Source organism: Mobula hypostoma, chromosome 1 (assembly GCF_963921235.1).
Source record: "Mobula hypostoma chromosome 1, sMobHyp1.1, whole genome shotgun sequence".
NCBI classification, from domain to species: domain Eukaryota; kingdom Metazoa; phylum Chordata; class Chondrichthyes; order Myliobatiformes; family Myliobatidae; genus Mobula; species Mobula hypostoma.
The window spans coordinates 152180455-152252543 of record NC_086097.1 but is presented as its reverse complement, the minus strand read 5'-3'; positions in this window follow the sequence as shown (position 1 = coordinate 152252543).

The window sequence follows — 72089 nt, the reverse complement described above, 5'->3', positions numbered from 1 at the left end:
GGGGTCGTCTGTTATAATTGTGGGAAAGTCGGACACTTTGCGTCCAGGTGCTTTGCCCCAAGGAAGGAGACGGGGAAAGGAAAAGCGGAAATTTTGAATGGCTGTATCGAGCTGTTAAGCGAACCGCTAGGGAAGGACAGGTCTGAAAAAGTCCAGGAAGGGCGCGAGAGGTTTATCTCGGCCGGACTGGTGTCAGTGAAGGAGGGGTTAAAACCAGTTCCAGTGCGGATCTGGAGAGACACGGGAGCGTGACAGTCACTAAGACTGAAGAGTGTAGTAGAGTTTAGCTCAGAGACCCAGACTGGGGAGGTAGAGGTCAAAGGTGTTGGGGAAGGGACAGAGTCAGTCCCTTTGCACCGGATACATTTACAGAGCAACCTGGTCTCTGGACTATTCACGATCGGGGTGAGGCCCGAATTACCGATGAAAGACGTGGAAGTCTTGCTCGATAATGACATCGCCGGAGGAATCGTGTTCCCAGTCGTGAGATTGACGGGTCAGCCTGCCAGCATGGAGGCCCCGCCCGCGATGGTGAATTTGGCTGAAACATTTCTGCCAACCTTGTATGAGACAGGGTGTAGTGAGATAAGAGGTAGTGAGGGAGCTGGGACGGACGTAGCAGTAGCCAGGAAAGAATTTGTGCAGACGCAGGAGCGAGACGAGGGGCTGATGGTTTTTGCCGAGACCGCTCTCTCTGACACAGCCTTGACAAGCTATTGTGCGGATGAGGAGGTGCTAAGGAAGAAAGGGAAATCAAGTACAGCATCCGCAGATGAGGAGTGGGGGGTGGTGCAAAAGAGTTATGGGGATGAGGTTTTTAACATGGCCCACGAGGTACCCCCCGGTGGACATTTTGCGGTGCTGGAGGAAACAGTTGGTGGAATCATGAAAGAGATTTACCGGCTGCCCAGGGGGAAAAATGTTATTGATCATGACCGACGCGAACTGAGACGGTCACCGGCTTTTGATATGCTAACAAACCTAGTCGGTGTTAGCGTGGAAATCAATGAAGCTAGGGGCCCCCTGATAAGAGAAAAGAACCATTTTGAAAAGATTAGGATGGGATCGGTCAGATGGGAGAAGGCTATTGTTTTGGCCAGGTCTACTGATAAGGTCTCTCCCTTAATCCCCGAACAAAGCGAATCTTTAGAAGGAGTAATTAAACGACTCGCACCTATGTGTTTGATTGTCCCGAGGAAATGCAAAGAACTGGGACGTTGGGTTATGTCTGTTACAATAGGGCAGCCCAGTAAAGAACACTCATATATATTGAGTAATTCAGTGACTAAAGAGCTGATGACCACAGAGGTGTGTATTGGCAATTTAATACGGCTGTCTGAAGCCAGCTTGATAGTGAACCTTGAAAAAAATGAATTCGGCCACACGAGGGTCACTTACCTGGAAATTGTAGTGACACAGGGGCAGCTGGCAGCGATGCAAGCTACAGTGCAGGCTATCGCTGACCTCCCAACCCCGACAGACAAGAGGGCCCTCAGAAGGCTTTTGGAGATGATGGGGTACTGCAGGAAGTTTTGCAATAACTCTGCGGTCAATACCCGTCCCCCTCCTACTAAGCCCTTGCGAGAGAAAACTGAGTCGGAATGGGACGACCCTTGTTAGTGTGGTCCGGGACAAAACCAAATGAGAGGTTACATTGGTCGCAATTCATCAGTGTTTTTGGCCACTATGAAGTTTGCTGAGTTGGAGCCTGGTCTAAGGGATTATTAATAACACGTGTAAAAGGAACAGAAAATGTGATGACTGTCTGTCAAGGTGTTGACAGCTTCAAACTCGCTGTGTTAGCCAAATGGTTGATAAAGATGTATATTGTGTATGTATCAAATAATGTAGTCATGTTTGTAATTTTTACCTCTCGGTAAAAATCCTTAAAGGGGGGAAGTGTTACGAGAATACACATAAAATTAAGATGTTTGCTGGCCTGGGCTAGCATCAGTGACATCAGCAGTTGGTCTGCCACCTGCCCTCAGGGGAAGGAGAGATAAGGAACAATGGAGCAGCGTCTGGAGATGTGTAATGAAGGGATGTGGGAGGAAGAGCTGTCTGGAGCGGCTCCCCCCTTTGAACCCTGAACTGTTTGAAGTGACGGACAGGCGATACCCCAGCAGGGGGATAAAAAGGGACAGGTTCGCTAAGACAGGCACACACGCCACCCGAGGTAACGAGACCCTGGAAGCGGTGCGCTTCTCACGAGTGGGTGAGAAGTATCGGACAACGATCAGGGTGGAAAGGTACGATCAGCGGGAACCCGGTGTGTGTCCGCCCTTGCCTGGGTGCCGGGTTCACTGCAGAGGATTGACCGCATCTGGAGGAGGAGTCACAGTCGGTGACCTCAGGTGACATCACCAAGGACCCGCCCAAAAGCTGTTTGTGAGCCATCTCGCTGGTCTGTGAGTGAAGCAGTGTTCTGAATGATCAGTTGTTCCTGTTCTATCTCTCTCTTCCCCCACGTTGTCCATCGCCATGGCAATGATTACTGCGAACTGAACTACTAACTGGACTGAACTTTGAGTCATTTTGAAATTGGTCTTTTACCCCTAGACAACGATAGAGCTTGATTGATGCTGTTATCTTACTTCTGTGCACATGTGTGTTTATCATCGCTGAACTGTTGCATTTATTATCCTTTCGATTACTGTGTTGCTTGTTTCTTTAATAAAACTTTCTTAGTTCTAGTACTCCAGACTCCAACTGAGTGATCCATTTCTGCTGGTTTGGCAACCCAGTTACGGGGTACGTAACAAGTGGAATAATTGATAGTTTTGCTTGCTACCCGCAAAATGTCGCTGTGTATCAATAGAACCATCTTGATCCAAATGGTACCTGGACTGGAACATTTTAGATATAAGGATAGGCTGGATTTGTTTTCTCTGGTGTGGAGAAGGATGAGGAATGACCTGATAGAGCTATACACAAATATGAGGAAGATTGATGTTAGATAATACGAATCTTTTCCCCACAGACAAGAGGATATTTGTTTACAGTGAAAAGCAGGTATAGAGAGAGAATCTTTCACATAGACAGTGGTTAGGATCTGTTGTCTGAGGAGGTGGTCCAGGTTACACAACATTTAAGAAGCTTATAGATGAACATTTCAATCAGCAAGGCTAGTATCTGAATACAGGTCAACGGGATTGTGTGGATGGGTTAATGTTCAGCATTTATGTGGCAGGCAGAAAAGCCTGTTTCTGCCCTATATCACCATGTAACCTTTGTTTCTGTTTGTGCAAACTATCCTCTTTCACAGGCCAACAATTTTGCCTGATTCTCATGCCACCCACCTATATCAGGAGCAATTTACAGCAGCCAATTAATCTTCTAGTACTTGTTTGAGAGGAGGGAGGAAATGGAAGCTTCTGTGGGAACGTATGTTAACTGGAACATTTCATGTAGACAGGACTCGAGGTCAAGACAGCACCCAGATCGCTGGAGATGTGCAGCAGCACGTTCTTATCACGTCAGACATTACTCGACAGTGGTGTGCCAGAGTTGACTGCAATGTCCCATTTACAATCCCTCCACTAACGCTTGATGTTAAAGCCAAGCACTTTCACTGACCGTCAGTGAGGTATGGGAACCTTTATTCCTTTGTCTAGCTTGTCCCCCTCCTATTATTATCTCAACTAAGACAGGGTTACACTTTAGAATGAGAAAAATCTTTGAATCTGAATGAATATACCACAGTTGTCACCGATTTCAAGACCTTTGTGGATGAGTGTGTGCCTTTGAGAACAAACCGGACATACCCAAATCAAAAGCCATCAATGAACCAAGAGATTCATAGTCTGCTGAGCTCTAGATCAGTGGCATTCAAGACCAGTGATCTAGAACTATACAAGAAGTTCAGGTGAAAACAATGGAAGGCTATTTTAAGAGAGAAATAAACAATTCCAATTGAGGTTAGACACGTCAGCTCTGGCAGGGCTTGCAGGCCATTACTTCCTACAGAGTGAAACCTTATATCATGAATGGCTGCAATGATTCAAGTCAAGATGAGCTCAATGTTTTTTATGCACGCTCTGAAACAGAGAACAAAACTACACCTGTGCAAATCCCTGCAATATCGGGGGACCTGGTGATCTCTGTCTCAGAGGTTGACGTAAGAATGCCTTTCAAGAGGGTGAACACTCACAAGGCTTCAGGTCCTGATGGTGTACCTGGTAGAGCTCTGGAAACCTGTGCCAACCAACTGGCGGGTGTGTTCAAGGACATCTTCAATCATTCACTGCTGCAGTGGTGGTTCCCATCTGCTTTAAAAAGGCAACAATCATATCAGTGTCCAAGAGCAGGGTGAATGACTATCGCCCAGTGCTAAAAACATGATCTACAGATTTCTTAGTGCCACAACTATGGTTGGCAGAATTTCAGAAGGTGAAGAGGAGGATTACAGAAGCAAGATAGATCAGCTGGTGTTGCAACAAGCAACTTGCACTCAATGTCAGTAAGTCCAAGGAATTGATGTGGACTTCAAGAATGTGAGATCAGGGGAACACACACTCCTCCTCATCGAGGGATCAGAAGTGGAATTGATGAGCAGTTTCGTTTCTGGGTGTCAACATCTCTGAAGAACTATCTTAACCCAACATACTGATGCAATTTCAAAGATGGCATGACTGTATTTCATAAGGAGTTTGACGAGACTCGATATGTCACCAAAGACGGTCTCAAATTTCTATGGATGTACCATGGAGACCATTCTAACAGGTTGCATTGCCATCTGGTATGGAGGTGCCTCTGCACAGGATGGAAAATGCTGCAGAACGTTATACACTCAGCCAGCTCCATCATGTGCTCTAGCCTCCCCAGCATCAAGGCTACTTTCAAAAGGCGATGCTTCAAAAAGGTGGCATCCATCTTTAAGGACCCCCATCCAAAGACGTACCCTCCTCTCATTGCTACTATCAAGTAGAGGTAAAGGAGTCTGAGGACACAGTTTCAACATTTCAGGAACAGTTTATGGACAATGAATTCATAAACAGTAGCTCACTGTGTTTTTCTCTCTTTGCGCTACTTTTTAAATGTATTTTTTATATTTACTACTTATTGCAATTCAGAGTTTTTTAAATTATCATGTATTGCATTGTACTGCTGCCGTAAAGCAAATTTCATAACATATGCCAGTGATATTAAACCTGATTTGATTCTGGGTTAAGCTCTAAAGATTGAAAATAATGGGCTGTGTATACAATGCTAATGAAAAATATTCACCCCTTTGGAAGTTTGCATGTTTTATTGTTTTACAACATTGAATCACAGTGGATTTAATTTGTTTTATTTTGACACTGATCAACAGAAAAAACTCGTTCATGTCATAGTGAAAACAGATCGCTACAAAGTGATCTAAATAAATTACAAATATAAAACACAAAATAATTGATTGTATAAGTATTCTCCCCCTCAAGTCTGTGTTCAGTGGATGCACCTTTGACAGTAATTACAGCTTTGAGTCTGTGTGAATGGGTCTCTATTAGCTTTGCACATCTAGATGCTGTAATTTTCCCCCATTTTTCATTACAAAACAGCTCAAACACCGGAATCTGGAAGGCCCAACTGCTGATGAGTCAGTATCCTGGCAAAAACTGCACCGTGAAGACAAAAGAGCACTCCAAGCAACTCTACGAAAAGGATATTGAAAAGCACAAGTCAGGAGATGGATACAAAAAGAGTCACTGAATATCCCTTTGAGTACAGTTAAGTCAATCATCAAAAAATGGAAAGAATATGGCACAACTGTAAATTTGCCTCGAGCAGGCCATCCTCAAAAGCTGAGTGACCGTGCAAGAAGGGGACTAGTGAGGGAGACTACCAGGTGATCTATGACATCTCTGGAGGAGTTACAGCTTCAGTGGCTGAGATGGGGGCGGGTTGGCTGTGCATAGAGCTGTTGCCCAGGTGCTTCACCAGTCACAGTTTTATGGGAGAGTGGCAAAAAGTTGAAAGCAACTCACATGAGATCTCAGCTAGAGTTTCCCAGGCGGCATCTGGGAGACTCTGAAGTCAGCTGGAAGAAGGTTCTATGGTCGGATTAAACCAAAATTGATCTTTTTGGCCATCAGACTCAATGCTATGTTTAGCATAAATGAAAGATGGTACATTATCAAAAGCACACCATCCCTAACGTGAAGCATAGTGGTAGCTGCCTTATGCTGTGGGATGCTTCACTGCAGCAGATCCTGGAAGGCCTGTGAAGGTAGAGGGTAAAATGTAAAATGAATACAACAAAATACAGGAAAATCCTGGAGGAAAACTTGACATAGTCTGTGATTTAGAAAAAGATTTGTTTTCCAGCAAGACAATGACCCCAAGAATAAAGCCAAAACTACACAGGAATGGCTTAAAAACAACAAAGTTAATGTCCTGGAGTAGCCAAGTCAGAGTACAGACCTCAATCCAATTGAAAATTGGTGGCTGGACTTGAAAAGGAGTGTTCACTCACGATCCCCATGCCATCTGACAAAGCTTGAGCAGTTTTGTAAAAAAATAATAGCGAAAATTTGGAGCATCCAGATATGCAAAGCTGATAGAGACCCATCCACATAGGCTCAAGGCTGTAATTGTTGCCAAAAGAGCATCTACTAAATACTGACTTGGAATGGTGAATACTTATGCAACCAATTATTTTGTGTTTTATATTTGTAATTAATTTAAATCACTTTGTAGAGATTTGTTTTTCACTTTGACACTAAAGACTCTTTTTCTGTTGATCAGTGTAAAAAGCAACTAATTAAATCCACTGTGATTCAATGTTGTAAAACAATAAAACATAACTTCTGGGGGGAGGTGAATATCCATTTTCAGGGACACACATTAATTGACCACATAAAAGTTGCTGGTGAACGCAGCAGGCCAGGCAGCATCTGTAGGAAGAGGTACAGTTGACGTTTGGGCCGAAACCCTTCATCAGGACTAACTGAAAGAAGAGATAGTAAGAGATTTGAAAGTGGGAGGGAGAGGGGGAGATCAGAAGTGATAGGAGAAGACAGGAGGAGGAGGGATGGAGTCGAGAGCTGGACAGTTGATTGGCAAAAGAGATATGAGAGGATCATAGGACGGGAGGCCTAGGGAGAAAGAAAGTGGGAGGAGGGAAGCCCAGAGGATGGACATGGAGTATAGTGAGAGGGACAGAGGGGGAAAAAGGAGAAAGAGAGAAAGAGTGTGTGTATATAAATAAATAATGGATGGGGTACGAGGGGGAGGTGGGGCATTAGCGGAAGTTAGAGAAGTCAATGTTCATGCCATCAGCTTGGAAGCTACCCAGGCAGAATATAAGGTGTTGTTCCTCCAACCTGAGTGTGGCTTCACCTTTACAGTAGAGGAGGCCGTGGATAGACATGTCGGAATGGGACATGGAATTAAAATGTGTGTCCACTGGGAGATCTTGCTTTCTCTGTAGGTGTTCAGTGAAATGGTCTCCCAGTCTGCTTTGGGTCTCACCAATATATAGAAAGCTGAATCAGGAGAACCGGACGCAGTATATCACCCCAGCTGACTCACAGGTGAAGTGTCACCTCACCTGGAAGGACTGTCTGGGGCCCTGAATGGTAGTAAGGGAGGAAGTGTAAGGGCATGTGTAGCACTTGTTCCGCTTACAAGGATAAGGGCCAGGAGGGAGATCAGTGGGGAGGGATGGGGGGGACGAATGGACAAGGGAGTCGCGTAGGGAGCGATCCTTGCGGAAAGTGGAGAGGGGAGGGAAAGATGTGCTTAGTAGTGGGATCCCGTTGGAGGTGGCGGAAGTTACGGAGAATTATATGTTGGACCCGGAGGCTGGTGGGATGGTAGGTGAGGACAAGGGGAACCCTATTCCTAGTGGAGTGGTGGGAGGATGGGGTGAAAGCAGATGTGCGTGAAATGGGCGAGATAGTAGCTCTTCTTTCAGTTAGTCCTGATGAAGGGTCTCGGCCCAAAAGGTTGACTGTACCTCTTCTTAGAGATGCTGCCTGGCCTGTTGCGTTCACCAGCAACTTTGATGTGTGTTGCTTGAAATTCCAGTATCTGCAGATTTCCTCGTGTTTGCATAATTAATTGACCAGTTGGGTATTTGTCAGCCTTATATTTGGGCTCACTGTGCAGTTTGGACCTTTCAACTGTTAATTGGGAACTGACATAGTATCCTCTGGACAATCAGTTCAAAATGAGCACACATTTTTCTTGTTATCACAAGACCCTGTAGGACATTGGTAATGTAGAATACTGCAAGTCCGCTTCACTGCTTTGTTGACAAGACCAATGGCACGCGAACTGCGTGGCCTCGGTTGTAGCATGGACTATGCTTCACGCAGCAGTGTCGCCTGTTACAGTCGCCTAGGAGAGGTGATGCTGGATGTGGTGTGGCATGGCGTCCATACTAGATTGGGGGCTGACCTCCTCCATTGGTGCTGCCCTCCAGTGTTTGATTGGCAGAAAGCAAGCTGGATCGCATTCGTCCGCAGAATGCTGCAGGCTTGGTCTTGCAACAACATCCATGGATTCAGGAACTTGAGCTTATTATATCTTTTTGATGTGACTGTATGTTTACTGCTATCTTACACATGCTATATGTGCCCAGACATCCCACCTCTCCTGGAAGTTCCGGGAGTCTCCCGCATATTAATCGTGGCTCCCTGATGCCTGCAAATTATGTACAATATCCCAGAAATCAATTTTTTTTGAGAGCGAGAGAGAGCAAGAGAGAGAGAGAGAGAGAGCGAGAGAGAGCGAGAGAGAGAGAGAGAGATCGTGCCATGGGAGAGTGTTCCAAAAAAAGAAAATATAAAACGTACGTCACCCCAGACTACACTAAAGTGTACCCCTGCCTAATAGGGGTCAAAATAATGACAGTGTTGCTCACTGCACTGTTTGCAACAGTGACTTTTCTATTGCCCATGGTGGGTTAAGACTGTAAAAGACATATTGAGGTGAGTTTAACAGGTGTCATTCGTTCATTAACCCAGTTTAAAGTTATTTAAGCTATCTGGCTAGTTGCTAAGGAGCTACTCTGTTGCAGACATCCCACCTCTCCTGGAACTTCCAGCAGTCTCCTGCAAATTGATCGTGCTACCTCCCTGAAATGAGTTTTTGCAGGGTGGGATGTCTGTGTGCCTTGTGCTGCGTACAGCTGTTGGTACAGAGTTTAGCACCTTGAGGAATGCTGTTCATTTCTCTGTAATCATAGGTATTCACATGGCTGAACAATAATTAAACTTGAACTTGAACTAGACACCATTCCCACCCCATTCAAAATTTTCCAGCATGGCCTGCAACCAATAAAAAAGAGAAGAATTAAAAGATTTTAATCGTGTAAACACGGTACTAATGAATCCTCTCTGGTGTGTGAACAATATTTGCAATGCTAATTTTTACCCCATCAAAAATTCATTCATTTCATTGTTGTTGGCATAGGTTTCCTGTGGGTAAATTTACTGCTGTATTGTCTACATTACAGCTGTAACTATAATTCCAAAATCTTCAATGTCCATGAGGAAGTTTTAATTGATACAGAAGAGTTAACAGACCAGAATCTCGCTTGTGTTTATAATACTAATTACAGAGATACAACTTTTGAAGAGTTGCCTGCAATGTAAGTTAGTCGATGTATGGCCAGTTGTACTGCTGGGATTTTAATATGACCAAGCAGAGATGAAGACATTGTACTTTGGCTGCCAGTGCCAAAATAGAAATGGCCTGGGTAGCAGCTTTTGGCATTTTGAGTATATCAGTGAGAACCGTGGCCAAAAGTTTATTTTAAAAGCAGCTTCTGCTTGACAAGTTTTGTGATATAATGGTTCTAAATGTCCTTTTGTCATACATGGCACATATTAAAGGCAGTGCTAGGATGCCTATTAAAGTTCTCCATCAATCTAGCAATGCTCGAATCTCAGAAGAATGAGCACACTGCTGTTGTTTGACATTTCCATTCTCTGCCTTGGCCTATTCAAACTAAATTAGGTGTCAAATGCTAGGCAATTAACTTACAGGAAACTCATGTGTGCCGAACACCAGACGTTGATAGACAGAACTCAATTCAAATTTGACCTTTGTTGATGGGGAAAGGCCTCCATTTGCTTCTCCCTGGTCAGATCTGAGCTCATAGCCTTTTAGTAAGCATCCACACCTGCATTATTCAGATTTTGACACACGCCCTCCGGTTACTCTTTAAACCTGTGATTCATACACTTCATTATCAACAGAAATACATTTCATGGTCTTTTTCATTATTCAAACATGCTCATTGTTTTTAGTAAAAACTGATAGATGGAATGATGTCAGGCAGCATTCCGCTGAAAAGCAAGAATCAGTGATGAAATCAAGTAGCAGTGATATGAGAATTGCAGTCTAGATTTATTTTGGTCTGAGCATTGTCCACCAATATCAGCTGTGAACCGACAAGCAGGTGATCGTTAAATTCAACATTAAGCCAACAATGTCATCTGAATTGAATGTTGCTCCCAATTCCAATGTATTTAGAACTAGAGATCACCATAAAAAAAGGTGTTGCTAGTTTAAAACAGAAGCAAGTGAATATTTCCTCCCACCCCCATCACTGAAGGTCAGATTAGAAATGAGTTCTGTCTATCAATGTTTGATGCAGGACACACTTGAGTTTCATGCAAGGTAATTGCCTCAAACAGTTTTCCCTTGTAAGAGCACAAGTCTTCGCAATTCTCTTTCTCAAAAGATCATTGAAGTCAAATACTCAAGTTAATAGAATGATAGATAGATTTTTGATATAAGCGGGCGGGGGGGGGGGGCTGTGAAGCGCCACTGGATATTGCTACAGGCCATAGTCAGAGTAGCTGTGATTTTAGGATGGTACGGTCATGCAGCGAGTTGAATCATTGTCCCAGAGCACCAGATACCTGTATTTGATTATGAAATCCAGTGTAGAGCCTTTATGCTCCCCTTGTCACAGTCCCAAAGATGTCCAAGATGTAGATTAATTGGCCTGTGTAAATTTCTCCTGGTGTTTACAGGTGTTTTAGTTGAGTCTTAAGGGAGAATAAATTTTGAAATGGGATCCCTCAAGAGTGTAATCCCACAGAAAGCATCCAGTTCAGATGGAGTAGCTGGTTGAGTACTAAAGATTGGTGCTGGTCAACTGGCTGGGGTGTTCCATGAGATCTTTACCTCGCACTTTGACAGTCTGAGGTAATTGTCATGTTTTGTAACTCAAAAACGTAAAACTAACATAAAGAAAAACAAGGGCTGACTGGGATAAACGTGTCTAACTTCATTTTTACTTTAATGTGGCACGCATGTATGTTCACGTAAATTGAAAATTATATACATGCTTGTAAACAGAAATCATTGGACCATTGGGATCTCTTCTGGGGAAGGTAGGACCTGTACAGATTGGATGGGTTGCACCTGAACTCGAGGGGGAGCAATATCCTTGCAGGTAAGTTTGCTAGCATGGTTCAGGAGGGTTTAAACTAATTTGCAAGGGGGATGGGACCCAGAGCGATAGAGCAGTGAAAGAAGTGCATGGAGTAAAGCCAGATCTAACATATAGGCCCACGTTTTGGGCCGAGACCCTTCGTCAGGACTAACTGAAAGAAGAGCTAGTAAGAGATTTGAAAGTGGGAGGGGGAGGGGCAGATCCAAAATGATAGGAGAGACAGGAGGGGGAGGGATGGAACCAAGAGCGGGACAGTTGATTGGCAAAAGGGATATGAGAGGATCATGGGACAGGATCTCCCACCTCCCCCTCGTACACCATCCATTATTTATTTATATACACACATTCTTTTCTTCTCTCTCCTTTTTTCTCCCTCTGTCCCTTACACTATACCCCTTGCCCATCCTCTGGGTTTTTCCCCCCCTCCCCCTTTTCTTTCTCCCTGGGCCTCCTGTCCCACGATCCTCTCATATCCCATTTGCCAATCAACTGTCCAGTTCTTGGTTCCATCCCTCCCCCTCCTCCTATCATTTTGGATCACCCCCTCCCTCTTTCGAGTCTCCTACTAGCTCTTCTTTCGGTTAGTCCTGATGAAGGGTCTTGGCCTGAAACATCGACTGTACCTCTTCCTATAGATGCTACCTGGCCTGCTGTGTTCACCAGCAACTTTGATGTGTGTTGCTTGAATTTCCAGCATCTGCAGAATTCCTTGTGTCTAACATATAGAGAGGCTTTGAGGAAAGAGAAGCAGAATAAACAGTGTAAAGACAGTAATGTAGAAGGGCTGAAATGTGCATACCTCAATGCAAGAAGCATCAGGAACAAAGGTGATGAACTGAGAGCTTGGATACATACATGGAATTATGATGTAGTGGCCATTACAGAGACTTGGCTGGCACCATGGCAGGAATGGATTCTCAATATTCCTGGATTTCAGTGCTTTAAAAGGGATGGGGGGGAGGGGAGGAGGGGTGGCATTACTGGTCAGGGATACTATTGCAGCTACAGAAAGGGTGGGTAATGTAGCAGGATCCGCTTTTGAGTCGGTATGGGTGGAAGTCAGGAACAGGAAGGGAGCAGTTACTCTATTGAGAGTCTTCTATAGGCCCCCCTGGTAGCAGCAGAGATACAGAGGAGCAGATTGGGAGGCAGATTTTGGAAAGGTGAAAAAATAACAGGGTTGTTATCATGGGTGACTTTAACTTCCCTAATATTGATTGTCACCTGATTAGTTCCAATGGTTTAGATGGGGCAGAGTTTGTTAAGTGTGTCCAGGATGGATTCCTGTCACAGTATGTGGACAGGCCGACTGGGGGAAATGCCATACTAGATCTACTACTAGGAAATGAACCGGGTCAGGTCACAGATCTCTCAGTGGGTGAGCATCTGGGGGACAGTGACCACCACTCCCTTGCCTTTAGCATTATCATGGAAAAGGATAGAAACAGAGAGGACAGGAAAATTTTTAATTGGGGAAGGGCAAATTATGAGGCTATAAGTCTAGAACTTGAAGGTGTGAATTGGGATGATGTTTTTGCAGGGAAATGTACTATGGACATGTGGTCGCTGTTTAGAGACCTCTTGCAGAATGTTAGGGATAAATTTGTCCCGGTGAGGAAGGTAAAGAATGGTAGGGTGAAGGAACCATGGGTGACAAGTGAGGTGGAAAATCTAGTCAGGTGGAAGAAGGCAGCATACATGAGGTTTAGGAAGCAAGGATCAGATGGGTCTATTGAGGAATATAGGGAAGCAAGAAAGGAGCTTAAGAAGGGGCTGAGAAGAGCAAGAAGGATGCATGAGAAGGCCTTGGCGAGTAGGATGAAGGAAAACCCCAAGGCATTCTTCAATTATGTGAAGAACAAAACGATGACAGGAGTGAAGGTAGGACCGATTAGAGATAAAGGTGGGAAGATGTGCCTGGAGGCTGTGGAAGTGAGCGAGGTCCTCAATGAATACTTCTCTTCGGTATTCACCAATGAGAGGGAACGATGATGATGAGGACAATATGAGTGAGGTTGATGTTCTGGAGCATGTTGATATTAAGGGAGAGGAGGTGTTGGAGTTGTTAAAATACATTAGGACGGATAAGTCCCCGGGGCCTGATGGAATATTCCCCAGGCTGCTCCACGAGGCGAGGGAAGAGATTGCTGAGCCTCTGGCTAGGATCTTTATGTCCTCGTTGTCCACGGGAATGGTACCAGAGGATTGGAGGGAGGCAAATGTCCCCTTGTTCAAAAAAGGCAGTAGCGATAGTCCGGGTAATTATAGACCAGTGAGCCTTACGTCTGTTGTGGGAAAGATGTTGGAAAAGATTATTAGAGATAGGATCTATGGGCATTTGGAGAATCATGGTCTGATCAGGGACGGTCAGTATGGCTTTGTGAAGGGCAGATCATGTCTAACAAGCCTGATAGAGTTCTTTGAGGAGGTGACTAGGCATATAGAAGAGGGTAGTGCTGTGGATGTGATTTATATGGATTTTAGTAAGGCATTTGACAAGGTTCCACACGGTAGGCTTATTCAGAAAGTCAGAAGGCATGGGATCCAGGGAAGTTTGGCCAGGTGGATTCAGAATTGGCTTGCCTGCAGAAGGCAGAGGGTGGTGGTGGAGGGAGTACATTCAGATTGGAGGATTGTGACTAGTGGTGTCCCACAAGGATCTGTTCTGGGACCTCTACTTATTGTGATTTTTATTAACGACCTGGATGTGGGGGTAGAAGGGTGGGTTGGCAAGTTTGCAGATGACACAAAGGTTGGTGGTTTTGTAAGTAGTGTAGACAATTGTCAAAGATTGCAGAGAGACGTTGATAGGATGCAGAAGTGGGCTGAGAATTGGCAGATGGAGTTCAACCCGGAGAAGTGTGAGGTGGTACACTTTGGAAGGACAGACTCCAAGGAAGAGTACAAAGTAAATGGCAGGATACTTGGTAGTGTGGAGGAGCAGAGGGATCTCGGGATACATGTCCACAGATCCCTGAAAGTTGCCTCACAGGTGGATAGGGTAGTTAAGAAAGCTTATGTGGTGTTAGCTTTCATAAGTCGAGGGATAGAGTTTAAGAGTGGCGATGTAATGATGCAGCTCTATAAAACTCTGGTTCGGCCTCCAGAGTTGGAGTGCTGTGTCCATTTCCGGTCGCCTCACTATAGGAAGGATGTGGAAGCATTGGAATGGGTACAGAGGAGATTTACCAGGATGCTGCCTGGTTTAGAGAGTATGGATTAAGATCAGAGATTAAGGGAGCTAGGGCTTTACTCTCTGGAGAGAAGGAGGATGAGAGGAGACATGACAGAGACGTACAGGATAATAAGAGAAATAGATAGACTGGATAGACAGTGCCTCTTCCCCAGGGCACCACTGCTCAATACAAGAGGACATGGCTTTAAGGTAAGGGGTGGGAAGTTCAAGGGAGATATTAGAGGAAGGTTTTTTACTCAGAGAGTGGTTGGTGCGTGGAATGCACTGCCTGAGTCAGTGGTGGAGGCAGATACACTAGTGAAGTTTAAGAGACTACTAGACAGGTATATGGAGGAATCTAAGGTGGGGGCTTATATGGGAGGCAGGATTTGAGGGTCGGCACAACATTGTGGGCCGAAGGGCCTGTACTGTGCTGTACTATTCTATGTTCTATGTTCTATGAAAATTATTGAATTGTAGTCATGCTGATACACTACGAGTGAAAACAAGACACTGATTCGAGCAGTGTCAGGTTGAACCGTTTTCTGTTTGACTCCGCACGTGCTTAAGTGCCTCCTCCCAGCAACCCCCGCTCTTTGCGAGCGGAAGCGACGTCGGCCTCCGGGCCGAGGTCTGCCCTGCACTCAGATTCCTCTCGGTTGCCGCTGACTGCGGGTTCGCCAGCGACTGCTGGAGCCGGATTGCTTGAAGCGTGGGCGAGCTGCCACATGACCCACTCCCCCCCTCCAGATCCGGCGATAGGAGGTGCAGAGTCCACAGCCTGCACATTCTCAGTTCTTTTAGGTGGTCGGCCTCGACGTCGTCGGGGTGGTACCGCAACCGGGCGTTCAAGATCCAGATGCACCGGTTTGAGACAGTCAATGCTAAAAGTCTCGTCCCGACCACCGATGTCGAGAACGCAGGTCGCTCCATTATGGCGCACCACCTTGTAGGGTCCCTCGTATGGTCGCTGCAGGGGTGGTCTGTGCGCGCCTTGGCGAATGAAAACATACTTGTTCTATTGTAGGTCCCTGGGCACGAAAGAGGATGTTGTTCCGTGGTAGGATGTCGGGACTGGAGCAAGTGTTCCAAGCCGCTCCTGGAGTTTAGTTAGGACCCCAGCAGATGTGTCCTCCGGGCCACGGGGTGCTGGCACAAACTCACCGGGAACTGTGAGCGGGCACCGTGAACCAGTTCGGCCGATGATGCGGCCAGGTCCTCCTTGGGTGCCGTGTGGATATCAAGCAGCACCCAGGGGAGTTCGTCCACCTAGTCTGGCCCTCAGAGGCGTGCCATCAGGGACGACTTCAAGTGCCTGTGGAAACATTCCACCAGGCCGTTAGACTGCGGGTGGTAAGCAGTCGCCCGGTGGAGCTGGGTTCCGAGGAGTTGTGCCAGTGCAGACCACAAAGCTGATGTGAACTGTACACCTCTGTCTGAAGTGACGTGGGCTGGGAGTCCGAATCGTGCCACCCAGGTGGTAATCAGGGCTCTGGCGCATGTCTCCGCGGCCGTGTCAGCGAGTGGGACAGCTTCCGGCCGCCTCGTGAACCTGTCCACCATGGTGAACAGATATCTCGCTCCTCTCGAAACCGGCAGCGGGCCGATGATGTCTACGTGGACGTTCAAACCTATGTGTCGGCTGGAAGGGTTGCAGTGGGGCCCTCACGTGCCTCTGGATTTTGGATGTTTGACGGTGCGTGCATGTCCTGGCCCAGTGCTCGACCTGCTTGCATAGGCCGTGCCACACAAACCTGTCTGCGATCAGCCGGATGGTCGCCCTGATGGAAGGGTGGGCTAAACCGTGCAAGGTGTCAAAAACGCGGCGCCTCCAAGCAGTCGGGATAATGGGCCGAGGTTGCCTGGTGGACACATCGCAAAGGAGCCACTTACCTTTGGGCCCAATGGGTATGTCTTCGAGGCGGAGTCCTGAGACTGTGGTTCAGTACGCCGGCATCTCTCCGTCCAGCTGTTGCGCCTCAGCTGTTGCGCCTCAGCTAACGTCGCATAATCCACCCCCGGAGACAGAGAGTACACTGATTGGACGGAGGGTCAGGACAGCGCGTCTGCCACTATGTTGTTCTTCCCGGAGAAGAGCTTGATCATGGTGGTAAACTCCGAGATGTACGACAGATGGCGTTGTTGGCGGCTTGACCACAGGTCCGACATTTTGGCAAATGCGAAAGTGAGGAGCTTGTGGTCTGTGCAGACCGTGAACTCTCTCCCCTCCAGGAAATACCTGAAGTGCCAGATGGCAAGGTACATGGCCAGCAGCTCCCTGTCAAGAGCGCTGTACTCTGCCGCATCGGAGGCATCCACAGTGAGGGCAGTTGGGACGTCGACCTGGGGTGGACTAGGAGTGTGGCATTTGCTAGCGTGTTCTTGGCTTGTTCGAAAGCTGCCGTCGCCTCCTCTGTCCATGTGACCTCTTTGACCTTGCCGGACATCAAGCCAAAAAGGGGCCGCATGATCCGGGCTGCCGAGGGTAGGAAATGGTGATAAAAGTTAACCATCCCAACAAGTTCCTGCAGGCCTTTAACGGTGTTGGGCCTGGCAAATTGGTGGATGGCCTCAACTTTGGCCAGCAGAGGAACAGCTCCATGGCGGTCGATCCGGTGTCCCAAGAAATCGGTGGCGGATAGGCTGAACTGGCACTTGGCGGGGTTGATAGCCAGGCCATAGTCGCTTAGGCGGCGGCAGAGCAGGTGTAGATGTGCTAGATGTTCCTGGCGGGAGAGGCTGGCGATAAGTATGTCATCCAGGCAGATGAACAGAAAGTCCAGACCTCGCCCTACTGCGTCCATCAAGCGCTGGAAAGTCTGCACTGTGTTTTTGAGCCCAAATGGCATCCTGAGGAACTCGAACAGGCCAAAGGGGGTAATGAGGGCCGTCTTGGGTACATCATCCAGGTGGACTGGGATCTGATGATACCTTCGGACCAGGTCAATCTTCGAAAAGATGCGCGCCCCGTGCAGGTTGGCCATAAAGTCCTGGATGTGTGGTACCGGATAGCGATCGGATGTGGTGGCATCGTTCGGCCTCCGATAGTTGCCACACGGTCTCCACCCTCCAGTGGACTTGGGCACCATATGAAGTGGGGAGGCCCATGGGCTGTCGGAACGCTGCACAATCCCCATCTCCTCCATCTTGAATTCCTCCTTCGCGAGGCGGAGCTTGTCGGGTGGTAGCCTGCGGGCCCGGGCATGAAGGGGAGGTCCCTGTGTGGGGATGTGGTGCATCATGCCGTGCTTGGGGTTTGTTGAAGAAAACTGCGGCATGATGATAGATGGGAACTCTGATAGCACTCTGGCGAACTCGTTGTCGGAATAAGTGATGGAGTCCAGGTGCGGGGCCGGTAACCTGGCCTCACCGAGGGACCAATCATCGACCAATCGTCGTCCCTTCAAATCCACGAGCAGGCAGTGCAGACGGAGGAAGTCTGCACCTCGCAATGGCTGTGACACTGCGGCCAGCGTAAATGTCCATGTAAAGTGGCTGGAACCGAACTGCAAGGGGATGGTTCTTGTGCCATAGGTGCGGATGATGCTGCTGTTGGCTGCCGTAAGTTCTGGTCCTGTTCTTCTAGTTCGGGTATCGTGGCTCGAGGGGTGTACAACACTGATTTCCGCCCCCGTGTCCACCAGGAATCTTCACCTGGAGAGCTTGTCCCAAATGTAGAGGAGGCTATCACGGCGGTGCTCCACTGCTGGGGTGCGGGAGGGCTGGGCTTTCGGCCGTGCCACAGCACTAATTCTGATGGTGGTTCCGCCAATCTGTTTGGCGCGCCAAAGCATATCCGTGCGGGTCTCTGAAGTCTTCATCTGCTAGCAGGAGGTGGATGTCTTCTGGCATTTGCTCCAAGAAAATCTGTTCAAACAGCAGGCAAGGCTTATGGCCGTCTGCCAGTGTTAGCATGTCGCTCATCAGGGCTGATGGTGCGCGGTCGCCCAGGCCATCCATATGCAGTAACCGCACGGCCCATTCACAGCAGGAGAGGCCAAAGGTCTCTATGAGCAGCGCTTTGAACGCTGCATATTTGCCTTCTTCGGGGGGTGACTGTATGAAATCAACAACCCGTGCGGCTGTCTCCTGGTCAAGGGAGCTCACCACGTAATAGTAATGTGTGGAATCCGAAGATATCTGCCGAATCTAGAACTGGGCTTCTACTTGGTCAAACCACACGCGTGGTCGCAGCATCCAGAGAGTTGGCAGTTTTAGCGAAACTGCGTGAACAGGTGAAGAGTCGATCATCTTTGGTCCAAATCCCATTTGGACAGTCGGGGTCACCAATGTAGGCGCGCTGATACGCTACAAGTGAAAAGAAGACACTGAATCGAGCAGGGTTGCGTTGAACCATTTTCTGTTTGAATCCGCGCGTGCTTATGTACCCGCTCCCAGCAACCCCCGCTCTCTATGGGGCGGAAGTGACGTCGGCCTCCGGGCCAAGGTCTGCCGCGCACTCAAATTCCTCTCGGTTGCCGCTGACTGCAGGTTCGCCGGCGACTGCTGGAGCCAGTTTGTTTGTTGCGTGGGCGAGCCACCACAGAATTTCCTTTCTTAATAATGAGAGAAGGTCCCTTTGACCCACCTGCATCAGATTTATTGACTACAGCTCAGCATTTAGCATAATTATACCCTCAGTTCAAATCAAAAATCAAAAACCTGGGCTTCTGCATCTCCCTCTGCAAATGGATCCTCGACTCCCTCAGTGAACTATGTGCAGATTCTTGGCCTCCTTTATCACAGTATGTGCGGATCAGAAATTACATCTCCTCCTTGCTGACAATTAATGATGGTGCACCTCCAGGATGCCTGCTTAGGCCACTGCTCTACTCACTCTATGCCCATGACTATACGGCTAGGTGCAGCTCAAGTGCCTTCTATAAAGTTACAGATGATACAACGAATGCTGAGAGTTTCAGATGATGATGAGGAGGTGTACAGCAAGATGGATCAGCTGGTTGAGTGGTGTCAACAGCAACAACATTGCACTCAACACCAGTAAGACCAAAGAACTGATTATAGATTCATGAAGAGGAATTCAAAAGAACACACTCCAGTCTTCATCAAGGGATCGGCAGTGGAAAGAGTGAGCAGTTTCAAGTTTGTAGGTGTCTCAACATTTCCAAGGATCTATCCTGGGTCCATCATATTGATGCAGTTATAAGGAAGACACGACAGCAGCTATATTTCATTAGGAGTTTGAGGAGAATGGGTATGACAGCAGCAACATTCGCATATTTCTACAATTGTACCATGGTGAGGATTCTCACTGTCTACAATAGAGAGGCCAGTGCACAGGATCACAAAAGGCTGCAGAATGTTGTAAACTCAGCCATCTCCATAACGGACACTAGTCTCCCCAGTATGAAGGACATCTTCAAAAGGTGATGTCTCAAAAAGGTGGTGTCCATCAATAAGGACTCCCATCAACCAGGGCATCGCCTCCTCTCATTGCTACCATCAAGGAAGAGGTATGAGAGCCTGAAGACATACACTCAACATTTCAGGAACAGCTTCTTCCCCTCCAACGTCAGATTTCTGAATGGGGAATGATCCCATGATCACTATCTCAGTATTTTCCTCTCTTTTAGTACTACTTATTTAATTTATTTTTTATATATAATTCTTACTGTAATTTATAGCTTTTATTACAATGCATTGCATTATACCACTGCCACAGAACAACAAATTTCACTTCATGCAGCATGCCAGTGATATTAAACCTAATTCTGATTCATTGGAAATCTGGCTGGAGAAATGACAAATAGGATTTAATCCAGACAAGTGTGAGATGGTTCATTTTAGAAGGTTCAATACAAGAGGATACGGCAAATAGCAGGACTTTCCAGAGCATTGATGTACGGAGGGATCTTGAGATGCAACTCCATAGCTTCCTAAAATTGGCGATACTATTCAATGAGGCAGTAAGGAAGCGTTATGACATGCTTGCTTTCATCTGTCAGAGCTATTGAGTCTGAAGGTCAAGCAGTCATTTCAGTTGTATGAAACCTTAACTGAGCCACATTTGGAGTAAATGTACCATTCTAGGAATGATGACATTACAGGAATGAATCTTGGAGGTTTTGGAAAGGACACAGAAAGGTTTCAACAGCCTGGATATCCTGGATTGGAGAGTGTTAGATATAGGACGGATGGTAAAAAAAGTAAAGATCGCATGCAGTCAGATTGTCAGGAAATTGGCAGCTGATGGGACTTGGTTTCAGCCAACAGGCTGAGTACCAGATCATTAGGGACGCAGAATCAGAAAGGATAGCAAGGTACTCAAGGTGTTGTATCTAAATGCGCGTAGTATAAGAAATAAGGTGGATGATCTTGTTGCACTATTGCAGTTTGCCAGGTATGATGTTGTGGCCATCACTGAATTGTGGATGAAGGATGGTTGGAGTTGGGAGCTGAATGTCTAAGGTTACACGTTATATCAGAGAGATAGGAAGATAGGCAGGTGGGGTGATGTGGCTCTACTGATAAAGAATGGCATCAAATCAGTAGAAAGATGTGACATAGGATCAGAAGATGTTGAATCCTTGGGGGCTGAGTTAAGAAACTGCAAGGGTAAAAGGACTCTGATGGCAGTTATGTACAGGTCTCCCAACAGTGGCAGGGAGGTGGACCGCAGGTTACAACAGGAAATAGAAAAGGCGAGTCAAAAGGGTGATGTTATGGCAGTCATGGGAGATTTTAACATGCAGGTTGATTGGGAAAATCAGGTTGGTAATGCATCTTAAGAGAGTGAGTTTGTTGAATGCCTAAGAGATAGCTTTTTAGAGCAGTTTGTCGTTGACCCTACAAGGGGATCAGCTATACTAGATTGGGCGTTATGTATGAACTGGAGGCAATTAGGGAGCTTAAGGTAAAAGAACACTTAGGAACTAGTGATCACAAAATGATTGTGTTCAACTTGAAATTTGATAGGGAGAAAGTAAAGTCTGATGTAGCAGTATTTCAGTGGAGTAAAGGAAATTACAGTGGTATGAGAAAGGAATTGGCCAAAGTAAATTGGAAGGAGCTGCTGGCGGGGATGTCAGCAGAGTAGCAATGGAATACGTTTCTGGGGAAAATGAGGAAGGTGCAGAACATGTGTATTCCAAAAATGAAGAAATACTCAAATGGTAAAGAAGCACAACCATGGCTGACGAGGGAAGTCAAAGCTATTGTAAAAGCAAAAGAAAGGACATAAGCAAAGCAAAAATTAATAGGAAGATAGAGGATTGGGAAGTTTTTAAAAACCTACAGAGAGCAACTAAAAAAATTATTAGAGAGGAAAAGATGAAATATGAAAGTAAGCTAGCAAATAATATCAACGTGGATAGTAAAAGTTTTTTCAAATATGGTAAAAATAAAAGGAATGAGAGTGGATATAGGGCCACTAGAATTGAGGCAGGAGAAATAATTACGAGGGATAAGTAGATGGCTGATGAACTAAATGAGTATTTTGTGTCAGTCCTCACTGTGGAAGACATTAACAGTATGCCTGTGTGAAGGAAGAGGAGTGGGTGCAGTTACTGTTACAAAAAGTTGAAAGACCTAAAGGTACATAAGTCACCCGGACCAGAGGAACTGCACCGTAGGATTCTGAAAGAGGTAGTGTTAGAGATTGTAGTGGCATTAGAAATGATCTTTCAAAAATCATTGGATTCTGGCATAGTGACAGAGGACTAGAAGATTGTAAATGTCACTCCACTCTTTAAGAAAGGATGAGGACAGCAGAAAGGAAATTATAGACCAGTTAGCCTGACCTCAGTGGTTGGGAGGATGTTAGAGTCAATTTTTAAGAATGAGGTGATGGAGTATTTGGTGATACAGGACAAGATAGTACAAAGTCAGCATGGTTTCTTTCAGGGAAAATCCTGTCTGATGAACCTGTCAGAATTCTTTGATGAGATTACAAGTAGGATAGATAAAGCCCATGTAGTAGATGACGTATATTTGGACATTCAGAAGACCTATGACAAGGTGCCGCACATGAAGCTGCTTACCAAGTTAAGAGCCCATGGTATTACAAGAAAGTTACGAACATGGTTAGAGCATTGGCTGATTGGTAGGAGGCAGTGAGTAGGAATAAAAGGATCCTTTTCTAGTTGGCTGCCAGTGACTAGTGGCGTTCCACAGCTGTCAATGTTGGGACCACTCTTTTTTATGCAGTATATAAATGATTTAGATGATGGAATAGATGGCTTTGTTGCCAAGTTTGCAGATGATACAAAGATTGGTGGAGGGGCAAGTAGTGTTGAGGAAATAGGCAGGATGCAGAAGAACATAGGCAGAGTAGGAAAATGGGCAAAAAAAGTGGCAATTGAAATACAATGTTGGAAAAGACATGGTCCTGCACTTTGGTAGTAGAAATCAATGTGCGGACTATTTTCTAAATGGGGAGAAAATCCAGGAATCTGAGATGCAGAGGGGCTTGGGAGTCCTTGTGCAGAACACTCTGAAGGTTAGCTTGCAGGTGGAATTAGTGGTAAGGAAGGCAAATGCCATGTTAGCATTCATTTCCAGAATACAAGAGCAAGGATATGATTCTGAGGCTTTATAGGCAATAGATAATAGACAATAGGTGCAGGAGTAGGTCATTCAGCCCTTTGAGCCAGCACCACCATTCACTGTGATCATGGCTGATCATCCACAATCAGTACCCTTTTCCTGCCTTCTCCCCATATCCCTTCACTCCGCTATCTTTAAGAGCTCTGTCTAACTCTTTCTTGAAAGAATTCTGAGAATTGGCCTCCACTGCCTTCTGAGGCAGAGCATTCCACAGATCCACAACCACAACCCTCTGTGTGAAAAAGTTTTTCCTCAACTCCGTTCTAAATTATAAGGCACTGGTGATACCTCAACTTGAGTATTGTGAACAGTTTTGGGCCCCTCATCTCAGAAAAGATAAGTTGGCATTGGAGAAGGTACAGAGGAGGTTCACAAGGATGATTCTGGGAATGAAACGCTTATCATATGAGGAATGTTTGATGGCTTTGGGTCTGTACTTGCTGGAATTCAGAAGGATGAGGGGGGATCTCATTGAAACCTTTCGAATGTTGAAAGGCCTCGACAGAGTAGATGTGGAAAAGATGTTTCCCATGGTGGGAGAGTCTAAGACAAAAGGGCACAGCCTCAGGATAGAGGGACGCCCTTTCAAAACAGAGATGTGGAGAAATTTCTTTAGCCAAAGGCTGGTGAATTTGTGGAATGTGTTGTCACATGCAGCTGTGGAGGCCAGGTCATTGGGTGTACTAAGGTAGAGATTGATAAGTTCTTGTTTGGACATGCCATCAGAAGTTATGGGGAGAAAGCCAGGAACTGGGGTTGAGGAGGAGATTAAAAAAAAGTATCAGTGTGATTGAATGGCGGAGAAGACTCGGTGGGCCAGATGGCCTAAATCTGCTCCTATGTCTTATGGTCTTATGGTCTAGGAAGAGAATAACTAAAACTGCATTATTTTCTCTAAAGTGTCAGCGGCTGAGAGGCAACCTAATAGAAGTCTATGAAATTATGATTGGCATGATTAGGATAGATAGGCAGAGTCCTTTCCCTGGGGTGGAAATGTTAACTACTAGAGGGCATACAGTAGGTTCAAAAGTAAGAGGGATTTGTGAGACTAGTTTATTTTTACATAGAACCTTGTAGGTGCCTGGAACGTGTTACCAGGGGAGATGATAATAATATTTCAGAGACATTTAGACAGACACATGAACAGTCAGGGAACGGAGAGTTACAAACTATGTGTAGGAGATAGGATTAATTATATAGATACCATTATTGGCGTTGACATGGTCGTCTGAAGGGCTTGTTCCTGTGCTGTACTGTTCTATTTTTAGATGACCAAAGAAGTGAGCAATTACAACAAACAAAGGCCATAAAATTCTTACTTTTGGGTGTGATAAGTAGCTCCTTTCCTGTCATCTCACAGATTCAACAAGCTGTAGATTAACTGGATAATGAAATAGCAACTATTTGCAGTGCAGCACTATCCCAATCAATATCAGAAGCATTACCAAGCCACACATGTCTATCAATGATAAAGGAGCATGCGTTGTGGTTCACCATCATTTCCAAATTCCTCTTTAAGTTTGTCACCATTTTGGTCTGAAAATATAGTGCTGACTTTTTAATCTACACTAATAAGACCCTCACCCACATCTCCTCCATTTCGTGGACATCCACAGTCACCTCATCTACTCGTCACCTTAGCAGGGATCCTACAACCAAATACATCTACCTTCCCACTCTCCGCTTTCTGCACAGATTACTTCCCTCCATGAATTCCTTGCCCATTTGTCCCTTTCCACCAATCTCTTTTCTGACACCTATCCCTGCAAGCATCAGAAAGGCTACACCTGCCCATTTGCCTCCTCCCTTACCTCCATTTAGGGTCCCAAGCAGGCTTTCCAGATGAGGCAAGACTTCACCTACAGATCTGTTGGCGTCGCCTATTGTGTCCGGTGCTCCCAATGAGACCTTGCTGAGAACTGACGTATATTGGTCAACCACTCCGCTCCATCTGCCAAAAGCGGAATTTCCTGGTGGCCAACCATTATAATTGCTATCCTCATTCCCATTCTTACATTTTGGTCCATGACCTCCTCTTTTGCCATGATGGCACCACTCTCAGGGAGGAGCAGCAACACCTCATATTCCGTCTAAGTAGCCTCCAACCTGATGGCATGAACATCGATTTCTCCTTCCGGTAATTTTTCTTTTCCTCCATCTTCCATCTTCTTCTATTCCCCACTCTAGCCTCTTAACTTTTCTCCTCACCTGCCTATCACCTCCCCCGGTGCTCCTCTTTCTTCCCTTTCTCCTCCCCTGTCAGATTGCTTCCTCTCCAACCCGTTACCTTTCCCATCTATCACCTTTTAGCTAGTCATAGATGAGAGAAAATCTGCAGATGCTGGAACTCCAAGCAACACATACAAAATGTAGAGGAACTCAGCAGGCCAGGCAGCATCTATGGAAAAGAGTATAGTCTACCTTTCAGGCAGAGAACCTTCATCAGGACTATAGACGCTGCCTGGCCAACTGAGTTCCTCTAACATTTTGTGCGTGTTGCTTCATCTTCTAGCTAAATCTCTTCCTTTTCATTCTTCTCTTTTCTAGTGGTTGCAAGCCATGCTGGAGAATTTTGAATGGGGTGGGACTGATGTCTAGCTGAATTATCATTCAACCATGTGAATACCCATGAATACAGCCAAATAAAACAGAGTTACACTGGGACCAAGGTGGGACCTACCACATCCATGTCAATCCATTCAGCACCCATCTGCACTAATTCCTATATCCTAGCACTTGGCTCATAACCTTTTATGTGTAAGCCATTCAAGTGCTCAGCTAGAGACTTTGTAAATAATATCAGTCACGCTGCTTCAGAACAGACAGGGACTGGGAGTGGGAATAAATGCAGCTTTCCAGTCATCACCGTGTAACTCCAATTCCACTTCACCGGGCTGACTTTGTTTTTATGTTACACACTCATCCTACGTGCTTTCTCCAAGTCAATGTGATTCCATGGGAACTCAAAATGGTCCAAGTATTACCATCTCTTATTAACGGTACTTGTTTCAGTACTATTCAGGCCCTCTCCCTCAGAATTTTATCCATTATACTTACGGCCTCATGTAATAAAATCAAATATTAAATTCTTGTTGCTGTCATTTTCCATTCTGCTCTCACATTCACATGGCCCATATTTGACACTTTCTTTCTCTTTCTAGATGACTGTATCTCCATCTCAGGGAATGGGTTACCTGCCAATATCCATTATAAACCAACTGACTCCCATGGCTTTTGTGACTACACCTCTTCACACCTTTCTTTCAAAAAAAACGCTCCATTCCATGCTCCCATTTTCTGTCTCCATCATATCTTTTTTTGATGTTGCTGACCTGACCTGCAGTGTGCTGCCAGCATTTACTTGTTTTTGTACAAATTCATACTGACTCCCTCCCCCTATTCTTTGATAGCTCATGAAAACAACATATAGAATTCTACGCAGCTGGAAGTTATTTTTTCTAAGTAGACTGAACCTGAGGCAATTCCTGTTCCTGCACTCATACTATGTATGTTCTGCATCTGAGCTGACTGGATATTGATTTAATTTATCTATGTTGTTCTTTCAAATCAAGCTGGGACACCTTGGATCTAAATTACTCAGAGATGTACTGTATACTGTGAAGGTTGCTATACTTTTCAGCAAATTAATATTAATAATCCTTAAGAAAGATTTGATATAAGTCAAAGCCTGGTACTAAATAATCTTCTGTACAATTATAGAATCTACAATAACACATTAGCTTAGTCAATTGAGATGCAAAGAGGGACCGTTCCTTCAAACTGTTCATTCAACTGCTGGCGCTGGTATTACTCTGAATTATTTTATTTACTTTATAAGAAACAGGTGGCTTCGTTTAATCTTAATTTTAAAGTGAATAATGCAATAAAGATAAATTGCTAAATAAATGGACATCTTCAATATCTCTGAAATAGTCCATGGTTTTGTAAGCTTCAAGGCAGCCACAGTCATTCCCATGTCCAAGAGAGCCATGGTCACTGGCCTAAACAATTACTGTCCAGTGGCACTGGCTTCAACGACCGTAAAGTGCTTTGAGCAGCTGGTAATGGATGGCATAAAATCCCACCTTCCAGCTATATTTGACCCTTTTCAGTTCATCTACCACTCCAAAACTGCCCACCAATGATGCCATAGCCTCAGCTACCTACTCCATCCTATCCTACTGAGAAAACGATACCTCATACTCCAGGACATTGTTCATCGATTTCGGCTCGGATTTGAACATGATTATCCCTCAGGCTGGTGAATAAACTCTCCTGGTTTGGATTCAGTACCCCTCTCTGTAACTAGATCTTGGATGAGTTCAACTTGGCAACAAGGTCTCAAGCTACTTCTTGTTGAGAACTGGTGACCCCAGGATTGTGTGCTTATTCTGCTGCTGAGTCATGACCGCACTGCCAGATCCAGCTAAAACCAAATCATTACGGTCGCTGATGATACTTCAGTGGTTGGCCTCATCAGCAACAATGGAGAGTCAACACACAGAGAGGAGGTGGAGAGGCTTGTCAAATGGTGTGAGAACAACAACGTGAGTCTCAACATGGACAAGACACTGGAGACAACTGTGGAATTCAGGAAGACTCATGTCGACCACTCTCCATTGTACAGCAATGGCTCTTCTGTAGAGAGAGTAAAGAACACAAAGTTCCTTTTTGTTCACATAACGGATGATCTAACCTGGACCCATACTTCCTCATGAGTCAAGAAGGCTACAGCAGTGTCTACACTTTCTGAGGAGACTGAGATGTGCAAGGCTCCACACCTCACTTCTAAAAACTTTCTACAGGGTCCCATTGAGAGTGTCCTGTCTGGCTGCATCATTGTGTACTATGGACGCTGCAAGGCATCTGACCATAAAACCCTCAGGACAGTTAAAATCACCATAGGATCATCAGGGTCTCCCTCCCCCCTATTTGTGACACTTACCGGGAGAATTGTAGACAAAATAATGTTGAGGATCCCTACCACAATCTCTTTGATCCACTACTGTCAGGACTGAGGTACAGATGTATCAGGACTAGGATTGTCAAACTGGGTAACAGCTTCTTCCGTCAGGCTGTGAGACTAATGAATACCCTGCCATCACCGAGGTCTTGTCACTAGGACAGTAAACTGTTTACTGTTTACCTGTGCTGAGCTTCACTATATGTATTTCGAAGCATATTTTATTAACTTATTTATAGTATAATATTTTGGTTTATATACTGTGTGTGATATATGTCGTGTGGGTGCATCATGGTCTAAAAGAACATTGTTTCATTTGGTTGTAGGCAGTATATGTACATTCAAATAATAAACTTGAACTTGAATAGTTGAAAGCACAGATGTTATCTTGCCACTGATTTGATCTTGCCCATTTTAACAAATGTATCTTGTTAAGTTACGTTATTTATATTTTGCTCCATTTTGATCAAAGTACGTTGTTTATTTACTTATGTCATGGAAATTAATTGGTTAAAGGCAGGTTCCATTGACCACTCTGGTTTTGATAACTGGATGGATAAAAAGGAATTTCAAAGCCAAAAGTTTCTAGAGCCCTGTACAGTAATGAATTGGGTTGATCAGACACAAACTAGTTGAGTGCCCAGGAGATGTTATTAAGCGTACAAGCATAACAAAGTAACTTAAACTTAATCTATTGTCATAAAATAGAAAGCACAAATAAACCCTACAATATACTACTTAGCAAGTCAAAAACATTTCCACTAAGATTTCAGGGCTCACGATTCTTAGTAACAACATGATTGTTGCCGTTGTCAGTGGAATTTTGAATTCTGACTCACTCAGGAAACCACCCCTGAGTCCTGGGCCTGAACTGCAATTTCCAGCCCTCGAATGAAGTCCAACAAAACCAGGGAAAGGCAGTCCAATATCTTTACAAGCCTCACAAGGCAGAGACACATGGAGACCAACTCTTTGTTCTTTTGTCTCAACACAGCCTGTTTTTTTAAACATCTTTTGTCCATCAACATAGTGTTCAGCATACCTCATAAATCAATTAGACATTGTAATGATCACTCATCATCCATTAGTCCACCCGTGTTTTGGACACAACATTCCTTGGACACACAAAAGAATATTAATATTACATATATGCGATAAGCCCGAATGTAGCCAGACACAAAGGAAGAATCCGTCAAATTAGCTCTCAAAGTGACCAACAGACATCTAGTTACTAATAGTATTTACCCTGTACAGACACTCAGCAAGCAGTACTGGCTAACAGACGTACAGACCTCACATGCTAAGGGTTCCAGAAAAGTTAAATTGTCATTCATCGAATGTTTTACAAAGGTAAATATGACACAAACCCATATGACTATTGTCCAAGACCAAGAGAATATCACTCCATATAGCTCAGTATCAAATCTTCCACCTAATACTTTTAAAAAGCAAATTGAAATTGCATTTATATACCTTTGATGTTATAAATTTTATCCATGCAGCTTTCACAACGTCAGCACATCTGAAAAGTATTCAGAACAAAAGAAATATGTCACATTCTGGTAATGTAGGCTATTTGCATTCAAACAGTAACATACAAGCAGAAGTAAGATTAATATGGACCAGGACACCATAGAACTTTGTGATGTTGATCAAGTGGTTATGTGGGGAATTTTCAGTGCACTTGACAGGCAAGTGTATCCGTAATTCATCAGAAATTCATCAACAATGCAACAATTCCAACAGTGGTATACTGAACTGTTGTCAAATTGTGCATATAAGCCTCTGGAGAAAAGTATAAACCATCAGGCACCAAGGGAAAATTGCTGCCAATGAGTCAAGACTGATAGTTTCAAGAATATTCCCTTAAATTTTCTGACACAATCAGCTTGACAATTTCCATTTGTCTTATACTTAATACTCCATTCATAAATCATTTCATACTCATGCTAAATTGTAAGAAAATATTTTTCTGATCATGGATTTATTTTAATTTTGTTCTTTATTAAGTTACATTGTGTCAATGCAGAAATGGTGCAAAATACTATTGAATTTCTGAGTCATTGAAGAAAAAATACAATAAAGGTTTGCCACAGCTTTGCAATTCACTGTTAGGCAGTACAACACTGCATCAAGACTTCATTTCTGGGAAGAGATGAGGGGAGCTGGGAATATTCTCACTGGAGCAAAGATCTCCCGAATGAGATTTAAAAGCACTCTCCAAAATCATTAGAGGCACTTACAGAGTAGCTATGAAGAAATTGCTTTGACCATTGATGCAAATTTAGCATAATTGCAAAAGCATCATAGGAGCGGTGAATGAAGATTTATTTTATATAACAAGATGTAATTGTGTGGAATGCATAGTTTGAGAGGGGATCCAGAAAAGATTCAGCTGTTACTTTCAAAAGAGAATTGCATAAATTGCTAAAAAGGAAATAGTTGCAGAATAGGTGAATTTTGAGGAATTAGCACAAGGTAACTTAAGGAATAGACATAAGCATAAAGGCCTGCATGGTCTTCTGTGCTGTAAGATGCTAGGGCCTAGATTTTCAGATAGAGAGGGTTTTTTTTGTTGATGACTGAAGAGATTGTGGGCATAATGGGATTGTGAAGAATGGAATGGGTGAACTGTGAGGCTACAACACAGAAGAATGAGAGACATCTTGATAGAGATGCTTATGATTATGGGAGGCCTAGAGGGATTGGACAGCCAGCACCTTGTTCCCAGCATGGCAGTGGTCAATAGCAGAGGACATTAATTTAGTGTGATGGATGGAAATTTAGGAGTGATGTCAAGGGTAGTTTTTCTTCCACAGTATGGGTGCCCTTTGTGAGGAAAGATGAGCAATTAGATGGCAGAGAAAGGTTCAAATGGAATTACTTGTGATTTGGGGGCCTGGCATTGATCAATGAAAGCAGATGTTGATTGAGAATTGAATGATGGTTGAGGATTGAATGGTGGTTAGAAGAGTTATCAGATAGAATTATTTTTCATTTTCACATTTTGTGAACATCATGCCTAATGTGACTTTTTATTGTCCAAATTTAACTGGTCGTGAGCAGAGGAAGCAGTTAAGAATCATCCACAATGGTAGGTGTATAGACTGTGAAAGGTTGTGTAATTTCTTCACTGAAAGATATCAGTTAACCACATATGACAAGGCTTCATCTCCAGAGTGTGCATATACCGATGCAAAAACATGATTCACACACCTTTTATAATCATACAGGCCCAAGTAATAATTCCCCGAAGCAAATGCTTGGGTTATGTCAGAAAATATAATCTAGAACAGGTATGCATCCTGCCTTTTTGCCTGCCCATAGTCAGAGTCTGTGATCTACAGCTGCACTCCAACTGCAGTCTTCCCTGTGGTGGGTTCCTGCTCTTGGAGCTTGCCGAGCAGCCTAGCATTTGCAATATCTCCAGGAGCGGCCTGGAAGACGTGCACCCACAGGGTGCTGCCTTGTGCGGCCCTGTGGATGACCCAAATCCTCGCCGGTGTTACCAGCTGTAGAGTTGCAGGAGGTTTGAACATCAAGACAGCGGGTGCAGCTGTTGGAGGCCTCTGCACTCAAACAATCACGCTCTCTCTCTTGACAGTGAGAGAGAGTTTACTGCTGATTCTCGAGTCAGAGAGCCTCGACACGAAGCAATGCTGCAGACTGTAACATCGAAGCAGCGAGCTATTAGCCTCCCCTCTCACTGTGGCGGGATGATACCTCTCTCTCCCTCATTCGAGAGAGAGCGAGCCTGTGGCATGTCGAAGTGTTAGGATGGACTGTGTTTTTTTTTTGATGGACTCTACATCGTGATCCCTTTGGGGATTTTGCTATTGTTTGCATGGTGGGTGGTGGGGGGAGATTTTGCTGAGGCAGGTGGGGGAGGGGAGAAAGGGAGGGGTGATTTGGGGTTCCAGTGTTTTTCTGTCATTCAATCTTCGGGGTTTTCTTCTGCTTCATGCATTTCTGTGAAAAGTAAGATCTTCAGCTTGTATATTGTATACATTCTCTGATACTAAATGGAACCACTGAACCGTTGAGCTATATGATTTTACAATAGGCTGGCAAGTTGTAGGTTAGTCACTTTAATATTGAGCATCATTCTAACATCAATTCTTTTTTTAATAAGCGACCAGCTACAGCTAAAACCAAATACAGTGCATTGCACTTAATTGGGGTACATTGGGACCAGTATATTTTGGCCCAATTAGCCAAAGTTTCATGGAAATAGTTAAAAAGGTATAATAAAGACAAACTACTGTTTAACTGAGTAAAAAAATATGTATTTAAATGAACTACAGAACAAGTTGGAACATTATCAATACTACTACAATATTATAAAGCTGTGTATTCATTCCTAATTGTTATGGATGAAGGAATTTATCCAGAGTATCTGTATGGTGCCATATTCTTTTGATTGACTGTAAATGAACAGAAACTGAGTGTAGATAATGGACTGCCTTCAAAAATGCTATAGATGATTTCATCCTCCAAATCTTCATTTTCATTGTAACATTCAAGATGGTTGTCATTATCTTCAAGCTCTTTGTAGATCCTAGTTTGTTGAAGTAGTGAAATCATTTCATTTTCACTCCTGGCTGTTTCTGCATCTCCAAGCCTGAATATGTGAAACCACAGCGGGCAAAACAGTTTTGAATTGTCTTACTGCTTACTTCTTCCAAACTATCAGTGACAAAAATCACTGCTTTTTCAATACAAGTGCATGCAACTGGTGCCATTTAAAAATGTTTTGCTCCAAGACCAGAGTCTAACTGCCACACAAGTGCACGCAACTGATGCCAGTTTGAAACTGTTCGGCAACAGTCACCTGCCCCAATTAAGCAGCATAGTGCCCAAATAACTAAGGGAATACAGCTATTTCCTTGATTAGTTTTTGCTCTTTAAGAGTGGTCCCAAATAAGCAACTGTCCTGTTTACCAATGGCCCAATTAAACAGAATCCACTGTATTATGTATTAAGACTGAACTAAAACTGAACCCCACAGAAGCTGTAGATGGGAAATGTAAGTCTTTATTTGCACAGTAAATTTCCAGGAGAGAGAAAGAGTACAGGAGATTCCAAAAGAATCTCTCTCTTCTGACCCCTTAAATCTTTCTTCAACAAAAGATACAATAAACTAGATTCAATTGCTATGAACACCTACTTTTGTAACGGTGTTAAAGGATAGCTCCGTGGATATACAGCTGACCCGATGGCTAAGTGACAAAAGAGACCTGTCTCCTACAGTGTATTAAGTGGCAGGAATACACCTTTAATAATCTACTAATAGCAGAAGCATTCATCTATTCTCTTACCCTGTGTAGTTTCAATGAGGCAGAATCAAAATGTCCCAGACACAGACTGGTTTCATTAGCCACAAAGTATCTGCTGGAAGATAAATTGATGTAGGTTTTATTTCCTGAAGACTGGTTCTCATTATAGTTAATCCATAATAATGCTATCCATAATGTCATAAATCCAGAATGATCCCTAACATCTTAGTTATTATTGATGAGAGGAGCTTTTTAAAAAAAAAACAAAACGTGAATTTAATAAACACAAGAGATTCTATGGATGTCAGAAATCTTGAGTTACAGACATAGAATTCTGTAGGAACTCAGCAAATCAGACAGCATCTATGAATGGAAATAAACAATTTAATTTAGAGTGAGTTTATTGAAATACTTGAGTTCAAATTCCCCGGCTCATCCAGGGAGCATGAAAATCAAACATCAAGAATTGTTGCTGTAAATCCAGTAATTTAATTACCATGATTACAAATCAGGAGTTGGGATTGCAAGACACTAGCAGTGGGCCAGAGGTCCATGAGTGTCAGGGAGCAGGAACGAGTGGCATTGCTATTAGAAATGAAAAAGTGTGAGGCAAACTGCAAGGTCTTAAAGCAGATAAGTCACCTGGGCCAGATGGACTACATCCTAGAGTCCAGAGAGAGGTCGCTGAAGATCTAATGGATGCATTGGTCATGATCTTGATTCTGGCATGGGTCCAGAGGACTGGAAAATTGCAAATGTCAAGTGTCACTCTTTAAAAAGGGAGGAAGGCAAAAGAAAAGAAATTATAGACCAGTTAGCCTAACCTTAGTAGTTGGGAAAGTTTGGAGTCTATTATTAAGGATGAGTTTTAGAGGTACTTGGAGACCAATGATAAAATAAGTCAAGGTCAGCATGGTTTCCGCCAAGGGAAATCTTGCCTGACAAATATGTTAGAGTTCTTCAAGGAAGTAACAAGCTTGGTGGACAAAGCAGAGGGAATGGATGCCATTTATTTGGATTTCGGAAGGTGCCTGATAAGGTGCCACACATGAAGCTGCTTAACAAGATAAAATCTTATGGAATTACAGGAAAGATAGTGGCATGGATAGTTAAATGACTGACAAGCAGGAGGCAGCAGGAGGGAATAAAAGGGGCCTTTTCTTGTTGGCTGCCAGTGTTCCTCAAAGGTCAGTATTGGGACTGCAACTTTTCACATTGTTTGCCAATGATTTAGATAATGGAATTGGTGACTTTGTAGCAAAGTTTGAGGATGATATGAAGACAAGTGGAGGGATAGGTAGTGCTGAGGAAGTAATGCGATTACAGCAGCACTTAAACAAGTAGGAAGAATGGACAAAAAAGTAGCAGATGGAATAGCAGTGTTGCAGTGTTGGGTAATGTATGATAATTCATTTTGGTAAAAAGAACAATACTGTGGACTATTATCTAAATGGGGAGAAAATTCAAACATCAGAGGTGCAGAGGGATTTAGGAGTCCTCGTGCAAGACTCCCAGTAGGTTAATTTACAGGTTGAGTCTGTGGTAAAGAAGGCAAATGCAATTTTGATATTTATTTTAAGGGGAATATTATAACAGCAAGGAGATAATGCTAAGCCTTTATAAGAGGAAAGTCAGGCGCACTACAGCTTTGGGCCCCATATTTCAGAAAGGATATGTTGTCATTGGATAGAGTCCAGAGGAGGTTCACGAGGATGATTCTGGGAATGAACAGGTTAACATATGAGGAGTGTTTGGCAGCTTTGGGCCTGTACTCACTGGAATTTAGAAAAATGCAGGGGGGGATGTCATTGAAACCTACTGAATCCTAAAAGGACAAGATAGGGTGGATGTGGGGAGGATGGTTCCTATGGTGGGGGTATCCAGAACTAAAGGGCATAGCCTTAAAACTGAGGGGTGATCTTTTAGAACAGAGCTAAGGAGAGACTTTTTTAGCCAGAGAATAGTAAATCTGTGAAATGCTCTGCTACAGACTGCAGTGAAGGCCAAGTCTATGGGTATACTTAAGATGGAAGTTGATTGTTTCCTGATCGGTCGAGGCATCAAAGAATAGGGTGAGAAGGCAGGTGTATGGGGACGAGCAGGATCCGAGATAAGCCATGATGGAACGGCAGAGCAGACTCGATGGGCTGAATGGCCTAATTTGGCTCCCATGTCTTACAGTCTTTTTGTCACTGATTTCTCAGATTAACTGTTGAGTCAGGAGCAATAGCCAATTGTCCGTATAACCCCTTTCCCCTTAGTTCACATTCAATGCTTTAGAAACATAAACTTGGAGGACTTACCCCCTCTCTTCCTTGATTTTAGCTGCTAGTCATCTGTTGTAAAAATGAAATGAATGCTAAGATGATAGAAAATTTCCTAATTGGCCAATTCACTTCTTGTAGTTGATTGGGGGCCCACAACTTATCTGACAAGGCAAGGTATGGCAGGTTAGATTCCTGTTCTCTTTCTCTCCTGAACTACCTAGCCACCATCACCCTGTCTCATTCCTCCCACAACTCTCTCCATTTATTCCATGCTGCACCTGCCTCTCTTATCGGATTTTATCATCAACCTTATCTCACGTCTAACTATCGCCTTCCAGCTTCTAACACTATCTCCCCCTCCCCACATCTGCCTGTCACTGCCACCTCATTTTTAATTACCTATCACCTGCATGCTCTTGCTCCACCGCTTTCCTCCATCTTTCATACTGGCTATTTTGCCAGCACCTTTCAGTCCAGATGAAGAGTCTCAACCTAAAATGTCCACTGTCCATTTCCTGCTATAGATGGTACCTCACCTATTGAGTTCCTCCAGCTTTTAACATGTTGTTCAAGATTACTTGTATTTTAATGTCTGACACAAATATAACACATTTCCAAGAGTTAAGATTTGGACCCATGACTGTGAAAGGAGTATGTGCCATTTTGTTTTGTTTTTGCATCAGTCTATCAACAACATGGAAATGAATTTTTGCAGACCGTACTAGGATGGCAAACAGTACCTGACTTTCTTTGAACCTAACTCAATCTTGAAGGTCACATTTGCATAACACTTAGCGTAGAGCACTTAAACCGATAGGGAATGACTGCAATTCAGGTAGATATATATGTATCAATATCATCGGTGCTGGAGGAAGACTTATGAGTAAAATGTATTACACAACCTGACAGATTTATGCATTTGGTTTTAAATTTCATGGTTATTTATTGTGCGCTGTGTAATTCATCAGATTTACTGCAGATTTTAGACTGGGCTATAATGTAATGGCAGGCATAAGAGATGCATTTACTACAGGTTGTATAGTACCAAAACAAATGATCTACATCTCACTTCAAATTGTAAATGTGCATTGTAGTGGAGTATAATATGATATTAGTAGAGTTTTCTGAAAATATGTAGATATAAAAAGGATAACACTGCAAAAACACATGAAGTGAATCAGGACTTGGAAAAAGTTTAACTTTACCTTTGTCATGCATTTCCTTGTGTCTTGAAGTATCCTTTTTTTGATTTCATTTTACATTCAGTGATCTTTCATGTCATTGTTCACAGTTTGAAATCAACATATGGTTTCAGTATTTAGCTGCTGTACAATGAGAGGCAGTGTTCAGTATGTCAAGGCGGTCTGAAACTCTCGACATAAAAATGGTGTTTCCCAGAAAATTGATTGTTAATCATTGCCTGTAAAACCATGTTAACTACCTATGAGAATAAGCCTTTTTATCATGATGAGACAGAATAATTTCAATTAAAAATTTATTCTTTTCTTTAAGAAATGATGTTTCTATTTTGAAATGATCACTTTTCAGTTTTCCTGAAATCAAATCTGCGCTTGCCATTCATTTAATTTATTAATGATTTCATAATTGTTCTTCATCTTCTGTATTATTTATACCTTTATACATACATACAGACCAGACCTTTAAATTTTCTATTATAAACAAGGCAATCTCATTCCATTTCCTCTTATGATTTTCAGTGAGATCCTTAGGTCCAATATCTGCCCCACTTTTAGAACATTAATGATTTCCTTACATTAGAGCAAATATCCACAATCAAACAGGGTATTTAAGGTGAGAACTGATCAGTGACTTGCAATGATCATGAATCAAGTACTGTACTCTGATTTGATTTATTTTCCAATATTTTATTAATTTTCTTTTATGCTCTTCCCATTCACTTCCAGAAATGACTGGCTTCTCTGTCTGGCGGCACATCATTCTTCATGTGTGTATCTAATCAAAGAATGTTATTAAACCCTTTGCTATGGAGACTGTCATTAGCGAACCCAGCTTTGGCCTAACACAACAGTTCAATGTTCATACTATCTCACAAAAAAAAGTTATGGAATGTTGCTGCTATGTTGGTGTGCTTTCAGAATAAAAGTTTTATGAATTAAAATGAGATCAACCTTATTTTCACATAGAATTGAACATGCTGAGAATACTCAGCAAGTCTACCAACATCAATGGATAAAGAAGCACGGTTAAATTGTTAGGTTTAGATTTACCGTGTTACCAAATTGAATAACTAGGCTGTTAGAAAAGGTTTTAACAAATTAATAGTGAGAGAGCTTTGATGTGGAGATATTTGAAAAGATGGAAAAGGAAATACACATCAGTGAATAGGTACTAAAATGGTGCCTTTACAAATGAAGTCATGATGGGGAAAAATGATAAAATGACAAAATCATAGGCTCCATATGTGAATGCATCAAGAATATGTTAAACAATAGATGAATTGGTGGCACAAAAGTATATAAATGGGTTGGATTTAGAAGCCATTGCAAAGAAAGGTTGCAAGATGGCCAAAGCTGGAAACTGAATATGCAAGGATAGTTAACACTTTGGAAAGAAAAGTAGAAAGATATAAAAGAGGTGGTCTAACTCTGTTAATAAAGGTTAAGAAATATGGTGAGAAAAAACTTCATTAGGAAGACTAAGATGTAGCATAAGATATGGACGGTGAAACAGGAAGTTAAAGAAATCAATGTTGGAGATCGTCCATCGGGCACTAACAGTAAAAATACAGTAGGACCAAGTGCAAATCATGGAATAATGAGGTTTGTAAGAGAGGCACCGTAATGATCATGTCAACTTTATTTTTCCATTGATCATGTTACTTGATGGATAAGCTCTTAGAGTGTGGTTAGGAATTAGAATATGGTGTTATGCAGCCAAGCAATTTTGTATCTAGTCAAGTGTAATGAGAGAATTAGTTGTTTTCTATTCGGTTTCCAGCATGTAGGCACTCTCGTAAAACTGCTGTCCCTAACTGCCTATGAGAAGGTGATGGTGCCGTCTTTTGGTAAAGGTAGTCCAAGAGCACTCTGACTTAGGGAGACCCATGGGCCTATGGTAAAGTGCATTCTAGGAAGAATTTATTGTACAATCATGGAATTTCACATGGTCACAGTACAAATTTTAGATTTCAGACTAACATCTGAAACTCAGTTGAAGGCAAGAAATACAGGCAAGGTCAACTTATCCGGACAGAAAAATGTCCAGGGAAGTGTTAAAATGGCAGATGAGCAGTGACATATATTTCATAATTCTCAACAAAGAATATTTTTTACTGTGAAATGAAGATTCCTTGGAAGGTGATCCATTCATAGCTAACTCAGAAAAGTAAGTATGTTTTAAATTGAAAGAAAAAATACATTATTGTAAAGATTAGTTATTAGATAAAATGATGAGGAAAACTTTAACTTCCAGCTAAGGATTGCTATAAGAAATATACATGAGTACAATAGGAGCTTTTAATTGTGGGAAAAATTAACAAAGTGCTAATGAAAATTTTGGTCTCTTTGAAAATGAATAGGAAGTTAATAATAAATAATATGATGCCAGAGGAGTTGAAAATATTTTGTAATTTTCTTTTTGATATAAGATGATAAAACTTTCCAATAACTATAGAGAATCAGGCACAAAGGTAGAAAGGAACATCATTGTAAAGAGGTACAATGGAAATGTATGAAACTTTGAGTAATTAAGTTTGGTATGGCATCTGTCAGCATAGCTTTAAAGTACTCCAGGGATATCAGATAGAACAGAGCACGGTACCACACAGGAGCAGGCTCTCCATCCAACAATATCGGTATCGAACATCATGCCAAATTAAACAAATTCTTCTTGCTACACATAATCCATAGCTCTCCATTACTTGAATATTTATGTGCCTACTTAACTGTCTCTTAAATGCCACCTCCATATAAGATTCTACCATCCCCCCCACCACATAAGCCTATTTCAGGCACCTACCACCCCCTGTGTTAAAACCTTGCCCCATACATCTCCTTTAAACATTTCCCCCCCCCCCCCACCTTGCATGTCCTCTAGTATATCACACTTCTATCCTGGCAAATAGATTCTGTCTACCTGATCTATGCCTCTTGTAGTCTTATAAACTTCTATCCTTCAATGCTCAAGTGAAGACAACCCAAGTTTGACCAACCTTCTCTTAGACAGTAGCTCTTTCTATCCAATTCAGCTAACATCATGCATTCTGCAGCTTTTCTAAACCCTCCATATCCTTCCTTTAACAGGGCACTGGACTTTCACACAATATTCCAAGTGCAGCCTAACCAAATCTTTGTACAGATGCAGAGGTTAAGATCTTTGAATCCAATTCTGAGATCAGGAAAAAATACATTAGATTAGATTAGAATGCAATTTGCCTAATCACTTCAATAGGGCAACAGCGGATGCAATCTCACTGGCTCTGCACTCAGCCTTGCATCACCTGAACAATTGAAATTCCTACTGAATGTTGAATAAAGCTCATGTTCAAAAGCAATCATACCCTCAGTACTGAGCGACAAGCTCCAAAACCTGGCCTCTGTACATGCAAGTGGATCCTTAACTTTGTCATCATGAGACTACAGACAATGTGGATCCAAAATAACAAGTCCTCCACGCTGACAGTCAACACTGGCTCACCACAAGGATGCATGCTTAGCCCACTGCTCTACTCTCTCTACACCCACAAATGTGTGGTTACACAGAACTCAAATGCAATCTGTAAATGTGCTGATGACTCAACTATTGTTGGCAGAATTTCAGATGATGATGAGGAAGTGTACAGAGGTGAGACAAATCAGCTGTTTGGGAGGTGTTGTAACAGCAACCTTGCATTCAATGTCAGAAAGATCAAGGAATTGATTGTGGACTTCAGGAAGGAAAAGTCAAGGGTACACACAACAGTCCTCATTGAGGGATTAGCAGTGGAAAGGGTGAGCAGCTTCAAGTTCCTGGATGTCAGCATCTCTGAAGATCTATCCTGGGCCCAACATATTAATGCAATTACAAAGAAGGCATGACAGCAGCTTTATTATCAGAAGTTTGAGGATACTTAGTATGACACCAAAGAATCACAAATTTCTATAGAATATTCTTACTAGTTGCATCACTGTCTGGTATGGAGGGGGCATTGGACAGAATTGGAAAAAGCTGCAGAAGTTTGCAAACTCAGTCATCATGGGCACCAGCCTCCCCAGCAACAAGAACATCTTTAAAAGGAGATGCTGCAAAAAGGCAGCATCCATCATTCGTTACCTCCATCACCAAGGACATGCCCTCTTCTCATTGTTACCATCAAGGATCATGAACAGGAGCCTAAGGATACATGCTCAAAACTTCAGGAACACGGTTTTCTCCTCCACCGTCAGTTTCTGAGTTGAGAATGAACCCATGTACACTACCTCCATTTTTCCCTCTCTTTATGCAGTTCTTAAATTTATTATAGATATATGGTTCAGTATGTTGCCTTATTGAACTTATCAGGGGTAAGTTTTTTTACACAGAGGGTTGTGGGTGCCTGGAATGACTTGCCAGGGCTGGTGGTGGAGGTTAAAACATTAGGGGTATTTAAGAGCCTCTTGGACAGGCACATGGATGAAAGAAAAATAGAAGGTTACGGGGTAGTGTGGGTTTAGTAAGCTTTTTAAAGGAATATAAGGATCAGCACAACATCGAGGGCCGAAGGGCCTGTACTGTGCTGTAGTATTCTAGTGCCTAGTGTCTAGAGTGAATATATATTCTGCTTTCCATAGATTTTAATGGATTTTTAGTGAATGATTGGAAGTCTTCACTTTTCAGGCCCCTCTCTATCTCGATCTCCGTCTAATATCTCACTGAAACTGCTCATGCTGTCAGCTCCATGAAAGATTGTTCTAACTGCTTCCTGACAGCTACAAAAAGCTACATAATAACTGATTGAATCTGCTACCATCATTCTTGGGATAATGTGAGGCTATATTATAGTTGTAAGATCAAGCTAATTAATATTTTTTGTTCTCTATATATAATGACATCAGGAGCCACACAAATCCATATAATGTTCACTTCAGTTCCTGATATTTTATCTCTGTACAGATAACAGGAAATGTCAAAAAGGGAAAAAAATGTCTTTTTGGCCACTGAAGTATGTTTAAATATAGAAGAAACTGTGGCAACCAATTAGTGACACTATAGGGTCCAATCAACAGGAATGTTATAATCAAGTAACCTGCATTGTTCAGAATCTGAAACAGGAACATGAGCAGAGAAACCAAAAACAGAAAAGTGAGAAAAAAAATATGAAGGAAAGAGTATGGTTGGTCAGAATAGAAGGAATGTCTCTGACAGATTTTTGACAAGGATTGTCCAGGTAAACATTTCTTTCAGTGCCAGCAGTTAAAGAAGGAAAAGAAAGAAAGAGTGAAGATTTGATTAGTCACATTATTTAGCTGTAGTGTTGTGCAGTTGTGAAGGAGAGGGCCATCAATATAAAACCATAAAATTATAAGACATAGGACAGAATTAAGCAATTCTGCTTCGTTGTTCTATCATGGCCAACATATTTTCCTTCTCAACCCCATTCTCTTCCTTCTCCTGTAACTTTTGATGCCCATACTAATTTGGAACCAATTAACCTTTGACTTGCAAGGTTTGTTGGACATGCTCGTCTCAATCTCAAAGAACCACACTAAAGTGATAAGCACATTATCAATTTTATAAAAGCCTGCCGGTTCAGCAAATGTGTATCATGACTTTCTAAATGCCCTGCTACTACTTTCATGAAAGAAGATGCCAGCATCTTTTCATTGAAAGATATAACACCATTCCAACATTTTGTCTCCCAGCTTTCCAGAACAGGGAAACAGAATGCTTATGTTTTTCCTAATCAGAATCAGAAACAGGTTTAATATCACTGCCATAAGATGTGAAATTTGATTTTTTTTTAATATTATATACACCACCATAGAAAACATCCTCTTCACATCCACTCTATTGAGGTCTTTCAACATTCAATAGGTTTCAATGAGAGGTCCTCAGAGATGTTGACATCTAGGAACTACAAGCTGCTCACCTTTTCCAACACTGATCCCTCCTCCTAATTAGGAAGTCAAGGATCCAGTTGGAGAGGGAGATATAAAACAACATAGAAAACCTACAGGTCCTTCAGCCCAAAAAGCTGTGCTGAACATCTTATCTTAGAAATTACCGAGGGTTGCTCATAGCCCTCTATTTTTCTAAGCTCCATGTACCTATCCAGGAGTCTCTTAAAAGACTCTATCATATCCGCCTCCCCCACTGTCACTGGCAGCCCATTTCACGCACTAACCACTCTCTGCGTAAAAAACTTACCCCTGACATCTCCTCTGTAACTACTTCCAAGCACCTTAAAACTGTGCCCTCTTGTGTTACCCATTTCAGCCTTGGAAAAAAGCCTCTGACTATCCACATGATCAATGCCTCTCATCACCTAATACACCTCTATCATGTCACCTCTCTTCCTCTGTCACTCCAAGGGAAAAAAGCCAAGTTCACACAACCTATTCTCATAAAGCATGCTCCCCAATCCAGGCAACATCCTTGTAAATCTCCTCTGCACCATTTCTATGGTTTCCACATCCTTCCTGTAGTGAGGTAACTGGTACTGAGCACAGTTCTCCAAATGGGGTCTGACCAGGGTGCTATACAGCTGCAATATTGCCTCTCTGCTCCTAAACTGATGCCCCTGTCAATTCAAAGATATTTTATAACTTTGAAGATTTACAAATGCACTATTGTAGCTTCTGAAAGAAGACTGTAATCATAAGCACAAGATATTCTACAGCTGCTGCACATCTTGAGCAACACACACAGATGCTGGAGGAACTCAGCATGTTGGAAAGCATCTATGGAAAGGAATAAACATTCAGTGTTTAGGCTGAGACCATACATCAGTACTGGAAAGGATAAGCAGGTGGAGGAAGGGGATGAAGTTCAAGCTGACAGCTGATTGGTGAAACCAGGTGAAGGAGTATTTGGATCGGTGGGGCTAGAAATAAGAAGTTGGGAAGTGATAGGTGGAGGGGGTAAAGAGCTGAAGATGAAGGAGTCTCATAGGAGAGGACAATAGACCAGGGAGGAAAGTGAAGGAAGAGGATAGTTATACCCATTACTATCAAGTGGGTAGATGATGAGAGGAGAAGGGTTGAGAGGAGGATTAGAACAGGGAATAGAAAAAGAATGTAGGGGAGGGAGGGGAAATTACTGGAAGTTAGATAAATCAATATTCATGCTATTAGATTGGAGGATACACAGATGGAATATGAGGTGTTGCTCCTCCAAAATGAGCGTGGCCTTTTTTGTGACAATAGAGGAGGCCATAGACCGACATGTTGGAATGGGCCAAATCAGAATTAAGTAATATTGTGGCTAATTTAATATGGTATTCAAAATCACACAGGACTGATGTGGGGTCTTCACCCAAAATGCCAACCATCTCTCTTCCTCCACAGGTGCTGTTTGATCTGTTGAGTTCCACCAGAGATTCTTTTTTCCCTCTGGAAGTAGTTGTATTGTCTAGTAACCTACTTCTCCACCAATATCATTGATTTTAAGATGATTAGTCAGAGACACCAAAGACCTGGCAGGAACTTGTACTATTCTGCCCAAGGTGATCCTGAAAGGAGGGGAAAATCAGAGCGGAAGAGGAGGAATAAGGTAATGAGAAATCCAAAGAAGCCTCCCTGAGGCCATGGAAGACACTGATGATAGAGCAGTGCTGCAGTTACCAGAGCCCCAAGTTAATGAATCATCTCTCAGCTTCTCTCGATGTTGGACTTTACTGCACACTGCACGTGAAGAATCCATTATGTTGGAGTTGATCGCCGTGACAATGTGCAAAAGCATGTAGGCAATACTGCAGAGTGCTGTATAGTATAGGACCTGGTGGCAATACTGCAGACTACTTATGCAGTAAAGGCAAATATTCCTTTTTTTATATTCTTTTCAGTAATTTGGATTATCAAACTCTTAGTCATTAATTATTGCTGTCTTTATGAAGTCCAATGTAAGATTGGTTACTAAAATGATTACTCCACGGCCACAACAGTTGCCAAGCCAAGAGTTTATTTTATCACAATTCATGAATTTAAATCGGGATCCAGCAGCTAATTTTAACTTACAACTTTTCTATATCTGAAGAAAAACTTTCCTAACACTTTGTGTTTCCTGGTACAATGAATATGTTATTGTATCCTGATCAAGTTAGTGATATTCATGTGGGAATCTATGCACTCAATATGGAGGGGATTTTTAACTATACAGGAATCACAATTAACAATATGCTTTATCCATGAATTTTTCAACATGGATCATGGCATAATATCAGTAGCAAAGTATCTAGCTGATGTTCCTTCCTTTTCTCTTTCCTCCATGGCCTGTCTTCTCATATCAGATTTCCCTTCTCCAGTCCATTAGCTCTTTTACTAATCAACTTCCCAGCTCTTTACTTCACACCTTCCCCTATCCAGTTTCACTTATCACCTACCACTCCCATCCACCCACCATCTTACTGTGAATTCTTATCTTTTTTTCCAATCCTAATGAAAGGTCTCGGCCCAAAACGTCAGCTCTGCTCCGACAGCGTGCGGTGTAAAGTGAGTCCAAGGACGGAAGATTGGTTTGTGTGATGTGCTGGGCTGTGTTCACAATTTTCTGCAGCTTCTTCCGGTCTTGGGCAGGACAACTTCCATACCAGGTTGTGATGCACCCTAGAAGATTGCTTTCTATGGTGCATCTATAAAAATTAGTGAGGGTTTTAGGGGACAGGCCAAACTTCTTTAGCTTTCTCAGGAAATAAAGGTGCTGGTGGGCCTTCTTGGCAGTGAACTCTGCTTGGTTGGACCAAGTCAGGTCACTTGTGATATTGACCCCAAGGAACTTAAAGCTTTTGACCTGTTCCACTTGCACAGCACGATGTAAATGGGGTTGTGCGGTCCGCTACTCCTTCTGAAGTCAACAACAAATTCCTTCATCTTACTGAAGTTAAGGGATAGGTTATTGTCTTTGCACCATGCCACCAGGTTCTTAATTTCCTCTCTGTACTCAAACTCATCATTACTCGAATATGGCCTACAATTGTGGTGTCATCAGCAAACTTATACACTGAGATCGATGGAAACTTGGCTACACAGTCATGGGTGATTGTTAGTTGATGTTTGTCCCTTTGTTGTTGAATAAACAGCTCCTACAGTCCTTGATGCTTTCCTGGCAGAGATCCACCAGCTGGACAGGGAGAGGTGTCTTTTGACTTTGCTTCTTAACAAGAGATAAATTTCCTCAGCTGTAGTGAAATAAATGACAGAATCTAATGAAAACTAACTTGACATTTATCATTTCTGAAGGATTACATTTGCTTCAGTAAAACAGATGCATCTAATGAAATATTTTAAGCTTTTCTGAGATGGGGTTACCCAAATATTTTAGCAAGATAATTAATCTCTGAAAGCCATTTGCAATATACCCTGCAGCAGGTTGATAATAGGATTAAATCACTTTCATCATTTGTTGTTGGGTCTCAGACTAGCCATGTATTGTCAAATTGAATATTGTCACTAGTCTTCTGATATACATGCCTTCAGGCCACCACATGGGATTATTGCGAACTTTGTTTATAGAGCATAAAAACTTAAGTCTATCACTGTGCCGACAAATAACATTGAAACCTCTAAGTGAAGTTTGGTTGGATGCAACTCAATGCCTGATTGACATGGGATGACAGCACAAAACTGATTCCAGTTTGGCATTAGAATACAGAACATTTGGCCCATTGTGTGTGTGTGTATAGAGTCATTGAAAGGATTATCTTGTTTGACTTTCTCCTGCTCTTTCCATATAGCTTTGCTGATTTTTTTTCCCAACAATATATTTGTAGCTGCGATATTGGGTTTGTTGACCATGAAGCTCTAAACTCAAACAAAAACCTTAAGCCCTGTGGATGTAAATAGCTACAAGTACTCTCTGCAAAGCTAGGCTATACTGTAAATGGCCAATCTTCAAAACCTAGTTCACTTCCCTGGTTATTCTCCATGGCAGTTTTAGATGCCAATACCCACTTATTGATCGGTGAGTACCCTCTTCCTGTCAAGGAAAAGATGCTTACACTTAACAAAGTAGTTTAAAACTCTGTTTACTTATTTTCCGTGATACATTTTTAAATCCAAACAACATTCTTAAACCACATTTAAAACTCACACAGGATTTCTATCGTCAACATTTCCAAATTACCAACCATTTCTAAAACATGAAGCATTTCTAGAACACAAAGGATTCCCAAAACACAGGTATAATTCCTGTAAAATAAAAAGACACAGCAACAATGTAGGTGAACAAATTTAACTGTCACAGAAATTGAAGCCAGAGGAGTAGGTTCTAGCTCACCATGTGTTTCTTTCATGTTGCTTGATGTTTTGTTAACCATTCCTAATGAGCCTGAACTGCTAGCTACATTTATACAGTTTCTTTACCACATGGATGACTTCAGATGCATATGATATTTCCTCAGATACCCTTTTTTACAAAGTCTAAACGTTTTTTGGAGATGCATTTTCACAATTAATGTTTGGAAGCTAACTTCCATGAATACATAAAACTCCTAACATAAATAGATCAGTTAAATGTTTGTTTCCATGTGGTCTGCAAGTTTCCTTGAACTGAGCAACTTAGTCAGCATTGACTGTTTTGAAACAACCCAAATTCAGTAACCCAGTGTCTTATACTGTATGTTTTGAGTACCAAGAAATCCAATTCAGTTACTGTCTGCAGACAGATCATCTGCTATACAGAGAGCTTGTTTGCAAAACTGCTCTGTAGACAGTATTTAATTTCAAACAGATTATTGCTTTCTGCTTACATGTTAAGAACTGAAGGCTGACTCCTGCTTATGTCCAGAAGCTAAACAAAAGAATACTAGTTGGAAGTTTACTTATATCTGTTTGTGGTCTTACAAATGGCAGCTGCTGTGTTTAGAAAGCGAGCTTGGCAAAATATCATAAAGAGGCCCACTAGCAATGAATACTTGTAAATGATTAACAGATATTACATATTTAAAATTACTGGCAAAAGATGCTCGAGTGAAAATGGAGATATTTGTAGATATATCTTTTCACACAAAATTATTAGAGTCCCTGTAATGCTCAGCCCAGCAAGGTCCTGAAAGCTGAACCCATAAGTAATTTTAAAGGAAATTAGGTCAGTACAAGAGGATTTGGGAATGGGGACAAAATTAGCTTGCGGGAATAAGCATAGCACTCAAGCCAGTATGGGAATGACGGGCCAAATTCTCTTAATCTGTGCTGTGAGTATTATATATATGTATGTATGTATGACTATATTATTCATAAATTCAGACAGATCTTCAAGATCTTCCTCAAAATTATAGATATTGAAAAAAAATAAAAAATTGAAAGCAAGGATACAGGCAACCTTGTCAGTGAAATCAGTTTCCCTCCATCTCTTTTACGAATAATGGTTCATTAAATGTAAATTGGTGGTCGAAGGACACTACTATAGATAAGAAAATGCTCCTCCCAACTCAAAATTGGAATGCTTTCTTGCAGTTACTGGTTTTGAGGGTTAAGTGAACTGGAGGTACTTTCCTCAAATTCTAACCAAATGTTAACTGACATAAATTTCTAATACCCCCATGAGGAAATAATTGAAGTACAAAGTGTTTTGGTAGTGAGCAGATCATCCATTCTTTGACATATCTCATTAAGGTTTCCAATTTCTTGCCCTATTAAGGCTCCCTCACCTCTGCCCCTCTGACCCTCAACACAGGTGCCTCTCAAGGCTGTGTCCTAAGACCCCTCCTTCTGTATACCCATGACTGTGTTGCCACCCACAGCTCCAATCTGTTAATTAAATTTGCTGACGATACTACATTGATTGGCCTTATCTCATATCATAAGGAGGCAGTCTGCAGAGAAGTTATCACCCTGACAGTGGTCTCAAGAAATCAACCTCTTCCTCAATGTTGCAAAAACAAAGGAGCTGGTTGCGGACTACAGGAGGAATGGAGGCGGGCTAACCCCTATTGACATCAATGGATCTGGGGTGGAGAGGGTGAACAGCTTTAAGTTCCTCAGCATTTGGATCACCAATGATCTCATGTGGTCTGTACATACCGGGTGTGTGGTGAAAAAAGCACAACAGTGCCTCTTTCACCTCAGGCAGTTGAAGGATTTTGGTATGGGTCCCCAAATCCTAAGGACTTTCTACAGGGGCACAGTTGAAAGCATCCTGACTGGCTACATCACTGCCTGTTATGAGAACTGTACTTCCTTCAATCGCAGGATTCTGCAGAGGTTGGTGCAGACAGCCCAGTGCATCTGCAGATGTGAACTTCCCTCTATTCAGGACGTTTACAAACACAGGTGTGTAAAAAGGGCCCAGAGTATCACTGGGGACCCAAGTCACCCCAGTCACAAACTGTTCGAGCTGCTACCATCCAGGAAAAGGTACGGCAGCATAAAAGCCTGAACCAACAGACTCTGAGACAGCTTCTTCCACCAGATCATCAGACTGATTAATTCAGGCTGATACAATTGTATTTCTATTGACTGTCCTTAGTACATACTATTTATTAGAAATTATTATAAATTGCACATTGCACATTTAGACAGAGACATAATGTAACGATTTTTACTCCTCATGTATGAAGGATGTAAGTAAAGTCAATTCAAATTCAAAGTCCTCTATCAATTATCATTTCTCTTTTATTTTTTCTTACACACTTGAAAAAGCTTTTACTATTCACTTTGATATTGTTTGCTAGCTTGCTTTCAAATTTCATCTTTTTCTTCCTAATAGTTCTTTTACTTGCTCTCTGTAGGGTTTTAAAAGCTTCCCAATCCTCTGTTTTCCCACTAATTTCTGCTTTGTTGTATAGCCTGTTATTTGCTGTTAGATTAACTTTGACTTCCCTCATCATTCACAGTTGTAATATTTTGCCCTTTAAGTATTTCTTTCTTTTGGAATACATCTATCCTGCATCTTCTTATTTTCCCTAGAAACTGACACCATTGCTGCTCTGCTGTCATCCCTGCCAGCATCTTTCAATTTACTCTGGCTAACTCCTCTCTCATATCACTGTAATTTCCTTCACTCAACTGAAATACTGTTACTGTCTCCCTATCAAATTGGGATCACTGACTCCTAAGGGTTCTTTTACCTTAACCTCCCTAATGACCTTTGGTTCATTACTTAATACCCAATCCATTATAGTTGATCCCCTAGTAGGCTCAACAAAAAAACTGCTCTAGAAAGCCATCTTGTTGGCATCCAATAACCTAAATCTCTTGAGATCCATTTCCAACCTGACTTGCCCAATCAACCTGCATGTTTACATCTCCCATGACTACCATATTGTTGCCCTTTGGCCACGCCTTTTCTATTTCCTGTTGTAATCTGTGATCCACATCCCAACTACTGTTGGGAAGCTTGTATATAATGGCCATCAGGGTCCTGTTGCCCCTGTGGTCTCTTAACTCAACCTACAAGGATTCAACATCTTTTGATCCTATGTCACATTTCTCTACTAATTTGATGCCATTCTTTACCAACAGAGCCATGCTAACCACTCTGCCAACCTTCCAATCCCTCCGATACAATGTCTAATCTTGGACATTCAGCTCCCAACTACAACCATCCTTCAGCACCTGACACCTGCGAGGCAATATACCATCCAGCTGTCCCGTTCACCTCCACAGAATCTCCTGTCTGTTCCCCTGACTATTGAGCCCCCTATCACTACCCCTCCCCTCTTCTCCCTCTTTCCCTTCTGCATCACGGGCCCATGCTCAATGCCAGTAACCTAGTCTCTGTGGCATCTGGAGGCATCTAGGACAGCAGTCCCCAACCACCGGGCCGCAAAGCACGTGCTACTGGGCTGCGAGGAAACGATACGAGTCAGCTGCACCTCTCCTCATTCCCTGTCACACACTGTTGAACTTGAACATAGGGTTGCCAACTGTCCCGTATTAGCCGGGACATCCCGTATATTGGGCTAATTTGGTTTGTCCCATATGGGACCGCCCTTGACCCGTATTTCCCACGCTAAGGTAGAGCGATCCTATGAAACCTTTCGTGCCAAAATGGCGTAAGGCGCAGAAGCAATTACTGTACCATTAATTTATATGGGAAAAATCTTTGAGCATTCCCGGACCCAAAAAAATAACCTACCAATTCATACCAAATAACACATAAAATGAAAATAACACTAACATATAGTAAAAGCAGGAATGATATGATAAGTACACAGCCTATATAAAGTAAAAATAATGTATGTACAGTGTTGTCGGGAAGATGAAGGCAAAACTGATTTGTGGAAAAAAATTGGCACGTACGCGCATGCGCACACAAGTGCCCGCGCAAGGCTTCATGGTCATGGTAGTCTTTTTGTGGTAAAGTGTCCCGGGATTTGACTGCTACTTTTGTCCCTTATTTGGGAGTGAGAAAGTTGGCAAACCTAACTGTAAAAGACATGTTGAGGTGAGTTTAACCCTACTTGAACAACCCCCCAGTCGACCGGTCCGCAAGAATATTGTCAGTATTAAACCGGTCCGCAGTGCAAAAAAGGTTGGGGACCCCTGAGCTAGGAGGCTATCCCCACAACAGTACCTAAAACGATATACTTAGTTATTGAGGGGAATACCCACAGGGGTGCTCTCCACTTACTGCCTACTTGCCTTTCTGTTTCTCCTGACAGTCACTCAGCTACTCGCCTCCTGCAACTTCGGGGGGACTACTTCCTTGTAATTCTGATTGGTCATCTCCTCACTCTTCTGTACAAGCCAAAGATTGTCCAGCTGCTGCTCCAGCTCTCTAACACAGTCTTCAAGGAGCTGCAGCTGGATACACTTCATACAGATGTAGTTTCCTAGGAGACTCTGGGACTCCAACATCTGGCATGAAGAACACACAACAGCTATGTAATACTTCAGGAATGGTAAGAGTAAACAAAAATGGAACCTTAACAGAAGCTCACCCACAGCCAATGCCTCTTTCGAGCTGAAGCCTCCTTTGAGCCAAAGCCTGACACTCCTACTCTCACTACTGGCCTACTCCAAACAATGGCTGCTCTGCATATCCCTTCCATACTTCTAAACAAGCATTGCTGACCCGGGAGAAACTGTGTCACTGTGGTACGCTCCTGCTGCTGATTAGGGCATCGGAATGAGCTTGAATGCCTGTGAAGCTCTCCTTTTAAACAAGAGTTGCTAACTTGTGAGAAATCTCATTGCTATGGGCCGCTTCTACCACTGTTTGGGCTCGTCGTTCTCCTTTACGTGGACCAGATTATACACACTCTGCAAGTCTAGCTTCAAGAATACTAAGCATAGAAACATACAAACAAAGAAAACCTACAGCACAATACAGGCACACAAAGCTGTATTGAATATGCCCTTACCTTAGAAATTATCTAGGATTACCCATAGCCTTCTATTTTTCTAAGGTCCATTTGCCTATCCAGGAGTCTCTTAAAAGACACTATCATATCCTTCTTAATGCATGCAGGCATTTCTAAATGACAATAAACAAGGACTGAGTGTCCTCATAATCTAATCTAATCTAATCTAAAATATCCACCTCCACCACCGTTGCCGGCAGCCCATTCCACGCACTCAACACTCTCTGCGTAAAACAATTAACCCTGACATCTCCTTTGTACCTACTTCTAAGCACCTTAAAACTGTGCCTCTCATGTTACCCATTTCAGCCCTGGGAAAAAGCCTCTGACTATCCACATGATCAATGCCTCTCCTTATCTTATGTTGTTGTTGTTCGTCCTTCGTAGTCGAAGATGACCATGGCTTCAAAGTCAAATGGGAGATTGGTGGCTGTGGGTCCGGAGATGACTGATGAGGCCAATCCGGGCCCTGAAGGCTCTCCCACATGTGGGACACAAGTGGGTGGGTGCTGTCATGGCAGTGGATGCTGCTCGGGCCTTGTGCACAGCACGCTTTCGTTGCGCCTCAATGATGCGCCTGACTTCAGCTGCACGGGCTCCTGTGGTGATCTTGCTGCGCCAAGCTGGACGGTCGAGGGCAAGCGTCTCCCACGTGTTGATGTCGACACCCAGGCCTTTGAGGGACACTTTGAGGCAGTCTTTGTAACGTTTCTTCTGCCCCCCGACTGAGCGCTTGCCCTGACACAGTTCTCCGTACAGTAGCTGCTTAGGCAATCGGCTGTCTGGCATTCTGACCACATGTCCAGCCCACCTGGCTTGGGCTTTCAGCAGGAGGGTGTGGACGCTGCAGAGCCCAGCTCGTTCCAGGATTTCCGTGTCAGGGACATTGTCCTGCCACCTGATGTAGAGGAGTCTGCGGAGACAGCTCAGGTGAAAGTGGTTGAGCTGTTTGGCGTGTCTGCTGTAGACAGTCCAGGTCTCGCTGGCGTAAAGGAGGGTGGTAAGGACCACTGCACAGTAGACCTTCAGCTTGGTGGTAAGGCTGAGTCCTCTCCGCTCCCAGACGTTCTCACGGAGTCTCCCAAAGGCGGCGCTGGCTTTGGCGATCCTGTTGTTGACCTCAGCGTCTATGTTCACTGTATGAGAGAGTATGCTGCCCAGGTAGGTGAAGTTGTCGACTGCCTGGAGGTTCTGGCCCTTCATCGTGATGCGCGGCTCCTGGTATGGCTTTCCTGGGGCAAGCTGGTACCTAACTTCGGTCTTTTTGGTGCTGATAGTGAGTCCGAAGTTGTCGCAGGCTTGTGAGAAGCAGTCCATTTCACGCTGCATCTCCTGCTCTGTGCTGGTGTTGAGTGCGCAGTCATCAGCAAACAAGAAGTCTCTGATGACAGTCTCTTGCACCTTCGTAACTGCCTGCAGGCACCCAAGGTTGAACAACCTGCCGTCAGTCCTGTACCTGACGTGGATTCCTTCTTCGTAGTTACGGAAGGTATCTGTCAGCATGGCAGAGAATACCATACTGAACAAAGTCAGGGCAAGAACGCAGCCATGTTTGACGTCATTTGTCACCGGGAAGGCCTCCGACTCGTCACCGTCATCCAGAACTTTCACCATCATACCGTCGTGGAACTGCCGGACGATTGTGATGAACTTGCTGGGGCAGCCAAACTTCTCCATGATCTTCCACAAGCCTTCTCTGCTGACCGTATCAAAAGCCTTGGTTAGATCGACAAAGGTCACGAAGAGGTCGCTGTGTTGCTCCTGGCATTTTTCTTGGAGTTGGCGCGCAGCAAAAATCATGTCTGCAGTCCCACGTTCAGCACGGAAGCTGCACTGGCTTTCTGGGAGCAGACCTTGCTCAAGATGTTGGAGAAGGCGGTTGATCAGGACGCGGGCCAGAATCTTCCCCGCAATGGACAAGAGGGAGATGCCTCGGTGGTTGTCGCAAGACTGGCGGTTGCCTTTCCTCTTGTAGATGTGGACTATGCTGGCATCTTTCAGCTGTTGCGGGACCTGTCCCTTTTTCCACATGGACTGGAAGAGTACAGTCAGCTTTTGCATCATGACAGGGCCTCCTGCTTTGTATACCTCAGCAGGGATTGCATCGGGTCCTGGTGCTTTGCCACAGGAGAGTTGCTTCACTGCCTTCCTGACTTCATCTACTGTTGGGAGGGTGTCGAGGTTCTTGTTGATCTCTACCTGGGGCAGGCGGGCAATGACCTCGTTGTTGATGTCGGCAGGGTGGTTAAGGACGTTGTTAAAGTGCTCAGACCACCGATCCAGAATCTGCTTCTTCTCTGTCAGCAGCTGCGTCTCATCTGCGTTGAGGAGGGGTGAGGAGCCGGAGGACTGGGGTCCGTATACAGCCTTAAGCGCATCGTAGAAGCGCTTTATGTCGTGGCTGTCTGCATAGCCCTGGATTTCATCAGCCTTCTTGCTGAACCAGCTGTCCTGCATCTCGCAAAGTTTTTTCTGCACCTTTCTTCTTGCGTTGGTAAAGGCATCTTTTTTGGCTAGCGACGTGGGGTCATTCTGATGTGCTCTGTAATGTTGATGTTTCTCCGTTTGTAGTGCCTGTATTTCTTCATCATTCTCATCGAACCAGTCTTGGTTTCTTTGGGTTGCTGGTCCGAGATGTTCGAGGGCGGTAGTGTAGACAGCGTCTCTGAAGGCTCTGTTCCTCAACGCTGGTCCCGTCATCCTGTGGTGCGTCTAGCAGTCTGCCTTCAAGGTCATCGACGAATTCTTCTGCAACCCTGCTGCTTTTCAGCTTGGAGACATTCAGCCTCTTTGCAGTCTTCTGCCCTTGGGGTCTTCTCATGGGCAGAATGTGAAGCCCATATACACCTCTATCAAGTCCCCTCTCATCCTCTGTTGCTCCAAGGAGAAAAGGCTGAGTTCACTCAACCTATTCTCATCAGGCATGCTCCCCAATCCAGACAACATCCTTGTAAATCTCCTCTGCACCCTTTCTATGGTTTCCACATCGTTCCTATAGTGAGGTGACCAGGACTGAGCACAGTCCTCCCAGTGGGTCTGACCAGGGTCCTATATAGCTGCAACATTACCTCTTGGCTCCTAAACTCAATCCCACGATTGATGAAGGTCAATGCACCCTATGCCTTCTTAACTACAGACTCAACCTGCATAGCAGATTTGATTGTCCTATGGACTCGGACTCCAAGATCCCTCTGATCCTCCACACTGCCTCGAGTCTTACCATTAATACTATATTCTGCCATCTTATTTGACCTACAAAAATGAACCACCTCACAATTATCTGTAAACACGAGGAATTCTGCAGATGCTGGAAATTCAAGCAACACACATCAGTCCTGAGGAAGGGTCTTGGCCCGGAACGTCGACTGTACCTCTTCCTAGAGATGCTGCCTGGCCTGCTCTGTTCACCAGCAACTTTGATGTGTGTTGCTGTCACAATTATCTGGGTTGAATTCCATCTGCCACTTCTCAGCCCAGATTTGCATCCTATCAATGTCCCGCTGTAAACTCTGACAGTCCTCCACATTATCGACAACACCCCCAACCTTTGTATCATCATCAAATTTACTAACCTATCCCTCCACTTCCTCATCCAGGTCCCAGAACAGATCCCTGAGGCACACCACTGGTCACCGACCTCCATGCAGAACATGACCCGTCTACAACCACTCTTTACCTTCTGTGGGCAAGTCAGTTCTGGATCCACAAAGCAAGGTCCCCTTGGATCTTATGCCTCCTTTCTTTCTCAATAAGTCTTGCATGGGGTACCTTATTAAATGCCTTGCTGAAATCCATATACACTACAGCTACTGCTCTACCTTCATCAATGAGTTTCATCACATCCTCAAAAAATTCAATCAGGCTCCTAAGGCACAACGTGCCTTTCACAAAGCCATGCTGATGATTCCTAATCACATTATGCCTCTCCAAATGTTCATAAATCCTCAGGATCTTCTCCATCAACTTACCAACCACTGAAGTAAAACTCACTGGTCTATAATTTCCTGGGCTATCTCTACTCCCTTTCTTGAATAAGGGAACAACATCTGCAACACTTCCATCCTCTGAAACCTCTCCCGTCCCCATTGATGATGCAAAGATCATTACCAGAGGTTCAGCAATCTCCTTTCTCGCCTCCCACAGTAGCTTGAACTACATCTTGTCTGGTCCTGGTGACTTATCCAACTTGATGCTTTCCAAAAGCTCCAGCAAATCCTCTTCCTTAATATTTACATGCTCAGGCCTTTCAGTCTGCTGTAAGTCATCCCTACAATTGCCAAGATCATCTTACATAGTGAATACTGAAGCAAAGTATTCATTAAGTAGCTCTGCTATCTCCTCCAGTTCCATACACACTTTTCCACTGTCACACTTGATTGGTCCTATTCTGTCATGTCTTCTTCTCTTGTTCTTCACATACTTGTAGAATGCCTTGAGGTTTTTCTTAATCCTGTCCGCCAAGGCCTTCTCATGTCCTCTTCTAGCTCTCCTAATTTCATTCTTAAGCTTCTTCCTGCTAGCCTTATAATCTACTAGATCTCTATCATTACTTAGTTTTTTGAACCTTTTGTAAGCTCTTTTTTGCTTCTTGACTAGATTTATAACAGTCTTGGTACACCACATTTCCTGTACCATTCCATCCTTTCCCTGTCACATTGGAACGTACCAATGCAGAACTCCATGTAAAAGTCCCCCAAACATTTGTCACATTTCTTCCATACGTTTCCCTGAGAACATCTGTTCCCAGTTTATGCTTCCAAGTTCCTGCCTGATAGACCCTTATTCCAATTAAACATTTTCTTAACTTGTCTATTCCTATCCCTCTCCAATGCTATGGTAAAAGAGATAAAATTGTGATCAATATCTCCAAAATGCTCTTCCACTGATAGATCTGACACCAGATCAGGTTCATTTCCCAATACCAGATCAAGTACAGCCTTTCCTCTTGTAGGCTTATCTACATATTGTGTCAAGAAACCTTCCTGAACGCACCTAACAAACTTTATCCCATCTAAACTCCTCACTCTAGGGAGATGCCAATCAATATTTGGGAAATAAAAATCTCCCACCACAACAACCTTGTTATAATTACACCTTTCTAATCTGACTCCCTATCTGTCCCTGTTACTATTGGATGATCTTTTGAAAGCACCCAGTAGAGTTATTGACCCCTTCCTGTTCCTAACTTTCACCCACAGAGACTCCATAGACAATCCCTCCATGTCTTCCTCCTATTCTGCAGCAGTGACAATATCTCTGATTGACAGTACCTCACCTCCACCTCTTTTGCCTCCCTTTTCCTACTTATGTTGCTGGTACCAATATATACCACGACCTCTGGCTGTTCTCCTTCCCACTTCAGAATATCGTGGACCCAATCAGAAGCACCCCGGACCCTGGCACCTGGGAAGCAAACTACCATCCACATTTCATTCCTGCATCCACAGAATCGCCTGTCTGACCCTCTAACGATAGAATCTCCTATCACTGCTGCCATTCTTTTCCTTTTCCTGCCCTTCTGAGCCATAGGGACAGACTTCGTGCCAGAGGCGCAGCCACTGTTGCTTCCCCCAGATAGGCCATCTCCCCCAACAGTACTGAAGCCGGAGTATTTATCGTTATGGGGTACAGCCACAGGGGTACTCTCTAGCATCTGCCTCTTGCTTTTCCCTCTCCTGACTGTTACCCACTTGTCAGTCTCCCGTGGTCCTGATGTGACTACCTGCCTATAGTTCCTCTCTGTCACCTCCTCGCTCTCCCTGACCAGATGATGGTCATCAAGCTGCATCTCCAGTTCCCTAACTCAGTCCCTAAGGAGCTGCAGCTTAACGCACCTGGTGTAGATGTGGCCATCCGGGAGGCTGGGAGTCTCCAGGACCTCCCACATCTGACACTGAGCACAGAACACCGGCCTCACTCACATACTTCCTGTCTGTATTCTACACAGGCAACCTAACTCGCCTCAACCCATTATCGGTGAAGCCCCATTAAGCCAAAGCCTTCCTACTCTGTCACCCGCTCTATAAAGCCAACTCCTTTTAAATTCTTCTCGCTGTTCTACCTGTCTGACATCCACGCGCTTGCGCAGTCATGCCCTGATCAAACCACTGAAGAAAGACTCTTGCCCCTTGGAGAAACTCAAAGGGAGTGTTCATGAGCAGAAGGAGTAATGAATCTTGACCATTATGCAACTCAACCCTCTGTAATCGATGCGTAGCCACAGGCTTCCATCCTTTTTCTGTACAGAGAAGAATCACATATGACTGGTGAAGTGGAGGGACAAATGAATCATGGGGCAAGAGAAGATCCTCTTTTATGTCCCCTCTGTAGTGCATCTCTCTAGGCCTGACAGCGTGTACAATCAACCCTGCAGAGGACAAATAGTGGGCAGTAGATCTGCAGCAGAGTTGTAGGGTTGGTGTGGTGGAAGAATCGAGGGCTTTCCCTTGCTGAAGATCTCTTCCAAGTCCTTGTAGATGGCAGGGATTTCAAACAGTCTGGGAGTTGCAATTACCTCTGAACCTTTCTTTGAGGATCCAGGGGTGATTCGACAGACCTCAGAGTCTCCTCCATAGGTTCACTAGGCTCTTCCATTGAAACAGTGGCCAAATCAGAGTTCAACGCCATATCATCAGACAACAGCAATGAGGCATTACAAATCGTCCTTGCACCTTTGGAACTAGGTGCCAATTGTCTGTGGCTGGAACTATGATGAGAGACCCTGATGAGGATGGCTAGGACCAAAGTGTTGGATAGGATCAAGACTGAAAGGAGAACTGAGCACTAAAAATGACTAGACAATAATCCAAGTTGCGCTTACGATTGAGCATTGAACTTCCATCCAGGTGCTCCTTAAGTACTGAAATCCTGGCACCTAAACATGGCAGCCAATTAGTGGGAAGGTCCTGAATCCTTAAAGGGGCCACGCCAGCTAGCCATACTCTGGAAAGTGAGAGCATTGAAATTCCAGAGGCTGGCGTGGTTGAGTGCGTATCATAACGCAAAGATATACTTGCTTTTGAGGCAGAGCAGAGGAGATCACCTGGTTGATTCCAGAGATGAGGAGAGATGGTGTTGCCTGGGACTATATTCACTAGAATTCAAAAAAATGAGAGGGAATCTTATAAAGATAGATAAAATTATGAAAGGTATGAACAAGTAGAAGCAGGAAAGTTATTTCCACTGATGGGTGAAACTAGATCTAGGAGCCCTCGCCTCAAGATGCAGGGGAACAGATTTAAGAGGGAGATGTGGAGAAACTGCTTTTTTTCCCCAAGGAGCAGTGAATCTGTGGAAATCTCTGCCCAGGGAAGCAGTAGTAGCTACATCATTATATATATTTAAGACACAGATGGATTTTTGCATAGACGGGGGATTAAGGATTATAGGGAAAAGGCAGGTAGATGGAGCTGAATTCATGGCCAGATCAGCCATGATCTTGTTGAATGGCAGATCTGGCTCTATGGGTCAGACGATCTTTCCTTGTTCCTGTTTTTTGTTCTTATGTGATGAAATTATCTATATTATATGGCATGCAAATCAAAGTTTTTCACTGTACTCAGTATAAGTGACAGCAATAAACTATTTTACCAAGTTCCTGCAAGAGTACCGACTGCTTTCAAGTAGAGACTGATTTTTACCAGTTGTCCTTTAAGATGCATTCTCAACACTGTCTTTTTATTCCCTTGATAAGGCAGTGATTTCTGAATAAGTCTTTAAAAGGTATGCACATTTGCCGTGTACTTCCTCTTTGTAGCCTGGTCTTGCTGGTGATATTGGAGGCACTATCACAAAGCTAAACTAGCACAGATCAGGAAACAAAGTTATTGCTCTCTAACAACAGGAATTCTGCAGATGCTGGAAATTCAAGCAACATACATAAAAGTTGCTGGTGAACGCAGCAGGCCAAGCAGCATCTATAGGAAGAGGCGCAGTCGACGTTTCAGGCCGAGACCCTTCGTCAGGACTAACTGAAGGAAGAGTGAGTAAGGGATTTGAAAGTTGGAGGGGGAGGGGGAGATCCAAAATGATAGGAGAAGACAGGAGGGGGAGGGATAGAGCCGAGAGCTGGACAGGTGATAGGCAAAAGGGGATACGAGAGGATCATGGAACAGGAGGTCCGGGAAGAAAGACAAGGAGGTGGGGGTGACCCAGAGGATGGGCAAGAGGTATATTCAGAGGGACAGAGGGAGAAAAAGGAGAGTGAGAGAAAGAATGTGTGCATAAAAAGGAGTAACAGATGGGGTACGAGGGGGAGGTGGGGCCTTAGCGGAAGTTAGAGAAGTCGATGTTCATGCCATCAGGTTGGAGGCTACCCAGACGGAATATAAGGTGTTGTTCCTCCAACCTGAGTGTGGCTTCATCTTTACAGTAGAGGAGGCCATGGATAGATATGTCAGAATGGGAATGGGATGTGGAATTAAAATGTGTGGCCACTGGGAGATCCTGCTTTCTCTGGCGGACAGACCGTAGATGTTCAGCAAAGCGGTCTCCCAGTCTGCGTCGGGTCTCACCAATATATAAAAGGCCACATCGGGAGCACCGGACGCAGTATATCACCCCAGTCGACTCACAGGTGAAGTGATGCCTCACCTGGAAGGACTGTTTGGGGCCCTGAATGGTGGTAAGGGAGGAAGTGTAAGGGCATGTGTAGCACTTGTTCCGCTTACACGGATAAGTGCCAGGAGGGAGATCAGTGGGGAGGGATGGGGGGGACGAATGGACAAGGGAGTTATGTAGGGAGCGATCCCTGCGGAATGCAGAGAGAGTGGGGGAGGGAAAGATGTGCTTAGTGGTGGGATCCCGTTGGAGGTGGCGGAAGTTACGGAGAATAGGTTCCACTGCTGACCCGCCTTGCGCATTCCATTCCAGCCCCATTCCTTTTCTGATATTTTCATAACAAATAGAGGGAGGCTATTGGGTCTTTTGAGTCTATGCCAGTAATAGTTTGTTTTCCTGGTTGTAAAGGTAAACTTGGCAAGCCCTAATGCCAACTTTGCATTAGAGTTGCTTTTCTTTCTAATTGTTTTGGAGTAAATTAAATTGATTCTGTATCATGCACACAGAGATCAAAGGTGGAAATTTTCTAAGAACACAGAAAAATATTAAATATAGACGGATTGCATACTCAAAGAATAATCCATTTGTAGATTTAATAAAATACAATGAATAGGTCTCATCTTGTACTTGATGATATGCAATAATCCATTGTTGTATTTCATTAATAAGCCAGGCTCAGCATATGATTATAAACTTCAATGTACTCAAGTAGCAACAGAAGTCTGAAGCTATAAATATGGTTTACTAAATCCAACTCAATTTCTGCATATAATTTCTCTTTATTTAGGTTGCATCAGTTACTACAGTTATCTACATAAGCAGATGTTAGGTTGTTTTGATTCTGAATAAACAGAGGCTACACTAGGGACTGGTTGTCCTGGCAGTTTTGAAATCCAACTGACTGTGATGCTGTTTGCCAGAAAATATGAGACAACTAGCTGAAATTTTTGTGAAGCAATAAATGCACACTACTAATGACCTGCATATCTGCAACATAATTTGAAACCAGAGATAGCACAAAGTTGAAAAAGTCAATGCTATTGCTCAATTCATTCAAAATGAGCCTCTTACAAATTTAACCAAGTATGTTGGAACAATTGTGTTACTGGTTCCAATTCAATTTCAGGAACTTTTCCCTTCAGTGGAGCTTTGATAGAAATTTATATTGTTGACCTTTTAGAGGAAAAATTAAAAATCTGTTCATTTAGGTATGAGTAAAATTTGTACACCAAGGAAGGTCAGGGTTGTGCTCCAACAGCCAAAGCAAACCTTATTCTGCATTTAACATGTTTTTCTCATGCTATCTGTGAAATTTTACTATCATATATATTTATAAAACAGCTGTGATTATACTTCAGAAATTATTAGTTGCTGTAAATTATTTTGTGGAGCTCCAGACATGTAAAAGATATATATACTGGGGCAGCACCATGTAATGGTTACCATAACACTATTTGTCCAATTTAAAATGGCGCTGGTCAAACACAGCGATGCCTTGCTGGCAGAAATCAAAACTACTAACTACTCTACTATTCACCCTTTTCCTGGAAAAATATCACCGCGCTCAATAGCCTGTAACTTCCCTTTCAGAGCTGAGCTTTTCAATTGCTGGTATGACCTAGCATTTTTGAGGTGTGAACTGAAGTCCTGAAGGTTCTGCATGTTTGCAGAGCGGTGTATTCAGGTTGAATAGAGGCAACAAAGCTCGAGCTCAAAGGCGAGCAATGAGTTAATGCTTGTCCATTGCTGGAGTGGGCTGGGAGCTGATCTGAAGTGGCATATCCAAGGCGAGGCAAAGTTGTGGCAGTAGGGCCCAGGCCCGAGAACAAGGAAAAGTCAATATTCGACCAATTTAAGCAGTGAGCCAGATTAGAAAGGTCAGGTGCAGGCCAAATCGAGGTGCTGGAGTGCTGGCCAGAGAGCATATTGAAGTGGAAGTGCCCAGGTCTGAAAGTGACCAACGAGCTGAGAAAATTACTGAGGAATTACTGCCTGTGACAGTGAGTATAGGAATAGAGTGAGGTGGAGGATAAATGCGTGGCTGAGGGATTGGAGCAGAGGGCAGAGATTCAGATTTCTGGATCATTGGGACATCTTCTGGGGCAGGAGTGGCCTGTACAAAAAGGACGGGTTGCACTCGAATCCCAGGGGACCAATATCCTGGCAGGGAGCTTTGCCAAGGCTACTGGGGAGAGTTTAAACTAGGATTGCTGGGGGGTGGGAACCAAACTGAAGAGACGAAGGAAGAGGCGGTTGGGCCACGAATAGAGAAAGCTTGGAGACAGTACAAAAAGGGGACAGGCAGATGATAGAGAAGGGACTCGTTCAGACCGATTGTTTTAATGCAAGGAGTATTATGAACAAAATGGATGAGCGTAGAATACTTGGAGCTATGATGTTGTGGCGATTACATAGATTTGGATAGCTCAGGGGCAGAAATGTTTAATTTGAGTGCCAGGCTTTAGATGTTTTAGAAAGGACAGGGATGGAGGCAAAAGAGGTGGGGGCGTGGCACTGTTGATCAGAGATAGTGTCACGGCTGCAGAAAAGGAGGAAGACATGAAGGGATTATCTTCAGAGACTCTGTGGGTGTAAGTTAGGAATAGGAAGGTGTCAATAACTCTACTGGGTGTTTTTTATAGACCACCCAACAGTAACAGGGACATCGAGGAGCAGATAGGGAGACAGATTCTGGAAAGGTGTAATAATAACAGGGTTGTTGTGGTGGGAGATTTTAATTTCTCAAGTATCGATTGGCATCTCCCTAGAGCAAGGGGTTTAGATGGGGTGGAGTTTGTTAGGTGTGTTCAGGAAGGTTTCTTGACACAATATTTAGATAAGCCTACAAGAGGAGAGGCTGTATTTGGTCTGGTATTGGGAAATGAACCTGGTCCGGTGTCAGATCTCTCAGTGGGAGAACATTTTGGAGAATGTGATCACAATTCTATCTCCTTTACCATAGTATTGAAGAGAGATAGGAACAGGCAAGTTAGGAAAGTATTTAATTGGATGCAGAAATATGAGGCTATCAGGCAGGAACTTAGAAGCATAAATTGTGAACAGATTTTCTCAGGGAAATGTCTGGAAGAAATGTGGCAAATGTTCAGGGGATATTTGCATGGAGTTCTGCATAGGTACGTTGAAATCAGACAGGGAAAGGATGGTAGGGTACAGGTACTGTGATGTACAAAGGATGTTATAAATCTAGTCAAGAAGAAAAGTAGCAGTTACGAAAGGTTCAAAAAACTAGGTAATAATAGATATCTAGAAGATTATAAGGCTAGCAGGATGGAGCTTAAGAAAGAAATTAGGAGAGCCAGAAGGGGCCATGAGAAGGCCTTGGCAGACAGGATTAAGAAAAACCCCAAGGCATTCTACAAGTATGTGAAGAGCAAAAGGATAAGACATGAGAGAATAGGACCAATCAAGTGTGACAGTGGAAAAGTGTGTATGGAACCGAAGGAGATAGCAGAGGTACTTAATGAGTACTTTTCTTCAGTATTCACTACGGAAAAGGATCTTGGCAATTGTAGGGATGACTTACAGTGGACTGAAAAGCTTGAGCATGTAGATATGAAGAAAGAGGATGTACTGGAGCTTTTGGAAAGCATCAAGTTGGATAAGTCATGGGACCGGACGAGACGTACCCTAGGCTACTGTGGGAGGCGAGGGAGGAGATGGCTGAGCCTCTGGCGATGATCTTTGCATCATCAATGGGGATGGGAGGGTTGCAGATGTTGTTCCATTATTCAAGAAAGGGAGTAGAGATAGCCCTGGAAAGTATAGACCAGTGAGTCTTACTTCAGTGGTTGGTAAGTTGATGGAGAAGATCCTGAAGGGAGGGATTTATGAACATTTGGACAGGCATCATATGATTTGAAATCATCAGCATGGCTTTGTCAAAGGCAGGTCGTGCCTTACGAGCCTGATTGAATTCTTTGAGGATGTGACTAAACACATTGATGAAGGTAAAGCAGTAGATGTAGTGTATATGGATTTGACAATGTACCCCATGCAAGGCTTATTGAGAAAGTAAGGAGACATGAGATCCATAGTGATATTGCTTTGTGGATCCAGAACTGGCTTGCCCACAGAAGGCAAAGAATGGTTGTAGACAGGTCATATTCTGCATGGAGGTCGGTGACCAGAGGTGTGCCTCAGGGATCTGTTCTGGGAAAAGTGCTCTTTGTGATTTTTATAAGTGACCTGGATGAAGAAGTGGAGGGATGGGTTAGTAAATTTTCTAATGACACAAAGGTTGGGGGTGTTGTGGATAGTGTAGAGAGCTGTCAGAGGTTACAGCGGGACATTGATAGGATGTAAAACTGGGCTGAGAAGTGGCAGATGGAGTTCAACACAGTTAAGTGTGAGGTAGTTCATTTTCATAGGTCAAATATGATGGCAAAATATAGTATTAACAGTAAGATTCTAAGCAGTGTGGAGGATCAGAGGGATCTTGGGGTCCGAGTCCATAGGACACTCAAAGCAGCTGCACAGGTTGACTCTGTGGTTAAGAAGGCATATGGTACATTGATCTTCATCAATTGTGGGATTGTGTTTAGGAGCCGAGAGGTAATGTAGCAGCTCTATAGGACCCTAGTCAGACTCCACTTGGAGTACTGTGCTCAGTTCTGATCGCATCACTACAGGAAGGATACGGAAACCATAGAAAGGGTGCAGAGGAGATTTACAAGAATGTTGCCTGGATTGAGGAGCATGCCTTATGAAAACAGGTTGAGTGAACTCAGCCTTTTCTCCTTGGAGCAACAGAGGATGAGAGGGGACTTGATAGAGGTGTATAAGATGATGAGAGGCATTGATTGTGTGGATAGTCAGAGGCTTTTTCCCAGGGCTGGAATGGCTAGCACAAGAGGGAACAGTTTTAAGATGCTTGGAAGTAGGTACAGAGGAGATGTCAGGGGTACGTTTTTTTTTTACACAGGGAGTGTGGTGAGTGGGTGGAATAGGCTGCCAGTGATGGTGTGGAGGCAGATAGGGTCTTTTAGGAGACTCTTGGACAGGTACATGGAACTCAGAAAAATAGAGGGCTCCGGGTTACCCTTGGTAATTGCTAAGGTAGGGACATGTTCAGCACAGTCTTGTGGGCCGAAGGGCCTGTATTGTGCTGTAGGTTTTCTATGTTTCTGTGTTTCTAAATGCCAGGCCAGATTGAAAAGGCCAGGGTGTCAGGACAGGAGATAAGGGACAGGCTGGTGTTTAGCTCATTGAACTGAGGATGTGGCCTGCAAATGATAGGCTCCTAGACGGGCTATAACGAACAACTGGCTTCATGGCTGTGGGATCACTTTTGTGAACTTTAGTTTTGAATGTTATTTACTTTTTTGCATGATTTGTTCTTTTTTTTTGCACATTAGCTGTTTCCCAGTCTCTTTCAATTGGTTTCTTTGTTTTGAGACTGCCTGTAAGGAGACAACTCTCAAGGTTGTACATACTTCAGTAATAAATGTACTTTGAACTTTGAGCATTACAGCGCCAGCGACCTGGGTTCAACTCCGTTACTGTCTGTAAAGAGTTTGTATGTTCTCCCCATGACCTCATGGGTTTTATCTGGGTGTTCCAGTTTCCTCCCACATTCCAAAACCATATGAATAGTAGTTTAATTGGTCACATTGGTGTAATTGTGTGGCTTGGGCTCGTTGGGCCAGAAGGGTCTTTTACCATGCTTTATCTCCAGCTAAAAAAAAATAATAATTATAAGTACATTTTCTTTGGTCGAACACTTACCGTAGGAGCAGAGCTGCTTAAAGCAGATTGAGAACAGTTCACTTAGTGCCTGAGGTATAGCTTACAACTAGAGTCACTTTACCTCTCTCTTTCCACTTATTTTGAAATTATGTTTAGCTCTAGCTTTGCTGGACTGTTCAAAATTTTATACTGTATTTTCAGAGCTGCTCCCGGGGGGGTTTCACCCTGAAATTCTATTTAACACTTATTTATTACCATGCTAAAGTTAGATGGTCTTTATTATTTTCTTCTACTAGGGCAGTTCTTTGGAATTAAAATGAGTTGCTTCACTCTGATTTTGTAGGAGGGGTCTAGGGGTGCCTGACGTGACAGAGGGGGTGGGTAGCCAGTCAGGTGACCTGCTCCTTCCATCACCTACCCAAAGGTTGTGCATGGTCCTGATGCTTAACCTTGATAGTTCAGAAACATCCACAGGGCTCCTCCTGCTAGAAAAGTCATAAGCCAGAAGCAATAAGGAAGTTACACTTCAAAGCTTTAAGCACACACTTAAATCTTTTCTCCTCTGTCTGCTTGGTAACCTTCTCTGATAATAAGAATATGAAATAGTCTGTCTGTTTCAGGGATCCAGCATTGGAAATTCAAATGACATGGCCTGCCCAGTGTAGCCAAATAAGTGTAACTAGGGCCTGAGTAATGGAGATGTTGGTCTGCGAAAGGGTCTTGTTGTCTGTTTTCTTAGCACTTTAAGAAGTTAATGTTAATTAGTTTTGGTCTCAAAATCATATGGAACGGTATTGGTTTATTATTGTCACTTGCAGCAAGATACAGTGAAAAGCCTGTCTGGCAAATTGTTCATACAGATCAGATCATTAAACAATGAAATGATGAAACAATAACAATGAAGAATAAAGTGAAAAAGCTGTGAGAAAGTGCAGTGCAGGGCAGGTAAATATTAAAGTGCAAGGTCATAATGACATAGATTGTGAGGTCAAGAGTTCATCCTATTGTACAAGAGGTACCAGAGCCTGATATCAGTGGGGTAGAAGCTCTCTCTGAGCCTGATGATAAGTGCCTTCAGGCTTTAGTATTTTCTGCCCAATGGGAGAAGGAAGAAGAGAGAATGTCCAGGATAGGCCATAAGTTTTGTGTCACCCCTGAAGTCCTAATATTCAGGTAGCCTTTATGTCAATAGACTAAAAGTTGTGCTGGCGCGTTGAAGGTGATAGTGAATTTGATTATCAATGTCTGGCTTCATAAAAAGGGACTCCTCAAGATATGAGATGTAGTCTCCAATTTCCAAAGTCACATCATGAACCTTTATTGTCAGAACACACTTTAGTATAGAAGGGACAAGTGGAGAAAGGACCCTGGTCCTGTAGGCATTAACTGTAAGACTAATCCTTGATGAGCAGATTGACAATGCATTAGCCTCCAAGACTATGGAAATTCAATCATTATTTGCATATAGCAGAATGATGACAAGAACTTCCCAATTTATAAAAGACCTAGTTTTTGGATATTTGATGTTATACAAATTCTTCCATACATTTTTTCAAGTAATAATAATAATGATGATGTTTAATGGTATTCATTAATACCTGGGTACAGTATATATTTCATTATTTTTGTTTTGAGTAATCTTAAAATAATTATTCAATGAAAGGAAAGAATAATAACAAGTGTATGTAAAATGATATGATATGGATTATTATTAAAAATTGACATTTCTGACTTGCAGATAAATCAGTTTACAGACAGTAATCAGGAAGAGAACTTCCATGTGACGCAGTGACTGTCTGTACTGAGGTTCCAGTGTCTGTGATTCAGCAGTATACTGACCATAAATTGAATTGGTTCCCAATTGTTCTGAATCCCCAAGGAAATTTTTTGGAGTTAAGTCCCGTGAGAAAGATTGACAAAAGTATTGGAGCATTGAAGCAGCCACATTTGATGCCGGTCTTTAATAAGAGTGGTTTGTTGTAAATCCCTCAAAACAAATGTAAGCTGGAATTTCTGTAGGCAGCTGAATTTTGGTCTGATCCACAGTGTCTTGTAATGGAGGGTAGCTAATGTTATCCCACTTTTAAAGAAAGGAGGGAGAGAGAAAACAGGGAATTATAAACCAGTTAGCCTGACATCAGTGGTGGGGAAGATCCTGGAGTCAATTATGAAGGATGAAATAGCGGCACATTTGGATAGCAGTAACAGGATTGGTCCAAGTCAGCATGGATTTACAAAGGGGAAATCATGCTTGACTAATTTTCTGGAATTTTTTGAGGATGTAACTATGAAAATGGACAAGGGAGAGCCAGTGGATGTAGTGTACCTGGACTTTCAGAAAGCCTTTTATAAGGTCCTACATAGATTAGTGGGCAAAATTAGAGCACATGGTATTGGGGGTAGGGCACTGACATGGATAGAAAATTGGTTTGCAAAGAGGAAACAAAAAGTAGGGATTAACTGGTCCATTTCAGAATGGCAGGCGTTGACTAGTGGGGTACCGCAAGGCTCGGTGCTGGGACCGCAGCTATTTACAATATACATTAATGATTTAGATGAAGGGATTAAAAGTAACATTAGAAAATTTGCAGATGACACAAAGCTGGGTGGCAGTGTAAATGTGCGGAGGATGTTGAGATAATGCAGGATGACTTGGACAGGTTTGGTGAGTGGGCAGATGCATGGCAGATGCAGTTTAATGTGGATAAATGTGAGGTTACCCACTTTGGTGGCAAGAACAGGAAGGCAGATTACTATTTGAATGGTGTCAAGTTAGGAAAAGGGGAAGTACAATGAGATCTTGGTGTCCTTGTTCATCAGTCACTGAAAGTAAGCATACAGGTATAGCAGGCAGTGAAGAAAGCTAATGGCATGTTGGCCATCATGACAAGGGGAGTTGAGTACATGAGCAAAGAGGTCCTTCTGCAGTTGTACAGGGCCCTGGTGAGACCACACCTGGAGTACTGTGTACAGTTTTGGTCTCCAAATTTGGGGAAGGACATTCTTGCTATTGAGGGAGTGCAGCGGAAGTTCATGAGGTTAATTCCCAGGATGGCGGGACTGTCATATGTTGAAAGATTGGAGCGACTCGGCTTGTATACACTGGAATTTAGAAGGATGAGAGGGGATCTGATTGAAACATATAAGATTATTAAGGGATTAGACACGCTAGAGGCAGGAAACATGTTCCCGATGCTGGGGGAGTCCAGAACCAGAGGCCACAATTTGAGAATAGGGGGTGGGCCATTTAGAATGGAGTTGAGGAAAAACTTTTTCACCCAGAGAGTTGTGGAATTCTCTGCCTCAGAAGGCAGTGGAGGCCAATTCTCTGGATACTTTCAAGAAAGAGTTAGATAGAGCTCTTAATGATAGCGGACTCATGGGATATGGGGAGAAGGCAGGAACAGGGTACTGATTGTGAATGATCGACCATGATAACAGTGAATGTCGGTGCTGGCTCGAAGGGCCGAATGGCCTACTCCTGCACCTTTTGATCTATTGATGGGGTCAAAGGCTTGAGTGATGTCGAAAAAGATCATGTACAGAAACAAATGTTGCTCCCCACATTTTTCTTGAGCCTGTGTGCAGAGAAGATCACATCTACTGCTCTATTAGTTGGGTAAAAGAGCATGTGATTTTAAAGCTACATAAGGGGACTAATTCCATGTTTTTAATACTGCTTCGTTCGGGACTAAGGTTGTTCCATGGCACCAAATTTAGACACAAACCTAAAATCATGACAAAGTAGTAAGTTGTTCCCAGCAATTATGCTATTAGAATTTCATTACAGATTCTCAGATATGGTCAATTTCCTTCATTTCTGTGTAAGTTAGATTTCTCTTGCTTGGTCTCCTACCAACAGTCACATGTCACCATCATTGTATCTCTTTCTTTCATGTGATATACAATTAAGGCACTTAATGATTATACCACAGTTATTGCCGTTCCTCAATTTTCCAACTCAGTTGTAAAGGTAATACTTTCTTAACTGTAAGAATGTATTCAAGAACTGTTCAAGAGCTGAGAGGTAATGTTGTAGTTACACAGGATCCTGGTCAGACCCCAGTTGAAGTACTGTGCTCAGATCTGGTCACCTCACTACAGGAAGGACGTGGAAACTACAGAAAGTGTGCAGAGGAAATTTACAAGGGTGTTGCCTGGATTGGGGAGCAAGCCTTATGAGAATAACTTCAGTGAACTCGGCCTTTCCTTCTTGGAGTGACGGAGGATGAGAGGTGACCTGATAGGGGTGTATAAGATGATGAGAAGCATTGATCATGTGGCTAGTCAGAGGCTTTTTCCCAGGGTTGAAATGGATAGCACGAGAGGGCACAACTTTAGTGTGCTTGGAAGTAGGTACAGAAGAGATGTCAGGGGTAAGTTTTTTTTTATGGGGAGAGTGATGAGTGGATGGAATGGGCTGCCGGCAGCAGTGGTGGAGGTGGATACGATAGTGTCTTTTAAGAAACTCCTGGATAGGTACATGGAGCTTAGAAAAATAGAGGGCTATGGGTAACCCTAGGTAATTTCTAAAGTATGTAGATGTTCAGCACAGCATTGTGGGCTGAAGGGCCTGTATTGTGCTGTAGGTTATCTATGCTTCTATGTTTATATGTAACTGAAAGGGTTTCCCATAGGAGGATTGAACAGGTATTCCTAGCCAAAAGGTCAGGTTAACTGCAACCTTTTAAGCTACTGTAATTTTTAAGCAAATCATCATGATGCTAGATAAGGTGAAGAAGAGGGAATAATCATGGCTTTAGCAGTGTTAATTATAACATGTAATTCTATTAATGGGTATATTACTTCTTCTTGACGGCTTTGTTAAGTTCAAGAGAGTGACTATATATTTTATGTTGGTGACTCAGATCCTGTTTTCATTTTCCAACACTTAGAAACCTAATTTTAGAACCCACTTTTTTCCCTTTTTTGGGGTGCTGCAGGTTAATCAAACATAGGTAATCCATGCATAGTAATTGAGATGCTTTTACTGTGGATGTGCAACTCATCCACTCATGCTATGGTACTTTCCGAGAATACAAAATATTCTGCAAAACGTAGTTCATAATGCTTTCAGTTGTTTGTAAGTACAAGGGTATTGGGTGAAGCTGAACCATTAGGGAGACAGGTTTATGAACACTAGGGTTGATTCCAGATTCTGAGAATAGAATGCATATTGTACCATTTTTTGAGGCAAATTCCCAAGTTTTGGGCATACTTGAGGAAGGCTGTCATGGTCACAGTAACATAGGATAGAAAGGTTCCAACAACAGTGAAGATACCCATATGATTACTGTCAGGGAAATTGTGGGATCAGGGTCATAAGTGGACATTGCATTTTTTGAAGAAAAGGAATGCTTGCAGTTACATTGCAATTTTCACAGCCTCAGTGTGCACTGAGAGGCTATTGCTATGGAAACGTTTATCAAGAGTTTGGTTGCAGAGATGATATGATTATAGGGCTATTAAAACAAAAACATTGTGCCATCTTAAAAGTTTCTTCCCCAGTCAGTTAATCTGATCAATCACACCAGTCAGCCCCCTCACCCCCCTCTATCTATTACCTCACTCAATATCCTACACTGTAAACACTTTTTATAATGCTGTTTATATTACTGGTATATTACTGGTATAATGCTGTTTATATTACTGGCACACGGAGTCAGCAACTTGTGAGTTACTCAACCCTTAATGAGTGAGATTCTATGGCTCATTATTTGTGTT